Source organism: Pseudochaenichthys georgianus, chromosome 19, assembly GCF_902827115.2.
Source record: "Pseudochaenichthys georgianus chromosome 19, fPseGeo1.2, whole genome shotgun sequence".
NCBI lineage: Eukaryota > Metazoa > Chordata > Actinopteri > Perciformes > Channichthyidae > Pseudochaenichthys > Pseudochaenichthys georgianus.
The window spans coordinates 16,180,374-16,237,987 of NC_047521.1; the positions used below are offsets into that span (position 1 = coordinate 16,180,374).

Genomic DNA, 57,614 nt, shown 5'->3' on the forward strand with positions numbered 1-57,614 from the left:
ACTCGAATTTCTATTTATTAATTATTATTGGGAATTTAAATAGCAGTTTTAACACTGACCCACATACTTATGGGTTGGACGTATTGTAGTAATTTTACCAGCTGCACAACAACAGTGTGACAGATGGAAAATAATGTGCAGCATGGGTTAGTGTCCAGCACTTGAATTTACACAATTGTTTATTACGAAAAACATTAATGAAAATACATGATTGTAGGATAATTTGTCTTGATTCGAAAAGTTAAAGATACATACTTTTGATCATAAGTGGAGGGAAACATATCAATATGCAAGGACAAAAACAATAAATAGTGTCTGCTGCAGTGTCCATTTTTGTAATAATAAGAAATACAAAAATATATAGCATGTACATTCATTATAGACACTTGCAGTGTGGTCATCATGTATTTTTTGATCTCTAAATCATTGAAATCCTGTTTCATCTATTTCTAATTACTGACGCAATAGTATTATTTGTTCTGCATGAAAGGTTTAAGAAAGAAAGAAAACCACTTTCTGATTCCAAAATATGTATGTATTTTTTGTATAAACGTATCATTTTCAAACAGGAATATGTATGTGCAGTATTTCATGCACCCTTAAGGCTTCTCCATAAATAGCCTGCATGTAAAATCTCCTGCTCCATAGAAACACATGAGATAAACTGACCTTAAAAAAATGTTGGACGCTATTTCCCGGAAATTTTGTCTTGACTAATATTACAAAAAAACCTCACTTTTGCCTTCCTCTCCATTACAACTTTATGTAATGTCATGGTTGTGTCTTTGCGGCTGTTGTATCCCACGTAGGGCACGGGGGGGTGAACCAGCTCGGCGGGGTGTTTGTGAACGGCAGACCCCTCCCGGACGTGGTGCGGCAGCGGATCGTGGAGCTGGCCCACCAGGGGGTTCGGCCCCTGCGACATCTCCAGACAGCTGCGGGTCAGCCACGGCTGCGTCAGCAAGATCCTGGGCAGGTGGGTGAACACTCTCCGGACAAGCCCTGAAGCCAGGTACACTCTGCGGGGTGCGAGGTGGTGGATGATATGTGCACGATGTTCAGTGGTGGAGGTGGAGGAGAGCTCAACCTGCACAACTCAGAAGCGTTTCTAATTCTGAAATAGGGTTAATTAGATATAACTGGCCCTAAATTATTATATTAACGCTATTTGTGAAGGTCAGAGAGTTCAGGTGGGCTTCTCCTCCATTTTATTATAAGTGTTTGTTGGAATTATTCAATTTGTATTTACAGAATGACATCCTCGCCGTGTATTTGTGCATGCGTTATGTTTTGCATTTTTAAGGAAAAAAAAATGTTTTATTTGAGACATCATGGGGAAACGAAAACGCATTTTCAAGTTTGATGTTTTGCTGGAGAAAGTTTGAAAATAAGTAGTTCTCAGTAAAACTCAACAGCATGTGCGTGTCATTGTGTTTAAAGTGGTTTAAAACGCCTATCTCATCGGTATGATTACATCAGAAAAATTGCAAGCTATCTCAATGGAACATATTTGTTATGACTGCAGGTATTACGAGACTGGCAGCATCAAACCCGGTGTGATTGGTGGGTCTAAACCTAAAGTGGCCACTCCAAAAGTGGTGGACAAAATCGCAGACTACAAGAGACAAAACCCCACCATGTTTGCTTGGGAGATCAGAGACAGACTGCTAGCGGAGGGCGTCTGCGACAACGACACAGTGCCAAGCGTCTCATCCATTAACAGGTAGGACAACAAATCTAATATAAAGGGGGGGAAATGCAGAAAAGAGAAAAATATGATTTTTTTAAACGTTATTTTGTTTGGGTTAAATTCCGAGGTGCAGTGCAACCCTTTAATAGGTTATTTATCAGATATGCTGAGCGCACCACCGACAGCAGAATATTGTTGGATCAACTTTGTGCTGGCCGCTGCGCCGAGGCTCTGCGGTCTCAGAGGTGCAATTCAATCTTTCAGTCCAAACTCCCTCAACAATCAGCAGTACATCCAGGACTGAGTGAATCTGTCGAGATGAAAACCGATCAATATTCGGTGACCAGATCCCGTGGCGCTATAAAGCAGGCCAATTTTCTTTAGCACATCTAATGTGCTGCTGCACACAGAAAGGCAGAGCAACATGGCTCTTCTGCTGCAAGGTTTTATTTTTGAAGAATTAAAAAGGGTAAACATTATAGGCTGCAATTTGTAAAAATCATGCATCTTGAGAAAATACGTAAATATGTTGTAGGCTTGTAGCAATAATAGAAAAAGCAATTAAATCATTTATTAATTAGTCTCCTGATTTAAATCCTTGCATTAAAATTCCAGGTTGCTGTAATTAATATTGATGTTACATTATGAGGATGCTTAAAATCGAGCATCAATTGTGTCTGGGCTGTAAAACGCTTAAATGATAAATGACTAATAACGATATTTAAGTCATTATTTATGCTACAAATCTACAATGTTGTTAAAGAAATTCCTAAAGCAGCACTCTAGTTATAGAGTGGCAGACATATGAGGACCCAGGACACCCCCACCCTCACCCCTCCTCACCCCCAGCAGAGATCCCTGGTGATGAACTTTGGTTAAGAGGCACTGTTCCATAGAGCTAGCATCAGCATTACATTTTAATGAGCTGATGGGAGAGCATGGACAGCTCCACACAAGACATCTTTTAAATAGAGAAAAGGCTGAAGAAAATTCATTTCATGCTTCGTGGCTGCTTAAAAAGCCCCATTTAAGAGGGCTCAGACACATGTATGTGATCAATTCAAAATGTACATTAATATCATTAAAAGAGCCCTATAAGTTATTTTTTTCAATTCCAATTAAAGCTTACTATTTTGGATGTGTGGGGTGGGGGTGGGGGGGCTTATGTGTCTTTGTTTATGTGGGAAATTAAATTGTGAATACAAAGAACTGTAATTCTATCAGCCAAATATGAGAGCTACTTTGAATTTCTATTACGGCTTAATGCTGAATATCTTCTCTTTTTTTCTGAAGATTTCAATGTGTTGCTCTGTGCCTCACACACACACACACACACACACACACACACACACACACACACACACACACACACACACACACACACACACACACACACACACACACACACACACACACACACACAAACACGTTTTGATTTAGCCTGAGGTTAATATTTCAATAGTTTCAATTCATTTCTAAAGGAGCAGTCTGCACAAAAAATGATCAATGAAAACATCCTTTCTACTGTATCACTATAGCAGACTACTCAAGATCATTTCTAATGCTACTACATGTTTAACAAATATATAAAAAAGATAAGTGGCTTAAAATATATAACATGATTGTTTTTCATACAGGAGTTTCCCTTGTTTTCCAGTTGGATGACTATGGGCCAGTGTGTTTGTGTCACAGATAGTCTGACCTCAGGACTGTTGACAAAAGAGGATGCTCTATTTAAACACCTTTCGCCTGCATGCATTATTAAATGGGACAGAGATAGTGTTGTACTACGAGTCAAGGCCACCACAACCAACAAGTAACGCTACCCTGTTGGTAGCAATGAAAAAAAAAAGTCCTCAATGGCGCTCGATAGTATTGATTCAGAAGGAAAGCAATTTTAATATTTCTTCAGGGGATTTTCAGCAACAACCGGGTCATTAATTCATTCTCCCAAATTGCTTATTCAATATCAAGAACATGGATACCAAATAAAGTCTTTGAATTTATGTAGCACACACAGAAGTCAAGGGGTCGAATAACTGTTATGGGCAGAAGTGAAAAAAATTAAAACGTCAATATGCGCTCTCTGGAATGCTGTTGTTAGGTAGCTTTGCCTCCAAGGGGATTTTCTTTCTTTTTTTATTTGTGACAGTGCTGGATTTATTCCTCTGAAGCCTGCTGGCCCCTACAGTAACATCAATATCCAAATCATCTGATACATTTCTGTATGTGGAGAAAATACAACAGTTATATGGCATTTTGAAATGTTAGCATTGGAGCGGATGATTATTTTCCTTCTGAAATAAAAACATGCAGAGGTACCGCATGTGAATTGTGCAAAGAAGTACAAAAGGCTCCACAGTTCTCACCCAACCTCTTTGTGCTCTAAAATAGCTCTCATGGCATACATGATGAATAGTTTTAAAGTTTACAAATTATTGTGACAGCTCCCTTTTTCCCCAAGTGCCATTCAGATTAAAGGAATCTAATGCTGGCGTAAGCTTGTGCGAGGCAATAAGGAACTATTGCTTTCCTGTCACATGTAATTTATAGCTTTCTATTTGCATCTGTTTGCCCGTGTGACTAATCCCCAACTGTTTCTCCCCAAGCCCCGATCAATACAACCTCATCCGCATTGGCACATGGGGGCCGCTGGTTCTACAGAGATGTTTGATCTGGGAAGCAAAGGGCTACTCTGGGAATGCGATCGGTCCCAGAGAACCCCCCCCCCAACAGTGGGGGAGAGGGGGAGATCTGATTAGTGTGGGCCAGGTAGAGGCAGTGAAGCTGATCATTGAGGTGAATTGATGTGATTTCATGCTTTGTTTGCAAAATCACTCAGACCAAAAGTGCAATGAAGACTTTTCTCCACACCTCACCTTTAAGGTAGAACCAGTGATCCCTTTTGCGTTACATTTGATAACGTAATCACACCGTATCTCCATAGCAGCTGAGGTTAGGGCTAAGTTGGGAATTCTCCAGGATGGGTTGAGGTTCTTAGGAAAGCAGCGGTGACATCTGCTCTTCTTTGTTCCCCAGGATCATCCGAACAAAAGTCCAGCAGCCTTTCCATCCGTCTCCCGATGGGTCGTCCCTGACGCCAGGCCATACTATAGGTAAGACTGTAGCACAGGCATTAGCATCACAGAACTTACTCGATGTTTTTTATTTGAAATACAAGCTAATTTCTTGCTGTCCTTCCCACAGTACCGAGCCAAGCCTCTCCGCCTGTAACCAGCGCCTCCAACGACCCAGCGGGATCATACTCCATCAACGGGATTCTGGGTATCCCCCGATCCAACGGCGAAAAGAGGAAAAGAGATGAAGGTAAGACCTTTTTTCTGTCTAGATGAGAAAAGATATCAAATCAGTTAGAATGCATCAAATATCTCAGACCCTACAAAAAAAAAAAGCAACACATTTTTCTCTGTGCAGCTTTATGCTATAAAACCCACTTTGCTGAACTTGCAATTACAGCATTAAAACCTGCTTCAGTTCCATTAGATGACCCTTATAAAACACCTAAGTCTGAACTCTGTTACACCGCTGTGTCAATCTGCCAAGGAGTCTTTTGATTTGAAGACACGACCTCCGCTGTTGTCTCCTGCAATTAATCTTTATGGAAGTGATTAAAGGGCTTTAGATAATTACATGTCAAGATGATGTAGCCAACCACCCAGGTCAGTGAAGAAAGCTGCTGCAGCTCGGTGGAGGGCTTTTTTTCCCCCTCTCCCTTTAACAAAAGTGGCTCCACTTCAGCTGCTGAAGTAGTAGGTTAGTGGATATAAGGGGGCCTGAGGCGATATAGATTATTGGTTCTGTAAGCAATAGGCTTCCTTAATGTCACTACATAAGTCTGATGAGAATAGCTAAACAGATGCACTCATGTTGCAAAGCGTGTTCGGGTACGGAGGGATGATGTGGCTGCTGAAAAGGGGCAGTTATCTCAAACAGGGTGGGGAATGAGTGCCTTATTTCTGCAGTGCTCCAGAATGAGAGCTAATCAGAGCACGGCAGCAGTTTACATAGCGTCTTTCTTTGTTATGGCGTTTGTCGAGAAGCACGGGGGTTTGCGGGATATTGAGTGGAATTGATGTTTTATGTGCGTGCAGGGAGGGAGGGATGACTAATGACCTGTCAGAGGTAGATTTCCTGGCAAAGATATAAAAACCAGCATGACGTGGACATGGCAAATGACATAATCAAGTCCTCCCCTGTAAGAGATGCAATCGCGGAGGCATAATGCAAACGTCTGGTATTTTCAAGGGTTCATTCTCAGTCGTTCGAGGACCCCTCATATTAACCAGGGTGTAATGTCTAGTCCCTGAATGATAGAACGCACACATTGCTATGCAGATTGCTACTGAAGGGCAAAGAGGTATTAAAGGGCATGGAGGGGAATAAGGTGTGTGTGTGTGCGTGTGTGTGTGTGTGTGTGTGTGTGTGTGTGTGTGTGTGTGTGTGGTGTGTGTGTGTGTGTGGTGTGTGTGTGTGTGTGTGTGGTGTGTGTGTGTGTGTGTGTGTGTGTGTGTGTGTGTGTGTGTGTGTGTGTGTGTGTGTGTGTGTGTGTGTGTGTGTGTGTGTGGTGTGTGTGTGTGTGTGTGTGTGTGTGTGTGTGTGTGTGTGGAGGAGAGCCTGTTTTGTGGAGGTCTTCCAGGTGACAGCGCCATGTTTCTACGGCTATTCAGTCTCGAATGATTCCCCTGATGTGCTGCCATTTCTGTGATTTAGGTGCTCGGCCAGCATTACGATGAAAGAGAAGAAAGCTCTGCGTGTGTGTGTGTGTGTGCGCGATAATGTGCGTCAGGGTAGAACTTGTACTGAGGGTGACGGAGGGAGCTGTGGTTCTTATATACTCTCTCTATGGCCGGCTGCTGCCTACCTGCAACCATGGGGTCAGGGATATTTTATCTTTCCAAAACATAAACCCCAGGCCTTGGCCGCACACACACGGCTGCAGAAGCAATGTCTCGCCTGGAGCCACAGTTTGTGAGAATAGTATATTACATAGGATGTTACCCTGTAGACACTATTGTCCTGTTGCTGTTGTCTTAAAGTGCACATTGCCCCCCAAAAAGAAAAGAAAACACCCTGAATCTGACAATTTTGCAGCAGTTAGGCTTCCTGTGAGAAAGGGTCGTAGCCGTTATTGTGTCCTATCTTGTGAGGTTTTTGCTAACATTAGTAACTTTACATTTTAGCGAACATTTATCTGGAGTGTATATAGACTGTATTATTATATTCTGGGATGTATTTATGTAAGAAAATCATTACGGATGCCACATTTTGCGATAGATTGCGTCATCTTTTTTGTTTTCTCATTCACTCACAAGTCATTAACTCATGCATTATTTCTGTAACATTTACATTTTCAGAAACAAGACATTTAGTGAGGAGTAGTAAATTATAGCGCACTTGACTATTGCTATATTATGTTTTGTGATACCGTATCAATTCTCAAAAACACTACTGCTTTACAGTTACAAACTGTTAAAACTCAAGGGTTTGTGGCGGACAGCGGCACAACAATTAAACGGACAGTGATTATTGCAAATGCATATCCCACCGTTTCGTTAATACTGTAACATTTTGCATTGTTAATAGAATGGGGATTATACTTAATTATAACCCCTATATCATAGTACAAATCATTTTTGCCAGATTCTTGCCTCAAGAAAGCCCTAAAATGTCATGAGAAATGTCTGGAAATGATCTAAAGCTATAGCCATAGGGCCTACTGGATAGTGTTTTTCTCAACCAAAAAAGGTAAACGATCCCGAGAATCTACACATAACCCTTAGCATCTAGAAAATCCTGGCACTGAAATCAAACAAATAGAAGTAAAAAGTATGTCCTTGCATCTTTCAGTTTGTTTCGAGCTCATTTTTGGGCAGCACTTTTTTTCTAGCTGAGATCTGTGCTTCAATGTTGCCTTGTTTGCTATTCAGAAGTATTTTGCTTCCCCCAGTTGGCAGGAGTCAGTTAATGCTTGGATTACATTTCCTCACAGCACAGTAGCTTGCCTGAGCCCTATTTAACTCGGTAAGCCTCATGATGATTGTGGCACAAGCAGTCATTATCAAGGGTTGAAAACATGAACAAAAATGAGGCGAAGGAAAAGGAGGGTAGGGGTTACGTAGGGGAGGGCTGTGTGCAACACATGCCCCGCTGAAATGGATTGGCTGTGTGGCTCTGAGTATTTGTTTTAGGCAGTAGCTGTGGCTCTCTGCCAAGCAGGCGGACAGCTCCTAAGTTTCCAAGTCAGCAGTGCCCTTAAAAAAAGGTCCCCCATTACAGGAGGGATGTAGCGATAATGTAGTGTGACACACGTTATGTACACTGGGTCTCGGCAAGAGGAGCTTCAGGGACACAGGTGTCATAAGAGCCATTAATCTGCTATTGTCACGTGTTATTGCAAATTAAAAGTAGCATGTTACACTTGGCAGCCATTGTTGCAGACGGACAGAGCGGGGGAGAGCGAGAGAGAGACCCCTGGAGATGGTGACCACGGCTGTCCGCACCTTTTACAAAGTGACATATATTAGAATTTGCAATTCTGCAGAGAAAAGCCATTACCTCGCAGATTAACATCCGAGCGTCCCAGCTCCTCCACCCCCACTGCTGCTGTAGGCTCCAGAAAAGACAAAAGGAGAAGCTGCTCCTCTCAGGGTCAAATACAAATCTGTCATACAGTATCTGATGTTTAAGTACAAATCTGCTTTCAAGCATGTTTTTGTTCACCTTTCTTGTTATTAGTGCACGTTTGAGTGAGCTGGATTGACCTGAGCAGACAGCTCTGGAGGTCTGTTGAGAACACGCAGCGTCCATGAAGTGTGTCCGGTCTTTCAAAGTCATATCACACGTTCTTTCAGGGCGACCCACACAAATTGCACAATCAGGCCTGTAGATGATTCTTAAATTTCAACCATTCTGGTGGTTTTCTTGCTTTGTGTGGGGCTTTCTTTCTTGATTTATGAGCGAAATAGCGAGAGAGAAATTTTATGATAAGATGATCATCATACATTTCAAAAGGCAACAACAATAGCCAGTGGCAGTGAGAATGGATGTGATTCCGTGCTTCAGTAGCTGTTGAATTAATTATTTCTCATCTCTGAGCGTCATGAGGACTGAACCGATGTGTGTGGATGGAGATGAGTGATGGAGCGGGCCTCCGTCACACCCTGCTCTGTGTATCAGCATCTGTTATGGGGGAGAGGGAGAATCAACACAGGAACTCAGAGCGCAGCAAAATGTCAGCACCTAAGAGTGCAACCTTCAAATTAGATTAATAAATCTTTAAGAAAAAAATTAAATCAGGACATAAAGGAAAATTGATGGTCGTAAAACATTAAACAATCTTTCCAAAATGTGCATCTCAGAATATTAAGAAGGATCAGACACAAGGCTGCATATGAGGAATATTTCAAATACTTTCATTTATTTTTTGGCTTATTAATTATCAGAAATACTTTTTGTTTGACCAACAGCCAAAAACCCCATCGCTTTGAATTTTAAAATGATAGTAAGTGTGAAAAAGCAGCATTTTCACACATTTAATTAGATGCATACAGAGAATACTTGGCCTTTTTTCGGTTAATCGATTATCAAACTTGTATTTGATTAATTTTCCATCGATACAATATTCCATTCATCGTCCCATCCCTTTGAAACACTCATCACAGATCTTTAATGATGCAGAACAAACATATCAGTGTTTTAATTTATGTTTACATAATCACAGCATTAAATTAGACAAAACAAAATGCAGCTGAGTTCATCAAATTTGTTTTAATTTGATTTCATTTAGCTGTGAATTGAATCAGGCGGGAAATTATAGAGGTGTATTATTGCGAAATGCATAGCAATGCGTTAAGGGAACCAGAGTGTATGTATGTCGACATGTTGTTTAAACAAGGAGCAGACAGAGGGGGGGGTAAGCTCATTCATCTGAGGGGGGGCTCATGACCTCAAGGTGCCAGCTCACCTCCCAGTGCCTCTAACAGGAACTTAAATAACTATTTCAATTGCGGGGAAAGTTGAAACTTTTATTCTGAAATCATAATTTTCTATAAAAACGCAGGCTATTATTGAGGCTACTATTTAAACTCATCCTGCACTTCATTCATGACATGTGCTGTGTTTTTGTTTGGCGGGCAGTCACTCAGACGCACTCTCAGTCTCAGGGTTGCGTTGGCTAAAGAGTCCTGCTAGGGGTCGCGACCTCTGGGTGCCAAACCCGCAGAGAGGAGTCTGCTTTATAGAGCCGGTTATCTGATCTGATAAAAGCGGCTCCCTCGTTACCAGAGTGTTAATACAGACTGATGTCAAGATGAATACACTCAACTCCTGCGATGATCAATAAACGACCGCAGAGCGGGACAAGCGTGTAACGCACCAACAAAGCCACTGTGGTCAAAGATTAGTATCACCGCCGCATAATGGGCTCATTTGGAAATGTCCAAATAGTGGATTTGACTTCTTGTAGGGTGATTATGGACTCTTAACAGCAACTCACAACATTTACAAATATTGCAGTTTGAAATTAATTATTTGTAATTGAATATGCATAAGTACAATTTGAAAGAAGACACTATTTTTAACGTATCAATAAGGAATTATTGCACAAAAACTACACACATCTGCTTCATTTGGTCTTTTCTTTTATTCAATTAAAAACTTTTATATTTTTAATGGCTCATTTTTAGGGATGGTTTATGTTAAAAAAAAAAAAATGTGTAACTTAAATTGTTATGGTTGCAACAATATCAACATGGTTAAGGTTAGGGAAAGTCGACAGTTTGAGGAAATAGAGAGTTTTGTTATCACTTTGTGGCGATATAATAATAAAAAATATGTTGTAATTGATCCTTATATACATTCATAAGGCACTTTATAAAAAACAGCGGCTTCAAAATTAATGATAAAAAGGCATAATAGTAGTCTTACACAGCATTGAAACATTAACAATATATAGCACTTTCTTCTTTTCTCCCGATTGAGTTTTAATTCCTACAAACGCTAGAGGGCTTTGTCACTTTGACGCATCTACATGGCCATTGATCTGACGGTTTAGAAAAAAGATTAAAGATGCATAAACTTGATTTACTCTCCAGGAAGCTTAATTGCGCCGCTACATAAACGCTCTAAATGTCACGAGAATCATCTTCATCACCAAAACACAGTCATTGCTGATTTGTTAGAGGGGAGTGAGTGGCTGGGAGGGCAGATGGGACTGTCCCCGGTGTGAGTGGGAGGAAGAGCATGTAGGTTGACCCAGGATGGTTTGTCTTGTGTGTGGGAAGTGTATTCCACTGTGGTGAATGACAAATATGGTGGGAGGGGTATTGATCAGGTGTTGTGTCTCGAGCCGGCTGATGGAAAGTAATTAATGACTCTATTTGCTTCGGTTGCAAAGAGAACAATTGAGTTTGATAAAGTGACAAGCAGCAGCTTAGGTGAGGGCCAGAAAACATGCTGAATATTCACCTGAATGGACCGAAGCCAGACCAGGGAAAATCCGATAGGTTGTTGTCTTCTTTCTGATGAGGCAGCTTCGTTGACCTCTTTAAAGGAACAGTTCAACCAATTGGTTTCCTCCCGAGAGTTGAATGCGTCATATGCAATAAATTAACAGAGTCAGGATTGCTTAGTTTAGCATAGAGACTAGAAAAAGGAGGGAAAGCTGAGATTTGTTTACCAACACTGACTAGCTGTTAACCTATTTCCAATCTCTATGCTAAGCTAAGCTAAACATCCCCTTAATGTCGCGTCATGCAAAAATGAGTGGTATTGATCTTCAAATCAAAACCTCACCAAGAAAGTAGGCTACTGTAGTGTAGGCCTTTTTCCAAAATGTCAAACTATTAATAATGATAATTAATAATTCCTTACATTTATTATAGCGCTTTTCCAGATGCTCAAAGCGCTTCACAAATACACATTACACATATCATACATGCATTGGCCATGTACTGTGGACAATACCCACAGGAGCAAGTTCAGGTGAAGTGTCTTGCCCAAGGACACACCCGTGTCTATTCTTTTGCATTGCATACGTCTAATCTAGACGACAAAGTGAAATATTTTTAAGTGTTTAAGAAACGCCAACTTAAAGTCAGCCAAATTTGAAGTTACATGTTTTGTACTGGAGAGTGACGTACTGTCATACAGTTTGGGAACAGTTATACCCCATGCATATAAAGGAGATGTACAACATTTGGGGGGGAAATATTGCTTGTTTTGGAAGCTAAACAACAATTCAGATAACACTATGAGGTTTAAATGATTGTTTTGCACCATCTAACTTTTTGGATCCAATACCGATACCCTTAGTCACGGAATCTGCCCACACGTACAACCATTGATTTATTTTACCAATATTATAATCTATATATCTAACCTGTTTGGCTTACCCTTATGTAAGGTATAACAAATACAGGGATTTCTGTGCCGCTAAAAACAGATTTGATCCGTATAATGACGCCGACAAAACAACAAAACCTAGCGTGGATTGGTCATATCATTGCAAAAAAACAAACTAACAACAAAAGAATAGTAGATGTACTAACACTGATAACAATTCAACATGTCAGACATCACTTGTTAATAAAACCTGTATTCACCAGTGCAGTGAAAATAGAATAAATAGTTAACAAGGTACTGTTAGCAAACTCGTGATATTTATTGCTTGACATTTTCGCAGCCATCAGCACAATTTCAGGTCACACACGCTCACACCCCCTCTCACACACACTTTTATAGCTCCTGATAGTCGGGTTCATCCTCTGGCCTCAGCCGGTGAAAAAAGGTCAAGCAGCGGAATAGAATGGCAATAACCCTCCCAAATGGTACTATCACACAGACATGATTGATCAATTGAATTCCGTGGCAGAGAAAAATGTGGGATTAAGTAGAGTATTATACGCACAATGAGTTGAGGCATGATGTTCATTTCAAGTTCATTTCAGCTCCCTCTTGCCACCAGATCAGGCAATCAATAGGGGCCTTGCATATCATATATCACCACTCTCCCACTGAGGGGAGAACATAATCTGCCGCCAATTTAGAATGACAGATTTGTAAGGGAGCTGAAGCTATCTGGGATCCAGGGAGGAGACCTACAGACACTGCAGCCAGGAGAGGTGGGGGGGGGGTGGAGGGAGGGAGGGAGAGAGAGAGAGAGAAAGGGGAGGGCGGTAGGCTAGGATGGTCTGTAAAGGCTTTAAAGCGTCGCACACAAGTGACAACAGGAAAAGCTAAGGCATCCTTCTCCCAACAGTCGGGTAATCAGGTCAGGAGTCAGGAGAACATTCCTGTGTTTGGAGAGCGGGATGATTGAACCAGACTGTACGGTTTTATTCAGCCTCTTGTCCCCGCCGTTGTTTATAAATGGAACCACCACACTCGCAGAGAATGAAAGCAGTATTGAATTGTGAAAGGGAAATTGTGCTTTAAAAAAAAAAAACTGCTCTTTATTTCAGTGAGCATCAAAAGGGTTCTGGGGAGGAATCAAAGCGAGGGGAAAAAAAGACACTATCATGGGCTGGCTGCTGCTGCTGCTGCTTTCATTAGTATACATGCTTGCCACAACATGTATATATTTGCAAGTGATGGTAATCCATCAATTACCAGAGGGCTTTCAGATCATGGTGGTGTCACTCCCGTGGCAGGGGGTGCAGGGGAAAAACCTGTGTGATGTAGCCAGTGGCTCATGACAGCCATTAAGGAGTGGAAAAACCTGCACTCCATCCCTTTCTGTCCTCCTCAGATCCCCCACAGAGGTGGTACAGAAAATACATGAGGAGAATATAAAGTGCATAGCTTGAAGTAAAAGGCCAGCTTCCCGGGGTCAGTCTCTCGATTGTTGCTCTTTCTTCTTGTAGATGGTTCAGATGGTTCTGGCCCACACAGTGATTCTCAGGGTAGTGTGGAGAGTTTACGGAAACACCTTAGGGCAGATGCCTTCACCCAGCAGCAGCTGGAAGCGCTGGACCGGGTCTTTGAACGCCCCTCGTACCCTGACCACTTCCCTACATCGGAGCACATCAAACCCGAACAGGTTAGTAGCACTGCAACTCACCACTTCAAGTACACACACACATTGTGCATGTGATGCTGATTCAAGCACAACAACAAAAAAACCACCTTTGTCACAAATATTCCCATACGCAGAAAGCTAATTAAACAAACGTCTGAGATGTCCAAGTATTGGATTAAAACCAAGCATGTATAATGCTGGAGGGATCACCTGGAAAACTCCCACACATTATTGATTTTGAGAGGAAAAACACATTCCTTGTATCCCCTATAATTGAGAATAACAGTAAGGCAACATGAAATTAATCAATACTGAGGTTTTTTCTCAATGTTATGCTGTGTTATTCAGCTGCTGCTTCTTGCCTTTGTTGTTTATTTTCCAACTTTGTGTCATATCTTGATGTTTAATGACTGACGCAGTCTCCAAGGCTGCTTTTATTGTTTTCATGAATTTGATGTATGAAAGCATGTATTCCCTCTCCTTCCTTCTGATATTAAAACCACACTTGCCATCCATCCTCATTTCTAAAATTAAGAGGCATTTGGGGACCAGCCACCCCCCCACGCCAAAACGACAGCCAGAAACCACCGCTTATTAAATGCTCTGGGCTTATTACAATGGATAACCTTTATTTACTTTCATTATACTGTTAAACAACAAGAGACTATTAATTTCTCCCACCGTACTACAAGTCGGACCCATAAAGCAAAAGCAGTCGCCTAATTGAGTTCATTTTAATTTCTCTCCAATCGGGGCGAATTACGCAGGTGATAAATCAGTGGGACAGGCCTCACCTCCAGAAGAGGGCCTAATTTGCAGCTAATTACAAAACTGATTTCTACTGGAAGATCAATACCAAAACGAATTGGAAATGACTTGCAATCACAAAGAGCGTCAGGGAGAGTATTAAAAGGCAGAGGGAAAAAGGGTGAGACCAAAAAAAGAGGGCAAGTGAGAGAGAAGAAAAAGAAAAAAGGAGGCCAGAAACAGTCGAGAAAAATCAGGTTTAATTTAATGCAATATTAATCAGAGCACTTTCCCTTTCATGGGTGCCTCACGGTTTTTTTCGTGGCCCTATTAGCCAGTGTCTGGGTTCTGTAGCGGGGCATTAAAAACCCATTCTGGAGATGCAAAACTCAATGGATTCACCCCTCCCACACTTCTGCTAGCCATTTGGTCATCCCTTTCAGACCTGTCTTTTCAGTTTCCCCCCTTCTGCCCTTTATCTGCATGATAAAACGTCTGTTTGGCGTCTGAAGCCTCAGAGAATAGAGGAAAACATCCGACATTGTGCCAGTGAACAGTTGTAGCAGACAATTAGAGTTTATCGGTGATAGTGGCAGACAAGAGCGGGGTCACGGGCGTCCCCCTGTGGGAGCGCGGCCCACTGAGCCACTCAGGCTCACACTGGGCTCTGGACAAACATTGTCAACACTCAGGCTCCGGAAGTCTCATCTCATTAAAAAAAACTGCTAACATCTGCCACGAGTGTCTTTTAGTGGATTTACAGAAAGAAACAATGAGGGACAAGCCGACAGATTCATTTTAGATTGAGGCAAATGTGTTTCATTGCAACACAATTACAAAAAGAGACATTTGTATTTATTTGCATTCAGACGTTCTACTCAGGCTATTAAAAAGCCAGGAAGTTGTTTCTGGATAGTTGTCATTAAATGCCTGGTCAGATCCATAGGTTTGTTTACATTCACTTTTGAATAACTCACTATTAAGGCTTTCAGCCGAAATTAAGAAGTTCACTTTATTTGTTAAAAGGAAAGAAGGACCCGTCAAAATAAAAGAAATGTAAAAAGGTATATTTTGTAAGAATTGTTTTGGTATTCCTGTAACTTGGGTATCAAATTGGACTTTTGAATGATACGTTTTTTTCCTCTAAAATGTCAAGGTTTTGTAAACTTAAAAAATGAAGCAGCACAAACGACACGCACCAACGTTAAAGGGGGTTCAGATCAAATGTTCAGAGGCCGAGCTCTAAAGACAGACACATATTACTTGCATTGCTCGCATTACAAATACAGTGTTTTGTTTGTGAGTTGAGTGAACTACTCCTTTATTCAACCTCTGACCGCACACAAGAGGCAAACTGCTAAATGGTCACAAAAAGTGCAAGTTTTACAAGTGATTCTATTCAGAGATAAGAGGTAATGAAATTTAAAAAAGGTGGTTTAGACTCCAAATTATAAGCAAAAAGCAGAAAAAAGGTGAATAGTGTCTCTGAAACAGGGCCACATGGTGAGCCTGTAACAAAGCAGAACTGCTTTCTCCCTTGGCTGATCAGGGGAAGGACTGCAGTCAAGCACAAAGGGCCAGCTGACGCCTTGGCTTTTCACTCATCTCAAAATCCCACTTCCTCTCAGACAATACCAAAATACATTCATGATATGCTTGAACTGCCACCCTGCAGCTTGAACACACACTCACACATACACACACTCATGCGCACACACACACACAATGCTCTCATACAAATGTATACTCGCACAGGCCTGTGTGGAGTGCTTAATGGAGGAGGAGAAGGGAGGATTTCCATCTTGGTATTGTTTGGTTGTGTAATGATTCAACTGTCCTTTTCCCAGGCTAATGAGTACTCGCTCCCTGGCCTGAATTCCAGGCTGGACGAAGTCAAGCCCAGTTTATCCTCTAGCGTCAACCCAGACCTGGGCCCCAGCGTGTCGCAAAGCTACCCCGTAGGTAAGATCAAGTGCCATACAGTACGCCTTTATGCTGCCGAGCCACTGCTTCAGCTGAGGGGGTTTGAAGTATGTAAAAGAATGAGAAAAACAACTAACACTGCCTGTGCAATTGACCAAAACATGTGTGAAAATAAAAAAAAAAAGCAAACCAAAAAGTTAAGTGTGAATACTTTTTTAATACCATTTCACTCTGAGCTGAATAGGTGGTACGATGGTGTGATAAAAGCTGAGCAGCTGTCCTCTGTCTGCGTCTTTGCTGAGCAAGCAGGGTGATAAGAGAGATTGTGGGGTGGGGCAGTGGGGGGGCTGTTCAGTCACCGCTGGACAAGGACCTTTGGGTGTCAGCACATCAGAACTATGACTGTGGATCAGAGCAAGGTCTCGCACCAAAAAAAGAATAAAGGCCACCATGCAGGACTGACTGCTTGTTGGCTGCTGCTGTGTTGCTCCTGTGATTTGTTCGCCGGGAGACAGTTTGTGTGTCTCAAAGCACGAGTAATGTGCCTCGGTAAATACGCTCTGGCATTTCTGCCGCCTAACTCTAACACCATGATCATTTATTTCGCCCTCCTCTCCCCCCCCCCCCTTCTTGCCGTCTCCTTTCCTTGTCACAGTTAATGACTGCCTGGCTAATTGAAATATTGTTTCGTTGTTGCCGTGTTATTACCAAGAAGAAGGTTAAGTTTACTGAAAGTTTACGATGACTGTCAGGGGCCTGAGATTAATATACAGAGCTTTTATTAAAATTCATATAATTATGCAGCAGCCATCAAAGGCGAGGAGTTCTGCGTGGGGGAGGACAGGGTGATTGCAAATTGCTTCAGCCCCCCCTTCTCAAATGATAGCCAAGCAGACTTATGAGAAGAGAAAGGACCCTTTTCTCATTAATATGTGGGAGGTAGATTTCCCTGTAAGGCAGGCCTCCTGAGAAGAAAGGTGTGTGTTTGTCCTTTGTGCGCTGATGGCCCCGTAGAATGCAGGCGGCTTTGTTTGCACCTGGGATATTTCAGATGGTCTCTGCAGAGAGGGTCTCCTTACTGCTTTACAGGTGCAAAGAGACATGTAGAGGAAGAAAGATGGGATTGTATGCATACCGGTGTGTGTGTCTGCACATGAAACACATATCACTTGCTTTTGTGTTTGTAAATACCTTTTTCTGGTGGCAGGCAGAGAAATAAGGAGGTCAAACTAATGGAACAAACATCACTTCCTCTTGTAATTAGTATTTGTTTTGTGGCTCCTCTGCTTGGTTTTCCCTCAGTGGCTTCCTGTGTGGATATTAGGATATATTCAGGTGTGTGGTCTCACTAATGGCTGAGTATTACAGTTTAGTTGCCAGCGATAAGCCCACCAGAGGAATTTTAAGCCATGCAAAAAGTAGTAAATGATCTGCAGTATTTAGGCCCAGATCCAATTTCAAACTAATTGTGTCTTTACGGGGGAGAGAACTGGAGATTACGTTCATCCTTAAAATGTTTTCCAACACCAATTAAAACGCCTGCAGTTATTGATCTTGTTGATTTTATGTCCTGGAATTTGCATAATCTATTAAAAATGAATGATTCATGAAGTGCTCATTGCCAGAGATCGGGATTCTCAGTGAGCTGAAAGACTTCCGAGATAGAAATATTTTGTGTCCTCTGCTTATCCTATTAAGGCTCAAAAGTACCTGCAAAGCACACTCAAATAAGAAAGGGATTTAAGGGCATTGTGCACATCATCGAAATTCAGAGGCAAGAAGCCACTTCCATTAAAACCGTTTTTTTCTCTCTCCCTCTCCTCCACATTAATGCTGCATTACCTGCTAAATAGTCCCTCTTACCCCATAAAAACACCAACGGGTTCCATGAATATGTGGATAGGACAATTGCATATTGTGAGGTAATTTCTATTGTTGATATGGGAAGTAATTTCTTTGATGAATTCCCTTCGAGAGATGGATTTCATCTCAAGTGCTTCTTATTATTGTTCATTCGAACTGCTTAAAATTCAAATGGTGTGAGCTGTGGGTGAATTTATGAAAAGCAGAAGGAGGAGCTCGAAACTTTTTTGTGTATTTTCAGAAATAAATGGAGAGATGGCCTCGATACGGCCAATTGTCCACTATTTCTATAGAGAGTTTCAGTATTTCCTGAAATTAGTCGGAGCCCACCTGTTTTCTCGATGGTGCTTCAGGCTGAAGAGCCATCTCCGAGCACTGAGCAGAGTCCCTAGAGCACTCAGTGGGAGTTTTACACATCTCCACTCAGTGACTGCATACTCAAGACTCTTTAAACATATTCCCTGCTGGGCCTGTTAATGAAGGCCTCCAAAGGCTTAAAGACCCCCGTGTCAATGACACTTCCCCTCCTCAAGCAGCTGCTCCTGTACACTCCTGTCAGGTCTCTAAACAAAACTTCACCCAGCAAATAAAACCATCCACACTTAGCATTCAATTAGGGTGAGTGAGTGCTCTCAGGGTGCTCTACACAGGAAGTACCAGGACCTGTTGTTGTCCAGTGAGCAGCGAGCAAAGATCAGAAAGCGAGCCTGCCGTAAGTGACGCGTGGCCTCGTGACAAAGCGGTCGCCCGTCTTCCTACAGGGGGGAACTAAATTAATGCTTATTTCGTCTTCACAAAAGCAAACTAACCTTTGAGCACACATTTGATAATGAATGACTTTCAGCCGGTGTTCGGGGAATTAAAGCAATTTGGCTCTCCAAACATTCTTTACTTAGTTGTAATTAATTAGGGTGCTGAGATTTTTTGGCTTGTGATAAATTGCCCCGTTCTGCATATAGCCTAGAAAACTGGAGGTCAAAGATTTTTGGTTGTTGTTGTAGCAAAACATGAAGGTGTCCCTGTCATGCTAAATGTAATACTCTTGCAAGCAAAAGAGTCATTCACAAATGACTTTGTTTCTGTGCCAAATAAAAAGAAGGTCGTCTTATTTTTCGTTCGTGTTTTAAGAAACGGGGATGACAGCAATGCAAAAAAGCACATCGTAGTTTCTTGTCACGTTACTGTGAGTTGAGATAAAACTCATCAATCTTCTCGCAGTATATTCAAGTGTTGACAAAATAGTTTGAACAGTTTGATGCTTTCAGCCACTCGGTGTAGTAAATATATTTATTTTCAAAAAGCATTCAAACAATCTTAAAAATCTTATATTTCCTGGCTCACTAAAAGCAGGAATGACTGTTTTTCCGCGCTCAGCAGCAGCTATTACGAGTCACTTCAAAGGAAGACAGGAATCAACAGGGTTTTCTAACAGCAAACCAAAAAACTCTTTGAATTGATTCTCGCAGGGAAAGAATAAGAGGGCACAGCCAAATAAATAGCTTGATTTGCTGGCGTTCAATCTAAGGGGACTGACAGGAAGCAGACAATATAAAGAAGCGCATCTTTTAATGAGAATCTAGACACACATCTCTGTTGTAAAAACAACAAAGGCTGGAAGCAGCTAATGAGGCTATCATTGCTGTACAGAGAGTTCTCAGAACTGGCGCCTCACAGAAAGAGGGCTTTAAAGGGGACATAAAGCAACAGGCACAGAGCTGCTGGCAGTCACTGCCAACGCTATCCTGGAATACAACAACACTGCATTCAACAGGGACGCTGATCATTATTATTATCGCAGTCAACAGAGAAAAATAGACTGATGTTAATGGCAATAGACTCATTTTCTATTGGGCAAAACTAACCTTCAAGAAAACATTTTCCACGTGTTCAATCTTTTGCTTTGGTATATTTGCACATTAAAGGGCTCCTACTGTACGTTAATCAAAATACATGGAGATTTTCACTACTACCAAAAATGAAACAGAAAACCACTTTGTTTTATTGTTACCATTTAGAGTTAGAATTAATATTGAAGTCTTAAAGAATTGATTCTATTGATCTGATAGAAGTCACTGACCCATATAGTTCCCTAGCCCTTCACCTTAATTATGAATTTGACAAAAACTTGCAAAAGATATCATTAAAATCTGCACAAAAATGAATGGAACTAGGCATATGATAGTCTCCCTTTGAAAATGTAAAAGTTATTTGTGGTTACAACCTCAGCATTGTTCAGTTCCACCAGGGAAATAAATGTAGCAATGGTATCAGTGTCAGCCAATCGGAATCAGTATATGAAGAGGAAAACAGGTGATTGGTTCCCTATCGGAAATGATTTATTTGTGTTGGTAAAAGCAGCATTTATTGCATTTCAGTCATATTTGAAAGCGATCAAACCAGATGTTCCCTTTAAGACTGAAAGGCAGGGATCTGGTGCTCATAATGTATTTCATCTCTTTGAAGAAAGGTAATAAAGAGATAAGCGTATTTACTTGTATTAAACATAATGAAGAAAAGATTGGGTCAGTGTTTGCTGAGACAGTTAGACAATAGTTACCAATGTCTACACACACAATGGCCTCACCCCCGCTGGACCCCCCACCTACAGTACTCCCACGGCTCCCTTTGACTTATGTGCACTGGCTTGTGGCTGACTAATTCTTATTATAAATGAAATGTCCGGCATGACCTCACTCTTCTCTGTAAAGCTCTTTAACTCCGCAGCCCTCCAGTCTCGGTGCTTTAACCAAAAGTCACATCTCAGCAGGCTTCATACAAAACAGCCATCAGTGCTGAGATTTGCAAATAAGTGCTTTCTTTTGGCACTTGTTTTAAGTAAGCATCCAATAACAACTCTTAGATCAGGACTAAAAGATAGTTTCGGTGTAGTATTTTTAGTAATGGAAGTACTATTCAGATCATTTACTTAAGTAATTACTGCAATGAATTGAAAAAAACATCATTACACACCCAGAATTAAAATATATGTCTGATCTGCTGAAGTTTTATGAGCAAAACGTACTTGAGTTTCAGGGACACCCATTATGCAGAATGACCCATTTAAGAGAGCATAATATTATATACAGTATATAGTAAATTATTCCATTTTTATGGTAAGTGCTTTAAGATTTAAGCAGCTTTTTTATGAAGTAGCGAGTCAGGGTGGAGCTAATTTTAACGCTTCGAATATCGTTTAGTAGTTTAAACAGTTAATAGCAGTATGTCATATTATAGCAAATCTTACAATTATTTTGTACACAACATTTAAATATGCCAGCAGATGTTGAAAAGATTAAATGGAGTAAATATTGTATAAATGTGACACAGTAGAAGTAGTAAATTAAAGTACCTAACTATACTTTAATAAATGCACTTCATTGCCATCAATGGGATCATCTAAAATAAACAAAATACTATTACTAAAATAACTACTTAAATGACAACAGCCTTGAAAGCAAGTCATGTTGTTGTTATTTAATATTGTGTTGGTGAATGTTTTTACCAAACAAAATCAGTAGAAGGCTTCTTTTGGCTCCTTTACATCCTCCTACCCCCACTTCCTTCCTCCCCCCTCCCCCTCCCCAGGCCTGGGTCTGGTGCACCTCCAGGCTGCCACCCTGCCTCTTCACCAGATTCGCCAGCCGTCCCCATATCCCAGCCGCCCCACCCCCCCCCCCCCCTCAGGCCCCCACTGCAGCCAGTATGCCTGGCAGCCTGTAGTAGCAGGTACTTAAATACCCAGAGGGCCCATTCGCTCACCCTCAATTAAACAGATGCGTTTCTCATGATATTGCACATGTATGAATTGGATTTTTCAGTCAATATCTATATTAGCCTGTAGTTTATGCTCTCATTAGTGATGTTGATTAGCAGCAAGGGCCAGTTTTCCATATTCAGATAGATAAATATTATTTAAGAGAGTTCTATATGTTGCATAACTTGTGGATCAAAATTGATCAAAATGTGGATTTTAAGAGATGATTGGTCAAGAGGGGAGCCAAAAAATACTGTTAAAACAATCAATTCAAACAACATAAATAGAGTTAAGCAACTGCCATACAATGTATTCATATTATTACAGGTATGATTTAGTAGAAATATAGAAGCAAAATCGTTGTTAAATGAAAAAGAAAACTCCCTTTAGACCGTGACTCAGCGACATGCTTGTCATGAAGAACAAGAGACATATAATAATATTTGTGTTAATATTGTGATAAAAAATGTTCCTTAAACAGTTTGTTGGTTAATGCAACAACATGGACAGTTTTCTTCCACTAGTAGTCCCTCATTAAAGCTCCATTGGGAGATTATTTCCCCCTCGAGTCCAAGTGGCCCTCACAGCTGACAATATAACAGGGGCCTCTTCTACCCCGGCCCCTTTGCAGATTTGGGTTACGTGTCGTTTTGTCCCAACGTCCCCGTGGCCAGCGAGGACAGCCCAACCGTCACTCTCAATTACATAGCTGAATATCTGCAGCCGGACGGGTCCCGCTCCGCAGAGGGGCCAGTGTGCTCCCACTGTACAGAGAAAGAGAGGCCGCCATATTTAGAAAAAAAAGTTTGAACGGAGTAATGAGGAGGGATGTTTATGTGACCAGTATTCAGCGGGCTCAAAGCAGCAGCTGTTGTTGTTGTTGTTGTCCCATTTTAAAGTTAGAGGGGCGGACTGATGCTTTCTGGTGTTCAGTAACGGTTTGGACAAAACTAGGTTCTTTGAAACCATCTCTTAAATGATGGGAAAATAATGTTCTTGTGCTGACTGACTTGAGGTGGTGGTGATGAGTCATGATGTGTATAGTAATATCATCATTTCCTGGTTTTAAAACAGCATGAGCTGGTTTGCATTTTGAAATCAAACACTAATTGCAGAGCTAGACAGTAACTAAGCACATTTACTCAAGTACTGTATTCAAGTAGTAGAAGTTTGGAGGTACCTCTCCACGACATTTCAGAAGCCGCTTTTATTTGGCAGCTATTACAAAACTATATTTACTTTACTGAATCAGAATAAATATGATAATAATATCAATCAAATATAACAAATGTGTATAGAAGTAGCTACATATGTGTAGTTATAGGTCCATCTCTGCAAAATAATATATCTAAAATCTGAAAGGGACCAATCTCCATGCTGAGAATTTGGGATATTCACAGCAGTTATAATAATGCAGGCCTTATCTTTTCAATGCTGTATTGACCTTTCCCATTACAATACTTGAGCCAAAGTATTTAAATGCTTCTAGTCACATATTTGTAAACTTGAAAGCACTGATGAAGTGGTTTTTGTTTTGTTTTTGTTTCTCTTTGTCTCTCCAGGTCGAGATATGTCCAACACAACCCTACCTGGGTACCCCCCCCACGTTCCCCCCACGGGCCAGGGCAGCTATCCGACCTCCACGCTCGCCGGAATGGTTCCTGGTAAGTGAGAGACAACATCACATGGATTAATATTGTCATTAGGGGGGCTATTTAACAGTTGCGATATAAATTGACCTGCAGAACAAGAGGCGCACACATCCTTATATTAGCTCTATGTGTATGATTGGATTAGACGGGCTGAATAAGTGATCAGAGACCGAGGAGAGGACAGTGGTTCTCCCTTCCTTCCTGCTTTTTCTCTTTCTTATTGGCTCATTATCTTCCCGTTTGTACTGGTCGTCGATAAAACGCAATACCAGCCCTCCTCAGCGTCTGCGCTCCAGAGCACATCCCCTTCCTCTCCTCTACTTAACCTGCAGTTCAGTCTCACAGCAAACAGTTAAGGGTCAAAAGGCAGAGGCATGTGAGCACGGTAAATATTCAAATCTCTGTCTCTCGGAGGAGGTCAGGCTTGTGTTTCACTGCCAGGGATTCAGATTTGGTGCTGGGCTTCTTCAGCTCCAGCGTCACCAAGCACACATTTTCACCAAACCACAGCCGGCATTTTGCTTTGATGTGATTAAACCACTAGGATGAGGGAAACCAGTGGAGTGTGTCCGGTGTTTGCATATCATTTACCAATCACACAGCCCATCACTGGCTCTGGCTGTTACTCCTTCTCCTTCATGAAGGGCTGCGAAGACGAGTTTTGTTATCTCCTCAGCCAAGGGGGTTACATTAACTGCGCCATTTGTTTTGGTCCACTGGTAGCAGATCATCCTTAAAAAATAAAAAATTACAAAGATACATACATCTTTATACTTCATATAGATACTGATATTTTTCAGGATATCACATTTTTCTGCTACTTCAATACAACAAAGGTACATTTAGTTCAGTTTCTGATGTTCAAAGAATTAAAAACAGTTAGATTTGTACGAATGTTTTTTTTATTCCCGTTTTCTAAACATTGTTAATATATGTTTTCATGAATTAAAGTCAAAATAAATGGTGGGGACTCTTAGTGTTCAAGTTTTTCTTTCTGCCCATGTTATGAAAAGCTATTTTGAAAATAGAGAGACCATTTCTGTCAATTTAACACTAACCAGGAACAACAATGGAAGATGTGGTAGCACCCTGTGGCTGTCTGGATTTGCTTTGGGATGTTGACTCATAAAACTGTTAAATCAGTTGGTGGAAAAGCGTCAAGTCAAACATACTTTAACTTTCCATTTGTTCCTATGTGGCACAAAGCAGAAGATGAGGGCCTTAATCCTATGGCTTGTGGTTTTGTGTTACAACCCATTCATCCTATACACGACCACTAAGATTTAGTGACAGGCGCAAAACACTGTTAAAGCAAAGCCATTTCTCACCAGCTTAATATCAAATCTAGCCTTTATTATCTCGTAAAAGAAAGAAACGTGTTGAACCAGCAGCGCTCACTGACATGCTCCAAGTTAGTTTCCTCTGCAATGAAATTCTACCAAACACCACAGCTCAGACCAGAGGGGTTCGGATTGGAGATGTAAAAAATCTCTTTAAGAAAGGATGCAGGATTTATTGCAGCATATCAAAAATGTATGCATGAAACTGTTTATTACCACTCTGTATTTATTAGACGGGTTTGGAATATAGTGGAGGAAGAAGAATGGGTAGATATCCATAAATGGGACAAGGAAAGCCGCCGTCAGTGTCACATCCTGTATTGTTCAGTGTTGCATAACTTAAGTGAAATGAAAAAGAAATAAATTACTTGCTTGACTGGTTGCACATCGATGACTATCATTTTGCCCCTCAAATTGCATCCTGTTTTGAATGACGAGAAATGACTGCAAGTGAACGGGGTAATGGTTTGATGCAATGAAATGCTAATTGATTTGTTGTTTTGTTTTGCAGGGAGTGAGTTTTCGGGGAACCCCTACAGTCACCCACAGTACACATCCTACAATGACGCCTGGCGATTCAGTAACCCAGCATTACTAAGTGAGTAGAGAAAGAAAGATACTGGACTAATTGACCCCTCCCCCAAAGAGCAATTGTCCAATTTCTGGCTAGCAACTTAGCACCGTCTAAGCCAAGGAATGCATTAAACACCATTAACTGATCTGGCCTGAGCAGCTTGTTAGCATGCCCTGCTAACAAGCTTAATAAATAAAGCAGCTGTGGGTAGTCCTGGATGCTATCAGAGTTGAAGCTAACGCTCTAACTCTTCATTAGATTTTAGATATGTCCATTTTCTCTTGCACTGCTGAAAGTTAAAACATTCTGTATATCATGTAGCTCTAAAGTGCATAATTATATTCACTCCGATAATATTCTCATCCTTAAACAAGTCACCTGAAAACATTAAAAGCTGGCCAGTTATCAGGCATCATGAGGCTAGCATTATTGGCAACTAGCTAGCAGCTAATCAAAATTGCCAGGAAAAGTTGTCATTTCAGGCTTTAAAACTGAGGGGCGTTGGCTAGAATTTGGAAAAACCTGCTTTAGTTTGACTCTAAATTAAAGACTAATTATTACACAAAAGAAATGTTAAAGTGATAAATGGGCCTCATTGTAAACCGCTTTAAAGACAGTAAAGCTTAGGAATAGCAAAAGTAACGAAGTAAGGGAGCGAGACTTAGCAAACTGTCAAATAACTACAACAATTTTGAGTTTTCTAGCATGGAAAATTTGTAAAAATGCAGCGTATTTACAATGAAAATACCAATACTGTTAATGCATTTGGTGAATGTATGTTTTGTTGTTACAAATGGTTTGTTCTTCTATTCATTTCAGGTTCCCCTTATTATTATAGTGCCGCATCCAGAGGCTCCGCCCCTCCCACTGCTGCCACTGCCTATGACCGTCACTAGTTCCCATGGGAACCAAATCAACCTGCAGGACCCATGGTGGAAGCATGGTCCACTGGACACTGAGAAACTGCGCATAAAATCTTCCCGGCTCACGATGAGAAACTAAATTTTTTTGGGGGGGGGGATTCCAGACGACTTCTCTCCTCGCAGCTTTTTTTGGACACTTAAAGCCAAAAAGATACCTACAAGAAGATCATCAGAGACTCTAAAATAAAATCACCCGACACACATGCTGAAAACTGTGGCTAATTGCAGGAAGAAAAAAAGAAGAAAAAAAGACTAAAAACAAAGGTCTCTGGTTTTGTTTCCCCGTGGCACAGGTTCATCCCATCACGGATCAATACTGAACATTCCTTTTCTTGACGGCTCTCAGCAGGGACGCTGTCCAGAGCTTAAAATGTAGCAGCAGCCTTTTTCTTTCCTGTTACCATTCGTCTCCCACTCCGATTCAGATGGCAGCGCAATGAGATCAGAGGAGATCAGCAGCCGCACACGCAGGCTGTGGCAGGCTAACGTTGTTTTGATCCATCTAAGCAGTCACCGACCAAACATCCAGCATGAGTAAATCGATCCTTTTTGATGCCATGAGAAGATTAGGACATGTTCTCTGTGATACACAATCAAGATGTAAAAATGAAAATGAAGTAAATAAAGAAACATCCATTTGAAAATAGAGGGAGCCATGACAATATATCACCATGGCCCGCTATTTGCAAGATTTCAAGAAACTAGTAAATATATTCTTAAAATGATTTTTTTATTTCATTTTTATAATTCGTAAACGACTAAACTGCGGACTGCTTGGCTAGTGTGTTCCTATTTCTTATTTGTCAGGATACAAAATGTCATCAGGCAAAACATTTGTGTTTTTTGTTAATTTTGCACTATGTTGGAGCTTTGCAACACTGGAGCGTTATTATGCAGAAAAATGACGATGCATATTTGCTCTCTTTCATGAAATTGGCTGTAAGTCTAATAAGTCTCAGTCTGAAAAGGCACTTCTCACGTTTTCCTGTAATTCAAGGCCCATCATGTCACTGCCTTGACGTGCACTACTATGTTCTCACCGCTTACATTTCTATTTAAGTTGATTAAGTCTTTGGCATTCAACCACAGAAAAAGGATATAACAGCCATCCCAAGTCACACCAGTGTCATTTGTCAAGTTTGATTTCCCAAGCATTCATTCTGACGACTCTAATAACGTCAAAAAGCAGGGCGACGATTTCAGCTAAATGCCTTAAACATGTTCCCTCCTAACTTCATGTTTCAGGCCGAGTTACTTCTTTAAATCACGCTGGAATGATGGTTTCTTCATCTGTCAAGTGAATGTATTTGCATTTGCCAAAGACTTAGTTCTTGTTAGTGTTTATTTACAGGCCGCCTATATGCATCATGAGAGCAGTATTATTATTATTATTATGAATATTATTATTATTATTATTAGGGAAACCCACGTTGTTCATGAGGAAAAGTATATGTATAAATTCTATGCAGTGCAGAGATGGTCATCATTATGCATATTCAGCTGTAAACCTAAAGGTAGGTGGAGTTTATTTAATTGTTATGTTATTTACAAATTGTTCATTTTCGTAGAAGGATTTTGTGTGTGTGATGTGAAGACACTTCTCTGTAAATACAGTCAGAAAAATTGTCTTTCATGTTCATGGGTATTATCACTTTCATTATGCTGGTCTCACTTGTACAATAATAAAAGTGTCTGAAATCTTTTACGCAAAAGGAGTTGCATGGTGTTTCTGACTTTCTTGTTTAATGCTCAAATGATTAGTTGATAGAATAAAGACTGATCGATACTATCAATGAAAATATACCTTATTTGTGGTTCGAATGTTGACTTGAATACAAAAACGAAACCTAAACAAAACTTCCAAACGGGCTTTAAAAGTCCCCTGTCTTAAATTGAACCCCGTCTTATGAAATGCAAAAAGCATCTAACATACAATTATTCTGTAATGGTTCTGACAGTACACATTATATTTACTCATGTAATGTTATAAGAGGGAAACAGTGTACCGTACTTTTCGGACTATAAAGCGCACCTGCATTTAAGCCGCAGCAGCTAAATTGTCCGTCTGTCTTGCTCTCGTTCTGTCTCTCGGTTCCACTTTTACTTTGGCGCGCTACCTGTCTCACTCTTTTCCGGCCTCCAGCTTTTCCTGCTGGAGCCCGCCCCTTAAAGGTGGCGGACGCGGACCGGTCATAGAGCCCATAGAGTTAAAGGTGGTTAATGTTACCTGTAAAATCCATAGATTTAGGAGGTTCCCTAGTGGCCGTTAGCTGTACAAAAAAAATGGGGAAAAAAGTCGCGGCTTACTGTATAGTCCGAAAAGTACGGTACTTTTTGTCAAACTACATTTATTTGACAGATAAAGTGACTTAGTTTAAAATCCATGGGTCATTTAATAAATATGAATCTGCTGTCCCACAGAATACAATGTAGCTGTAATAGGGTTCGCACTGACATGTTTAACATGCTACCCAAAAAGCTTCATATATTAAAAAAAAAAAATGATACAATGATACAAGTAGTTTTATATATTCAGTGTTTCCCCTAGGTTTACTGCTTTGGGGGGGTGCTGCCTGAGCGGGGGGGGGGGGGGGGGGGGGGTGAGCAGAGAGAGGAGCTGTGGATTATTGTTATTGATGCATCAGTGTTTCTTAGGGTCAAAAACACTAAACTCAAAACTTAAAATGAAAGCATTTAGTTTATTTCATAAAAGAGCACATGTTCAATGTGAAAAGTGACAGTAGATATAGATTAGTTGCAATTTGGTGCTATATATATATATACTTTTTTTTTTTTTAAATGTATTAAACCTAGAATTTCAGGGGGGGCGCTGGGCTCCGTTGGCAGGGAGCAGCGCCCCCCCAAGACAATGGTAGGGGAAACACTGATATTGAAGCATATAACTCTTTATACAACATTTCAGATGCTTGATAGGAGAAGTAATTGGAAGTTATGGCACAAGTAATAAGAGAACAGTTCAACATAACGGTGAAAAGGAAGTGTCACAGAATATCTTCATAGTGATCTTAAAAAGAAAAGTTCAAAAGAATGTATTTGATATTTGACGAATAAGGTTCCCCAGTCAAATAAAACAGATGCCAGAAACCACAATTGACGCCGAATGATCTCACTAATGTAAACTCCCATTTAAAAAACAACTACATAGTGTGTAAGTGTGTGCCTACTGCCCATACATTCTCAAACAATCAAATAAAAGCAGTGCAAGTGTAGCCATGTTGAATATTTGACATCCATAAAAAGGTCATGAGCCGACAAACAACTTGATGGGTAAAACAGAAGTTTAAGTAAACAATGGCAGAAGGAATTCAGGTGCCTAATGAGACTCTTTTTGGATAAATGTATTTATGTTTCAGGTTTCAGATCCCATGGTGCACAGAGGGGCTTCAGTGAGAATGCCTCTAAATGTTTTCTCCATGACTCGGATCACTGAGCAGCACATCAAGTGTTTAACCTCTCCTCGCTTTGTAAAGCTGAATTAATTTTTCTAGCAGTGTGCCTGAATTCAATTTGTGCTAAGTTGCAGGGAGAGATTTATGCATGGAATCCCTCTTAGAGCTTATTTCACTCTTTCTTCGCTCAGTAATCCCTCCGTCGCTGCTGCCTTGTATGACTTAGTTATATCATTATTGATTTACAACAAGTGGACAGTGTCCTGATTAGCGCTGTGTGATTTGCAAAGGATTTGGGCTGCTGGCGCACACGATAACGCTGCGTGTACATTAGAAAGGATGTCAGACAAAATGGGAATATATAGTACAGTTGTTGAGCTGTTCAGTTGTTGATTCAGACACTCATTTATTGGTCCGAACTCTATTTTCAAACTTGTTTTAATGGGAAAAGGCGAGTTTGATCTGTGGTCGTGCATGGATAAGAGGGGTATGATACCAAACGAAAATATGATGGTTTTTTACAGAGATATATAGTGAGTTTCCATCATTCTATCACATTCTTTCTAATTTTCAAAGGCATAAAAAGAGAAAAACAAGCTCCTCTAAAACTGAGCTGAGCTGTTTTTTGGTGCACTCTGATGCCTCTGGGTCCACGAGGAGAGACCCCCTTTTTGCTTTGTAATTCAATTTCTCTGCCTGTTGTTTATTTCATAGCTCCCCTGTGAAGCATCAGAAGCGGATGTTCTGTCAGCCCCTAACCGTCGTATATGTTTGTCATTCACAGCCCTTGTTAAAAGGAGGAGAAGGGGGGAAAAAGGGAGCTAGACTCTTTCCTCTCCCCAGCTGAGAATTCCCAGAAGCAGAATTATTCTATTTAGATGGAAACTTCTTTGTCACTTTCCTGTCTAAATTGGCATATCTGGCTCTCTCCTCCGAAACCAATAAACTGTGAACTTGGATGTATCTGTCAATCAAGCTCAAATTGACTTCAGCATGCCAGATGACAACAGCATCCTCTGGAATATATATTTTATTTTCTTACTCTATACACACCCACACACAGGAGCGGTGGGATGATCTGATTGGCTCTAATCGGCAGCTGTCACTATCTTTGCTCATCAAAAACTCAGTTTAAATCAAATATCAACAGTAAAAGAACAAGACATAACATTGAGTGTCTCTGAATGACAAAAATGTAAGGCGTATTTGATCTTAAAAAAGTTCAAAAGCTTAGCAGAGTATTATATGAAGACATTTTTATTTAGATGAAAAACTAGCGATTTAATTTAACGGGAGTGCTGAAATATTGATTTATTGTACATGTTATTCATGAAACAGGCTGCGAAGCTATGATTATTATTCTATTCCAAACTAAACTTGTTCTATATCAAACGGTGACATAAATGTTATTACTCCTGGCTGGATGAGCAGTAATTATCTTAATGTGAAGACTTCATTCTGTAGATTGCTCATGAGGAAGCTGAATAACTACGTCTCAAAAGTTGCACAGCAAAATAAAAGTGTACATATGGATCGATTTATCATCCGTTCAATACTGTTCATCATTAAATAAAGAGAAATCGGGGACATGCTGGAGCTCCACATGTGGTAGGAGCTGTGTTCAAATATAGTTCTGACAATACTAAGAAAGTGCTCTTTTTTCCGGTAACACAGTAAAACGGTGAAGCTCATCATGCATCACTTCAAACCACAGTGTCGGAGCTAACTGTTGACCTTTGGATCCGCTCCGCACTAATACATGCTGACTGAACACTCTCTATGTGCGATTTGTACAGTCGTTCTATGAATATGCCGCAGCAACTGAATTATAATTTGGTTACTGGTGTGTCAAATGTACAATAAATCCTCAGGATGTTATCATTTGCAGTGACACACCAAGCCGAGGGGAGGGGAGGGGGGTGAGGAGAAAATATGAAAATGCATTTCACGTCTTTATATCCGAGTGGTGGTTTGGACGTTGCGAAAAGAGGGAATGGATCTGCTGCTTTATGTGCTGTATCTAATTGGATATGGCAATATATAATACCATTCTCCAGTATCCATCAATTCCTGTGTAAGACCTGTTTGTATGGCCGTGTCACCGGGGCAGCCTAGCTTGTTATGATGCCTGAGCAGCAATTATGAGGTAATTTTTGACTCTTGCTGTGTGAGGCCATCCAGAGGATACTTGAGGGGAGGTTCCTAATGAGTGAGCATTGATTGATTGGACCTAATAAGTGCGCTGCTCAACTGAAAGAGTGTGAGAAAAAAGGGGAGAAAAAAGAGGGGGCTACATAGAGATTGGACAGGATATTTCCAAATGAAGCAAATGACCAGCGATTAGATTTGTTACCGTATAGGTGAGCGCCACACCACTGCCGAAACGAGGCTGACTGGCTCTGCCCGGAGCCAAAGCTCATTTACCCTTCACCAGTAAATAATTACCCTAATGGCTATTGTGTGATACATGATGCAATTAAAGCCTAATGCAATGCACGTCTCTTGGTGAACGTGTCAGGTCCCACATACACAGGCGCCGGTGGTCCCGGGCTAACGGGGCTTGCTACCTGACTGGCCAGTAATGAGGATATCCTCCAAAGCAGACAGAAGCGCTCCCTAATCAGCTGGATCTGTCAGCCAGGCGTGTTTGTTTGCAACCAGGGGGAGCTGGGAAATATTCACAGAAAAGTGAGGAGGCAACGCAAAATATGATGCAGGCTATTCCTGGTCACAGAAGAGGGAATAATAGAAGCTGGTAGAAGAGAGGGCAGAATCATCAACCCCCATCCTTTCCATCCCCCCTATAACCCCAGCTCCTCCTGCAGCCCCCCTCACCCTCAACCTCCCCCACCACACTCCCAACACCCCAGTCACTGTCAGGCCAAACACATGATGAATTGCCCTGTCAACAGAATTCATTCAGGGACCAATTAATTCAGCAGAAATGAACTAGAGCCATCAGTCGCTGAAAAACTCAGAGCAAAGAGAGCAAAGTAGCTCTCGTTGGAAGACAGAGAGACAGTGTGTGTGTGTGTGTGTGTGTGTGTGTGTGTGTGTGTGTGTGTGTGTGTGTGTGTGTGTGTGTGTGTGTGTGTGTGTGTGTGTGTGTGTGTGTGTGTGTGTGTGTGTGTGTGTGTGTGTGTGTGTGTGTGTGTGTGTGTGTGTGTGTGTGTGTGTGTGTGTGTGTGTGTGTGTGTGTGTGTGTGTGTGTGTGTGTGTGTGTGTGTGTGTGTGTGTGTGTGTGTGTGTGTGTGTGTGTGTGTGTGTGTGTGTGTGTGTGTGTGTGTGTGTGTGTGTGTGTGTGTGTGTGTGTGTGAGGGAGAGAGAGAGGGAGAATGAGGGAGAGGGTGCCATGGGAGTGCAGTGGAAGTTAGCCTGACAGGAATTGGTCATTTAATGCTTTAGCGCACTGGAGACAGCCCCTGTCATAGAGGAAGCCATGACAGGACTCCCCTGGTACTTTATTTATTAATTATCCAGAGCAGCAAGGGGCATTTAACTGTCTCACTCCAGGCCTGTCAACTCGACTTCTTGTCATTTCCTCTCCATAAACAGGTCCTTAAGAAACAAACCCCAATCAAAGCAGGAGAGTGTAAATGTAATTATTCACAGAGCAGACAAATATTTATGTTGTGACTGTTGTACTATTTGAAAACAATTTAAAATTAAATGTTTGTGCTCAGGTTTGTTTGGAAGTGTGATCCTGGTTGGACATTTTAAGTACTCGATTGTAGAGGAAACAATATCTGGTCTGTGCTGTCAGCTGTCAGCTGTCAGCAGTGAAAGGGGAGTCAGGTCACTCTCAAGACCTCTTGACAAGAAAACAACACAAACATAATCACCCTTCCAAGAATACTATAGAAAAAAATGCATCAAATACAGTTTTTTTTTTAATGTGATTCAGTTGTAGAGTGTTCAAGCAAACCTGATGTGTTGGGAACCATTGATCTAAAATGCCTTCTGTGATTTAGAACAACAGATACAAACTAATGTACTGAATTATTCCCAATGTTGTGAGTAATCAAATACTACTTGAGAGTTTTTACAAGAATGTACCTTATATATATATATATATATATATATAAAAGGAGTACCACAATACTATGCTCAAGTACAATTATTATTACTTAAAAGACCTTTACTTCATTACAATTACAGCTGCTTGTGTAAAAAATACCTATACCAAAGTTAAAAGTAGCTTAGTTACCCGTTACATTTTCAAAAAGGAGAGAGTAAAAAACACAATTTAGACTTAAATTATGATAATGTTACATGATACTGCAATTCATGAAGATAGACACATTTAGGCTATGTCTAAACAAACAGCTTACTACATTAGGGAAGGGATTTTGCAGTCTGTGCGTAGGCCTACAACTGATAATCAATTATCCAGCCTTCTTTACTGTAGGCCTACCAGAATGAATAGGAAAATAACATAACTAAATATTGATGAGACAACACCGAGATAAACAACGTTTAAGTAGACCACATACTACATGTAACATCAACACACAATGCACAAGGCTGCAGCCACAACAACAAACAATACAACAAAAACAGAGCTGCACAGACTTAGCACAACATGTAGCACAACATTGAAAGTAGCTAGCTAGCTGCTACTCACCTGTGTGAAGGGCCTTGTGTCTGTCATAGGGTCTGTCCCATGGTCTGTCCACCGCGAAGTCCTGCGAAACTCCTCTGCACTCTTCTACGTTTTCCAACAAGTTAAGCCGAATTAGGCTGTGAAGTCTCTAAAACAGCATAAACTATTCACACAAATCTTAGAAGTAAACATTTCCTCTGTGACCATGTAAAAGTCACCTGGAGGATCCACCCTGGGCATGTTCCACGACATTTTCGCATGTTAGCTTGATAGCATGTTAGCCACACCCAACATGAACCGTTCACGCAACGTTCAAGGTCATTCTACAGAAAAGGTGGAAGTACTGTCACTTACTTTTGCAGACACCAAAATACATGACGTTGACCTAATACTCACGTTCATTATATATGTTGAATAAATAGAGATTGCCTTTGCAATGGTACTAAATAAAAAAATTGTTTTATACATAAATTGCTATTTATTTAAAATGCCAAGTTCAAGGAACTGCCCTGTCACTTTGATCATACATGGAAGTGGAGCCTATAGTTTTCATTAAAATATATGTTTTATAATATTTAAATATAATAATTATTTTTTTCAATAAATAAATCTCATTGATATTTACATAACATTACATACATTAAATATAACACTGAAATTGTAACAAAAAACGCAAATTATTATTAATAATATCCAATAAATGTTAGTCACCCAAAATTACGTCATTGGTGTTACTGCTACACAAAACGCTTTTATTTTTGAAGTAATGTACTGTCTCTGAAGTGCCTCCTCTAACAAGAGATCATTTGAGGCAGTGCAGTGGACATAAGGAAAGTCAGATACGAGGCCGGACCAAAACCGCGGCGCAGCCGTTACGCGACGCAGACGGACCCGGTGGAAACTAGGGGTTACTTTGTTTAAGGTGTCATTTTATCTTCAAATTTTACGTGCGTCTTTCAAGTCTGGCATTAGTGTTACTCATTGCATAGCCCTAGGGGTGAACATTTGAATGGGAAAATGTATTGTATTGAAGAGTTAAACGATTTTGATATTGACTGAAGCCATATTTGGTCTGACACATTGCAGCCATTTTGGTAGTGTTTTCTCCAAATTGTCACTGGTGTTACCGTCACTGGTGTTACTCTTCTTCCTGGTAACACGTAACACCAGTGACGTTCCTATATAAATAAGCTGTGTATAATGTATACAAATAATAAAAATACTTTAAGCTCTCCTTGTTGTGGATTCATCAAGTTAAGAGTTAGTTATTGCTATTTAACAGGTTTTAGATGTGTTTAGAAGGAATATATTTCAGCAGATTTGTATCACCCAGATTCCACCTTTTCTGTAGAATGACTTTGAACTCGCTTGATTTGCGTCACTTTAGCATGCTCGCTGGGTGGTGCATTTAATCGCTGCTTAATATTTAGGTAAATGTTTTATTTTGGGGTTTGTTTTTTAAACTATGCCAAGGTAAAATATTACAACAATTACTGATTTGGAGTGCACAAAAAATATGTAATTACAGTAACTAACTACAGTAGTAGGTAATTTTTTGTTAAATCCACCCCTATTAATCCCTAAATCATAACAACAAAACAATGCAGTGTGGGCTAATGCTTTTGTAAAGTTTAGTTATAGTCGTTATATGTTTTAAAATATCCGAACAAAATGCATTTTCATGGTAAAACAAAGTGTTTGGGAAAAATATGTTTGTTGTTTTGACCTATGATGTAAATATGGTTACATTGGAAGTCACATCATGTTTCCGCATGTATGCCTCCTTTATTTTCTTCATTACAGTATAAAGTATTTTCCCCTTAACAGAGAGACCTTACACCTCACTGTTAATTGTAGCCTAATAAACCATAAACAATTGCCATTTTACAACCAGCTCATTCTATCTGTTAATCGTGGCCTAAATTGTACTTTAAAACGTTTTAAAAGGTAATCTGAGAAATTATTCACTGGCACACAGTGCTTCCTATCCTAATGTTGAGCATGGTCAACCAGAAAGAGAGCTCTGTGTGAGGAAATAAACTTCTTTCCACAGATAAGAAGGTGCAGTGCAACTGTCCTCCTCCGGCTGTTAAGGTTGTGTTTTCTCCGCTGGAAACTCAATGAGTCTGTGGTTGACCTATTCAGTCAAAGGTTTGATCTTTCCCTTTTGTGTCATGTCAATCAGGTGGTAAATATTTGATGAAACCTTTTCTTTAGCACATCATGCATCCTGGTGTAACAGGAGGATGAAGTGGCAGCTGCAAAGCCTCCAATGCCATCAGGTGTACCTTACTAAGACGACACAGCAATCCACAACAGAACTTTGCCTGGCATAGCAGCATTACAAAGCACTTTTATAAAACAGATAGAAACCTCCTCTTAAAGTTAAATGTTTTCTCAACCAATCCTCCCCTTGTCTCGGGAGTCACAATACTTTAAATAAACACCTTGTTGGGAGTTGATCATCCATGGTAAATCCACACTCTAACTGACCACAAACTGAGCATCAGCACCTTTCTGAGACCTGATCTCTGCAAGTTTGAAACAAAGGAGATGAAATCCAGAGGAAGACAGAAATAAGGAGATGTGCTGCAGTATATAATTAATTAAATGAGACTAATTAGGAACATGAGAGCAGGTGCCAGGCTATGGGCTGACAGCACAGACAGCCAGACAACAGGAAGGGGAAAAAACTATGGGTAAGGGGTGTAACGTGACAAGAGGAGGGACAAAGCAACTTTCTGTGTTTTGTCACATGAAACCTCCAAGGAATATGTGACAGAGACTGTAGACCCAGACGCCATGGGGGTCTTTCCCTTTGTTTAAGACAGATTTTCATTTCACCAATTTGAGGTTGATGTAAGCAAGAGATTTTCCTCCTCATTATTTCCGTGTGTGGATTGAAAAAAAAAATGTACGACTGAGGGACTAGTACATTAACATGTGCAGAATCTCACCAGAGCCAGCATAGATATGTCATGCAATGCAGGGCTCATATCAGAGACTGAACAGCCTCTGGTGTAATAGGGAATTCAAGCATTGTACATCCAACTGAATTCTTCTATATTTTTCATCATTTTGGGGTGATAAAAGTAACTTCAGCTCACTATTTCTTGTTCCAGAGTTATTTTAGGCCCCATGACATGCCAGCAGTCTGTTAAGTAGTCATGTAAGACTGAAGAAATCCTGTATTTCTGCCACAAAAAAGCACCTCTCGCCCTCTTTTTCTTCCACACTGAGAACATTAGAGAAAGTCCAGCTTGTGCAGCCAGAGACGCTCCAAAGGGGCATCAGCCTATTTTATCACAATTTGCTCGCTAACCAGTTACAAATGTGGCATGTGATGACAATAATGAGGCTTGATGTCACTTAGCCTTTGGGCCGTGTGTGTTGAATAGCAAAGCAGGATGTCTGGGTGCTGCAGGTCCTCCACTCTGGCACTGAGAGGCCTCCTGCACGCGAGGTGACAGACACCGCGGTTAGAGAGAGAGCCGCCTCTCTAACAGCATTATAAATTACTGTAGATCCTATTTGTGTCAGTGGAGGCAAGTGAGGGGAAAATTCAACATCAGCCTATTTATTCATTTACTTATTCCCTGGCTCGGTCAGGCTCAGTGCTGCCGGAGAGGAGCTCTGCAGAGCCACTCTGCCTCAGAACAAATGCTGTGTGTTTACAGGGACACATGGGCATTTTATTTAAGAGGCACTGGTGATATCAGAGTCAATCAGGCCGGAAAAGGGAAAGCATTACAGTAGAGAGGATTTGTCTTCCCCCTATCTGGATGGAGCCTGAATTTCCAAACAACCATGAAGTAGATACACCTGCAAGGGTCCTTCCTGAGATGACACAGATATGTTGAGAAGAAATCACTTACAGATCTTTGGAAGGAAAATATTTATTTACAAGTCTGTATACCCAAATGACAAAATTAATCAAAGTCTGTTAGTAAAGTCTGTGGATACATGTTATAGGTGGCTTTACGGCAGAATGAAACAAAACCATGTATCTTTTGTCGAAAATTACCAATAAGACCATTAAAATGGAGGATACGTCCCCAGCTGACCCAGAAAGTGACGCAGTTTCTGGTCCAGGCTCTCGTCATCTCACGCCTAGACTACTGCAACTCCCTCCTGTCTGGTCTACCTGCATGTGCCATCCGACCTCTGCAGCTCATCCAGAATGCAGCGGCTCGTCTGGTCTTCAACCTTCCTAAATTCTCCCACACCACGCCGCTCCTCCGCTCACTTCACTGGCTTCCGGTAACTGCTAGAATCCACTTCAAGACAATGGTACTTGCATACCATGCTGCGAATGGATCTGGCCCTTCCTACATCCAGGACATGGTTAAACCGTACACCCCAGCGCGTGCTCTACGCTCTGCATCAACCAAACGACTCGCTGCACCCTCGCTGCGAGGGGGACCCAAGTTCCCATCAGCAAAAACACGTGGGTTTGCTATCCTGGCTCCAAAATGGTGGAATGAGCTCCCCATTGAAATCAGGACAGCAGAAAGCTTGCACATCTTCCGGCACAGACTGAAAACTCATCTCTTTCGACTCCACTTCAAGCGATAGAACTATTAACAAAGCACTTATATACTAATAAAGGGCTGGCTTATCTAAAGCCAGTTGAGTAGCACTTGAAATGTTTTTTGCTCTATGAAACCTGTTGTACTTATATGATTCTGTTTTCTTCAAGTTTGTATTTTGTTGGTCGAACGCACTTATTGTAAGTCGCTTTGGATAAAAGCGTCAGCTAGATGCAATGTAATGTAATGTAATGTAATGTAAAACTATTCATATGGCAGTTTTCTGACCTGTCACATGCTGGGTCAAGTTTGGCTCAGTTTAGTCTGACAACTTAAAGCTGGTTAAGCTAAGTGAAATATCATAGCCATGATCCAGAGTAAACACAGTGTATAAATGGGTAAATAATCACAAATAGAACCTTACAATTATTCTAAGACCAATAACAACAGGAACAATGAATGTGAATGAGTTACTAATCACTGAAAGCAGACACCGGAAACAGTCTTGGTAAATGAGAAAGTCTTAAACTGATGATGTGTGCTAATAAAAATGCTTACCTGGCAAAACAAACAAAAATGAGAATGTTAACAGTTCTTCCTTACGTAATCAATAACAAGTGACAGAGAATAGATTCAGAAAAAGTCATTTCCCAGCTAACAATGCCACAAGTGATTTAAAGGAGCAAAGTGACCGCAGCTCGATATGTATTTGCATGCACCTGTTAATTCACCAAAAAAAGCTAATACAGAAAAAGAGATGGAGCTTTCGTTTAATTATCAAGAGATGGCTTGCGCTGTGCATCATCATTAGTTTGACTAAATAGCGTCGGTCAGTGACTCAAGTAGTGGTAAATGGCACAATTAGCAGGCTGAGCAGGGAGAGGTATATTCAATTTGAAAGCCTTCTTTCTTAATCCATCTCCTGTGATCATGAGAAATGCTGAGCTATGGGTTTTTACGCTCAATGACATTAATCAGGTTAATTCCAAGTAAAATGTCAACATTGTAATCAAGAACTAGCACACTCCAGCAAAACTTAAATGTCTATGGATGCTAAATGTAAACGTCTAAAAGCTTTTATCTTCCCAATCACACTCCTAATGTCTCCTGCAGAGATTCCGCAAGTTAGAACATCTCCTCTTCAGCTGTGCATATTTGATTAACAGCAACAACAAAAAAGTGGCACAGATTAGTTTGAAACCTGCATAGCAACCAGCAACAAAAGTAAAGGCACGAGGAAGGTGTTGACATGCTTCCTTAACATGAATATGTTGTTCCTTGTTCTCTTCCCAGAGCCCCAGTGCTTAATCCCTCAGTGCACTTGCTCCGTAACCCCAGCAGGTGCAGGGGGAATCTATAAACACAGCTGGTGCGTCTCAGCGTCAAAACCCTCAGATCTACCCTCACCTCACACCTCACCCCACCGAAAAACCCACAGTTTAGCCTGAATACCATGCATAACCCAAATTCATGATGCTGGCTGGTTCTTTTATCGGGGCTTCAGCCAAGACAAGAGTTCATGTCAACTAATTACAAGTACTCAGTGTTTCCGTCAAGGCTTTTAGAAATCTGTCAGGGTGGAAAAGCCTCTGCAACAGCTTATAGATCATTATGGGATACTACAACTCAGAATGAATTAAATTGTTCTCTGCAAGCACCTTTTTAAACTACCAAATATGAATTTCCTATCTTTAATATGACAAAAGATAGTTCACAATAAGTCTACAAACTCAAATCTGGTTGTTTTGGACTGAGTTAGGTTTCAAAGGACAACTTTTAACTCAAGAAAAACTTTTTTTTATGTCAAAACATTTTTATGCCAGCATATTGCATCTCTTCTCTTTGCTGAGATTAATGTTTTTGTGTGCATCGTCCTTCTATAAATAAATCAATATAAAACAATTTAAAAAAATGTATTGGAAAAGTTGGGACTGAATGAAAAATAGAACTTTGTCAATGTACAACTTTGAACTACAAACTTCATCTGCTTTCCTGTGTTGTATTTATGTACAAACATGTCACCCACTGTCTCTTGTTTTTTCCAGAGGCCTGATGACTTTGGCTGTGGGTTGTCTCATTCACTCTGATTTAATGTTCTACTTGGCTTTGCATTTTAACTCGTTAAAGTGTCGTAGTCTATACCTGCCCAGGAACGTTGCTCCTGATTGCTTAGGAAATTCACCAGTGCCTGTCTGTAATGAGAGTGGACAGAGGTTAGAACAGCTCAATAGAAGAGATAACCAGTCTTTGATCCAAACAGCCATGCAGAACACACAGGCAATACCATCAGAAAATGTACTGTCAGGAATTTTGGATTTCAAATTACACCTGATTAACCTGAAGGGAAGTGGAGGAAGACTTGGGTGGACTTGAACATGAGGAAAAGAAACATGTGGACACAAGACCAGTGAACTTTCTTAAAAACTAAAAGCGTTGAAGTGTTGTTAGAATATATAGATGCCACGTTTAAAAAAAAAAATACAGGCTCTCTGTGATGAGGGATTTTATTTCATGCACCTGTCATTCACTTCCATCTCCAGCGCTGCAGAAGTGAGAGAACAGCCCTTGCTGATCAAGATCAGTGAACAGTCTCATGTCTGCAGATGTCTGCTGTTATTATAATAAACAAAAAACCTTTAGAAAAAACCTTAGACTTCTGCCAGGAAACAGGTATTTTGAATTTGTTTCATTTAACTACATTGATACTGCAGCAACTGTGCATAATTCTCTTTTTTTGTAGCTGTTTTATCAGCGGTTGACTGACATCTGAGTGCTAGTGCTGCTTTGAATGTTTTTAGGAGGCCTTCCTCAGTCTTTTAAACCATTAACCATAACACCAGCTTTAAACAAACAGAGATTTAAGATCCATTTACAGAAAAGGAACTATACTGATCAAGCTGTAAAATCTAAATCCCTCTCAGTCCAACCAGTTATCAGTGGGAGAGTGGAAGCTATTGGTTAGCATGCTAATGTTAACTATTTTTTAAGCCACACATTCTGTTAGTCTTTGTCTGTAAAACTATAACTTGTATAAAGGGCACCACAGGAAATGCTCTTGTCACATATTGGTTTTGTGCAATTTGCTGTAGAGTAATTATACCGCACAGAACACAATGTCAACAACTTTGCAACTTTGATTTGAATGTTAGCTCAATGGTTTTAGTGTTTTCTGTGTATTGTTTCCATGAACTTGGCCGTGGGAGACCTAATACCAATATGTTGTGGCCAGGTTCATGTAGTGCCATTTTGTTTGTCTTCTTACATGTAAAAGGGATTTGCAGTCTGTATATCCTATCGGTGATTTCTTTTTGTCATTAAGTCTGTTTGTTCAGTTAAAATGTAAATGTCTCATTTACCTGGAGTAATAAGGTTAATAATAAAAAGTGGAAAATTAATTTTATAGGTAAAATTATCCCTGGGTAAAAAGTATTTCCCTGTAGACTTGCATGATAACCATATCTGTTAATGAGATACCTCCTTTAATTAATATGTTTTCTTTAATTAGAATTATGTTTTGACAAAACTGTAAATTGATACTCAAACACGGTCTGAATCCCTTGGCTCTTGACTATTCACGAGGGTCAACTAAAATAAGATTTGGATCATCCATAGTTGTCATCATAGCCGCAGTCTGACGGTTCCATACAAAACACCTGAGGGGGGAAATCATTTCTTCATCGCCAGGCTAATAGTGTTCATTTCTGTTAATCTATGGTCCAGTGTTTTCCAATTTGGAGGGTGTATCCTCACTCTCCACTGTCTATTATGCTCCAGTGCCAGGGAGAGGCCACTTTCTCCCCATCTTGGTGGCACTTGAATTAAATGGAAGCCACTTGATTGCTGGGAAGCACACGGCTAAGTTATAAAGCAATTAAGACAGTCCAATTCTTAGCCAAAGGACGGGCCAGCTCCATCCCAGGAGAGAACTGATTTGTATATAATGATATCCTCTAGTCTTCTACTCACATATTTGTTTCATGGCTCTTTTGGGCTCTTTTGTGTGGTAAGCACACTCCTCTCTAAGCTTGTCAGAGAGATGAAAACAAATCTGTGGTTAATAGCTCCTCGGTGGACAGAAGAGGTCTATTAGAGAGTTGTTCAGGAATGAATGGGAGGACTGGCTGAAGAGACCAGAAGAAAGGATCTAGACGCTGTTAACACAGTGGACATACTGCTGCTCCTCTGTTAAATCATATTGAACTCCTTCAAATCACAATATTGAACTGTTGTATTAGCATATCTTAAAGGAGATAGTGTTGTTTACCTATTCTGAGTGTGACAAAGGAAATAATATTCATCTCCTTTGTAGGGTTGAGGATATCTAAAGCCACTGAACAAAAAGTAGGAATGGTTACAATCAGGATTTATTACCTGGACAAATGACTCTCTATAGTGACGGTATTTATCGGGTCCACCTCGATTGGCAGTGATGGAAACATGACAACCCAGTGGATATGCTTGTTTCTCTGCCTTCTGTTGGGTGATGCTAGGTGACCCATGTTTTGGTGATTAATTAAATAATAAATATAATCAACAGGAATTTAGACAATAATCATACTTTATTACAAATAGGAACGAATATGCTATACTCAAAGTGAGACTAAGTATGAATGTAAAGGAAGTATCCACTGTGTTTTAACATATTACCTCCTGCACGTCCGTGTAATCAAACGTGATGCACCGTGAAAAAAACTGAGAGGCATAGTCGTGTACTGCATGGCAATGGAATTAAAAAGGTTTATAAGAAAAGACATCTATATCTTAAGCTAATAAAAAGAAAGAGCAAATGAGACAATGTGTTTTTGTAATTCTGTGTTAATTGAACTTAATTCAGTTGGTTGTGACTAATTAACTAAGCACAAGGATGTAAGCTTAAAAGAATAAAGGAGATCAAAGTGTGATAATCATTTTCTAATCACGAGTGTGATGGCTTATAGACACTAAATGTTGGAGAGCAAACAATTTTCTCTCCAGCTGGCCTCTTTATAGATCATGAAAATATACTACTTAAATCAATGGGAGGCATCCCACACACAATGGCAGCCCTGCTGTTCAATGATGGCTTTTGTATTGGGGATAATCTACTAAGGTCATCAATCATGTCACGCATCCTCCCTCTGAAAAAGAAATCAGTGGCTGATGTAACAGATTGAAACATACGCAATCTAAAACAACTCTTTTTCTTTAAACAAAAAGAAGAAGTGAAATATCTGTAAAGAATATATATTGTATATTTAGCTCCATTCAAGGGGAATACCAAACATCAAGGGAGTCAATAAGGCAAATTGTTCCAAATTCGCTGTCAGGCATGTGGCGAGACAAGCATTTTCACAGCAAAAGACTCCCTAGTTGAGCTGGAAATGTACAATTGACCCTGTCTGCCTTTTCAAAATGGTGCAACATTATAACCTGGGGGAATGTGTTGTCATCCAAATGAGATACGTTTATTTTTTGCGATGTAGCATTTGTTCCATCAGGCAGGGAGGCTATAAAGCTAGAAGGATCAGCAGGGAGTCGAGCTTGGCACATGTGGTGCGAACGAGAAGCCCGACGAAAAGGCTTGGCCACCGCCCAAATCCCTGCCTCTGCCGTCTGTGCGGGCCCAGCCTTGGAAAGCAGGAGGCCACAATATTGTGGAACAAATTTCCTCTAATCTGAGCGTGCTGGTCCTGGGCTCCGGTGGGAAGGCTGCTCTCTGGTGCCCTCCCCGCCTGTCCCACAGATCAGCCCAGTTTACCCTTCACAGTGCCAACACACTGCAAGAGCAATGAGATGTTGGTGGGGGGGTTTGGAGCTGTCGGGATCCCGGCCCTTCCTCCGTGGACCGCTCATGTGTGCTCTCAGCAGGCCAGCGTTTTGCCCTGGAGAAAGGAGCTGAGTGGAGAAGAGCTGGCACAGGATTGGTTAGCTCCCACCTGCATACTCACAGCCAACACAACTTCCACAACTCAAAAAAGATGAGCGAGTAAATCAATGAACACTAAAACCTGAACTGAACTTTTTTTGATGATCAAATCAAACAGTTGTTGACCTTCATAACGGGAAAACAATTGTTGTAAAGTGGCCATTTACAGAATAACAAACATATATGTAAGAACATATAATAGCCTACATTTCCAACTGCAAATGTCCCACACAAGCGAGGATCCTCCTGTTGTCAAGAACTACATTTAGATTAAATGTGGTGCCATAAGCGCTGATGGAGACAGGTCACATGCTCTGCTGGGGACTGTATCCATCAGCTTCTAGTCATTTTACAGCAGCATGCAAGGCTCCTCGGCTCAGGATTGATCGAGACAGGAAAGGAGTGGGAGTGATGAAATGTATAGAAGATAATTATTTATGGTGGCGATGCTATGGAGCTCCTCCAGCACTTCGTTTAAGGCAGCTACTCGGGTTATAAACAGTGATCACACCACACGTTTTAATCTTTAAATGGGTAACTGATTATTTTCCTAAAAGCTTTCTTCTGTATCAAGCCTTACTCTTGATGTTGTGTGGTGACAGGATCATCGTAACATTACAACAATTCAAATGGTTTAAACTTTCAAAATTAAAGCCTTCGCATAAAATATTTCAAATGGCAGGTTTGGAAATGTCATCTTGTTGGTACTGTATAGTCTCATAAACTTCTTATAACTTGTTTAGTTTCTTTATAGGAAAATGTCCTGACACCATGCAGGTGGAAGATATCAGAATTATACACATCCCTCAGTTAGGATACAGTTATCAACAGGAGTGGTTTAAATAAATACATATACAATATACAATTTGTGTCCTATATTCAGCTGAAAACAGCAATACAAAATTCAACAAAATAAAAGGTTTTCATCCATTACAGGTTCTTGTCTTCAGTATTAAATGAAATCAGCTTTTGTTGACCCTTACTCATCATCCTGTTCAAAATGTGCACATTGGGGATTTGAATCGTGCTCTTGAATGACAGACACCGACATAGGCAATTAAAGACACTGTTGTACTTAAATAGAATCATAAAAAGGCTGCTGATGAAAATCACCAGGATTATGCCTTTTCATATACCAACATTAACCTGATGAAAAAAGCATCACATTAAAGATATTTCCAATTAGAAGTATGTGCATGCAATATTCCTATCATGGTTATTTAAAAATGAGGACGACTGTTAAGCAAGCAATTTATCAGTCTCAGTCTCTCGCCAGTTTACTGGAGCCCATTCTAGGACATTTTCCAGCTGCAAAGCCGAGCTGAGCACCGTTAAGCACCCGATTGCACCCCAAGCCATTTTCCATTGCAATAAACCCCGTTTGAAACAGGGCAGAACAACAGAAAAGTTGACTTGTTAACACAAGGAGACGGAGGAGGACTTGTATGGTCTCAAATGAGCAGTCTGGAGCATTTCCATGCTCTCGGGTGGGGGGAGGACAGGGGGCGAGGAGGGGGAGGAGGGGGGTTGATTTCCATAGCAACAGTCAAGTCCCCAGCTGTCATGTTTGGGCTGAGATAGGTGCTGTGAGCAAAGGGACCACTTAACCCCAGCCACACTTCAACTTAGGAAGTTAAGATGCTGCTGAGTGTCTGTGCTGTGCCTCACTTAAAATGCAAACTCTATACCCCAGGGAAGAGAGGGGAATGCTTCTGAATTAACCCGGGGAAACAGGAGCTATGCAAAAAAGCCTCCTCAGAAATAATTAACCATCAATGTTTTTAAATGTCATTGAATGAAGTTTAAAGAAAGACAGTGAGAGCATTGATCCAGGCACAAAAACACAATGAATTCCCAGTTCGTCACCATGTGTCACTGGAATCACATTTCCATAATTATAGTAGCTATTGAGTCCATTGTTAGTAACCCAACCAAAATGTAACACCATGAAAATAATTTTTAAGACATTGTATGTATTTTATATCTTCCAAAATAAATGATTTGTCAATGTTGATTTTATTTCATTTCATTTCCAACCATTTAAATGGCAGCTTTAACATTGTGTAATAACAATTTTCAATCAGCTATTTAAAACCTGCACTATTCTCTCTCTCTATAAAAAAGGGTTTATACTCACCTTACTCATTATTCTCTGCCATTGTCCAAATCACAGGGTTCATCTTTCCAATTACAGGAAGCTGAGAACCCTTGATGCTCAAATGAGCCAAAATGAATTCATATTATGTATGAAGCTCAGACAGAGAACATGGTATTATTACAGTGAATTGAGGCCCTTAGCTGCTGAAATACACTGCAGACCAGTGTTAGCATGAGAAGCAGTGGGAAGCAGGGTCACATGTAGAGAAGGAGTAGAATGCATGAATGTCAACTAGGGCATTTTCTTTTTAAAAACAGCATTTGCTGAGAGGACATTTTCACTTTCTCAACCAATAAATCAATTAATATTTGAATGCTTCATATATTAAATGTGTATTTCATTTAATGACTGCAAGGTTGAATGCATGTGATCTGGCTGGGAATCAGATATTAGGTTCTATGGATGTTGAATACATTTGCTAATTGTGTTTCTAATTAGTTTCAAAAATATAATTTCTGCTTTAATCCAAAGGGAATCATACTTCCAGAAGTCTTTGAACCCCTTAAATTCCTAGAATAGTTAGAAGATTGAAAGCAGTGTTAGTACAGCTGAAGCCACCTGCAGCTGGCAAACTTAGCTTAGCACAAAGACTGAAGACCTCGCTCGGTATCGGGAACACAACTTGACTACCAGACCATCTGAAGCTTTATCATGAACATATTATATCTTGTTTCTTTAATCCATCCAAAAACAGTACAAACACGAACACGAAAGAATAAGAGATAAAAAAAAATATTTTCTTTTTACAGATTATACAAACAAGATATATTGTGGTTATCAGTGATCTTTAGATATTATGCTGACAAGGCCATAGCTTTTTTAATCTAAATGTAATTAAGAAAGCAGTTTAGCTGTATGAGAATTTCAGGAACGGTGGTTGTTTCTCGTTATCTTTGACGTATTCTTCACAGATACATAGCACCAGTTTCCATTCATGATCCCTCGGTGCATGTGAGCTTTTCCAACAGTCGTCCACAACACAACAGATATTTCTCACGACAGGCCAGACAAAATGTCCCTGTTGTTTCGCAAGGAAAATGTTGCATTGTCCCTCCCCTGCGGTCCCCTTCTGGGTGTGAATGGCCATCTAATCAAGCTCTCCCTTTCACTGCAGCTGGTTTACAGCGAGCAGCGGGGCTGACCTCTGAGGGGCCCGCCTCCCCCTCCCCGTCCTCTGGGACCCTTCAACAAGCTTTAGAGGCCAAATGAGGTGTAAGTCTATTAAAAGGGAGTTTGTGTGTAGATCACAGTCCCTCTGGGGGTCGGAGCCTTTGCCTTGTCATTCAGGTGCGGCTAATTTCCTTCTGCTCCTCACGCAGACATGAGGCCGGCCCGCGGTCTTCACCACAACTCAGACCATCTTCTTGGAGAGGCAGCAGGTGATATGGTAAAACAGCAGTGAAACAAAGAGACACTGCCTTTATGTTATATGCACAATGAATACAGTGTGTAATGTTCACAAAGCATGATCTGATTCATTAACGAGGCCCATAACTACAGTGCAAAATGCAAAACTAGATTAAAAGCCATATTTGTGTGGGTTTTTGTAAGTATGTGACAAATAATTGCTGCTTATTTAACTGTCAAAGAAAGGGAGAGGTTGGAGAAAAGTAAATAGAAGAACAAGGCCAAAGGCAATGCTTGAGTGAACGCGAGTTAAGTATTTGTGGCATACATTGATCCAAAGTGAGGGTTGTCACAATAACATGATGTTCTGCGTTACTATCAAGAGGTGCCTCAAAGTTTACAGACCCAAACACAGATACAATCCCAGCAGAGTGCAGTCACGTAATATCTGACAGGTACAGTGCAGTCAGGACAGTGATGTGGATTTCCTTTCGTCGGCTCTGCACTCTGTACACATTGGATTTGAAATGAAACAATGACTGTGAGGTTAAAGTGCTGACGTTTAACTTTAATTTGAGGCTGTTTACATCCATATGCCCCTATAGGACAAGGATCCAAAGAGTGTTATGATCGAGCTGTAAAGTGTTTAAGTCAGTCACACGAGCTCAATTCACCTAATCATGTTTTTCATTGACTGAAGACCAGTTTTATGACATCAAATATGATGAGTATGTTTAAGTTGTGTATGTTATCTTGTCTAATTATTTTTTCTGTGACCTGAAATTGGTGGACTACTGTATGTATAAAAAGGGATTCAATTCCTAAGTGCTACATCTAATATGGATACAAATGCACTCAAATAAATGGTTATTCTAAAATGTTATTATGTTATTTCTTATGGAAACATTGTACTCACCAACATGCATGCTGTCACCTAAATTCAGATGATCAGACATATTATAAACATGCAACCAAGATCATGTATTTTAAATTATTATTATGAATACTTAATATTTGTTACAGTTCTCCGTTGTTTTCCCATTGAGCTAACTGCTAGCTGCATTAAGACACAGCTTTATAATAAATGACCCCTTATAAGTCGCTTTTAGGTTATAACTAATGGATTTACTCACGTTTAATTAATAATTGTGTAATGTATTATACAGTATAACCAGTCATTAATAACAAAAAATATTTGCACTGCCAGATTGTGAAAAATCTCAGTCTGTTGAGCCATTAATAAAGTTGTTAATAAAGGGTTGAGTTTCTCACTTTCTAATAAGCCAACAGCAAAAGTGAGAAAGCCATAATTAGTCATGCTAACAAGTCATTAATTAAAGGTCCTTACGGTAATCCATCAAGTCTAATGAAAAGGTCAGAGGTCAAATGGTCCATTAGAGGATTATGAAACTAAACGCTAAACAGAAGAATCAAGTGTCACAGACAGTCTGGCAAATACGTTTTTATAAATAGCTTACAACTATTCTTTAAAGCATTACAAAATATTGATTGTTACTAAAGTTTTAGGTTTGGATGTGGCGTATAGCAAGAGATTCAGCTTTGCATTTTGAAAGAGGGATTACTGGATCATTTCTGAAAGCAAATGTACTTTAGCTAGACTGACAAATGACTGGACTTGTGAATCCCTGAACACCCCTCAAGCAATCTTTGGAGTTAGACTGTCCTGATATTTGGCTGAGGAAGAGCTTTTCTGAATTGAGCATTGACAGTGTTTGTCAGAGGGGGCCGGGGTCAGCCGAGCTGCATTAACCTCTGAGAGAGCATCTCTGTGCAGTGCATTAGTCACATAGAGGAGGAGGAGGGATGTCCTGTAATAGATTATTGACCAGCGGGCAGCGGCCTGCACCGCACCATGTGGTCTGAGCCAGCTACTGACCTCTTCATCACAGATGGAGGAGTCCACCTGCACACACACACACACACACACACACACACACACACACACACACACACACACACACACACACACACACACACACACACACACACACACACACACACACACACATACCATGTATACGTCACTTCAGGGGACATTACATTGACTTACATGCATTTCCTGGAGACTTATCCTAACCTTAACCATAACCAACACATGCCTAACTCTAACCCTTAACCTTAACCTTACTAACCCTAACTCTAATCCTAACCAAGTCTTCACCCTAAAATTAATGATTCCCCTCATGGGGACCTCCAATTTGTCCCCATAAGGGAAGCCAGTCCCCACACGTGACTATGTAAACAGATGTAGGTCCCCACAAGTATATTAATGCTAGACCACACACACACACACACACACACACACACACACACACACACACACACACACACACACACACACACACACAGCAGCGACTAATGAGAAACACACAAGTAATATTCTCTGTTTGCTTGCAAGATAGTTAGCAGGACAAGGAACCTGAGGGGTATGAAACCATATTCATTCATAGCTATAAAAATGGGAGTCCTTGGCTCATCAAATTGAAAGTGCTGGGAAAACAACAATTGCTTCCATGAACTTAGACTACCTAATTAAAGGAAGGCAATTTCTCTCCGAGAGTCACACTCAGGATCTTTAATTGAAATCAAAATGAATATCGCTGGAACACAGAGCGCAGGGTGGAGTGAGAGTGGGGGATGGACACATCCTTTGCCATTTCACTGGTCTCTCTGTTTGCTCATGTGACTTCATATTTGATTTGTTGATTGCTTAGAAATAGATTTTCAAATAAATCATTCATTTTCCTACTGTTTGGGCTTCAAACAACTCGTGACACGCTGCATTACAGCAGGCAAAATCTAAATCAGAAGACAGTCAGACTTTTCCCAAAAAGATAACAGCATCTCACAAACCATTGCCAATATCATCTGTGCTCTGTTTCCCTTTGGCTCAGCCCCGCTTTTTTTTTTTAATTGTTTGATAATTCATCTCCAAGCTCTAATTTACCCCCCGTCGTCAGCCCTGTATGTTCGACCATTGTGTGAGACATTCCGCTGAATTTCAAATGAGCTCGTAGCATATAAAGTCTCTCTTCCAGGGAAAGCACCTATTTATGGACATGTTTGTTTGTTTTTCATCAGCATTAACCCTTTGGGCGAGGAACGTCCGTATGCCGTCTTTTCAAGATCAGTCCCGGGAACGTCCTTGGGCAGGAAGTCATACTGTTTTAGTTAGTCTGGTTTCTCAGCGACTCCTGGGGTGAAACTACAAGATAATTAATTTGGTTTTTTCAGCATCATGTGACCTATAGGATGTTCTCTTTAAGGTCCCATCTCATATTTGTAGGACATCACCATTAAAATGCTCCCTTAAACACATGTGTTTTCTTTTGAAATATGATATAAAAGAAAGAGACAATTCAAAGATTTTAAATAATGGGATATCCTTTATGTATAGTTGTATGATGACGATAGTGTATACCGAGTCATGTGTTCAAAGCTAAAGATGTAACCCTTATATAGGGAGCTGGAAGGAGCTGAAAGGGGCTGGGAGGCAGATTTTGTTACAGTTGTACAGAGGCATGCTAGCTGTTTCCCACTGTACCAGTGTTTGTGCTAAGCTAAGCTAACCCGCTGCAGGTGGTAGCCTTATATTCAACAGACAGGTAAGAGAGTGGTATTGATATTCTTTTTTAACTCGAGGCAAGAAAGCAAATAAGCGTATTTCTTCAAATGTCCTTCCCCAAATGCATTTTCTTAATTTAATGTACACTTCACACCATAATTCTTAACAAATCAATTCTCTCAAACAAGATGAAACCTTTTTTTTGCATCTAATTCTTCTTAGTTGTGGAGAAAGCCCAAATATGAAAAACTCTATCATGCATCAACCATTCCAAAAACAAGTGCACCATTAAAAATAACAAACCCTCTCTGTTTGCTACGAGCACACACGCGCACACACACGTGCACCCGAACAAACACCCCCACACCCAAACAGGATTGAGAATATGAGGCTATCAGAGCCTTGCACATTACATTGACTGGTGGAGGTCTTCACTGTTTAAGTGGAGCTGCCTGCTGAGGTTTTCCTCCCCGGCAGCAGGCCTATAAGAGTGGTAAGTGGTGGTGATGAGACACTGTCCCCTGTGCCTCCTTCAACTGCCATTCCCTTTAAATTGAAACAGAGTCCTGCAAATAAATGCCACATTCTGAGCAGGGAGAACGCCTGAAAGTTGAATTTCATATAAGCACCCGTTGGGGAATTGGCCCTGGCACAGTCTGCTTTATTCGCTCTGCTTTTTGTTATTTATATGAGGAAGGAACAGGGCTACGTCAGGGTCATTCAGTGTTCATTTATCTTTTTATGTTGTGTTCTGAGGCAAGCTATACTCTGGGCAGACTCCCTATAGCGACGGATTCTTCAACATGACTCCCCTCCTATATGCCTCTGAATATTACAGACAATCTGATGCTTTCACCTCCTGGTATCAATATGCATTAGTTTTACCCTGTGTTCATTAGCCTTAAATAGCATCTCTCTTTAAGATTAATTGAAGCTGAGAAAAAAGAAGATGGCTCCCAAGTGTGGCCCACTGTTTGTTATTCATGTTGGCCTGAAAACGGCAACAGTAAATCCTCTAAATTGTTGTTAAGCTGGCTGTATTACCATATGTGTGCCATTTCCATGGAGTGACAGACCCCCCTTGATCAAATGGGGACTATTGATCCTGCAGCACTCCATTTCAAGTTAATTGTGCTTGAAATGAGGTGCACACACTCAAGCATATACCTGCATTGGGAAGGTTTTATTTATTTATATTTGTCAGGGAACCTGTGTCAGATAAACAGAAAATATTCAATTCACGTCTTATTCAATTTTGCTCAAAAAAAGCCAGTTGTGCTGAAGTCTGCTCTGAAGTGGTTGAACCAGATTGAATCAGACATTGATTCTCAGTAAGGCTTGTGCTACATGAGCCTATAGGCTGCAAGGGAATATGTGAGGCAATACAATGCAGAAGATTGACTGATATATTACTTGCAGAGCAACCTCATCAGTAGAAAAAACCCTTATCAGATGTTGACAATAATCTTACTAAACCCGCTACATTCCTCCCAGCTTTTTCCCCAGCTGGAAACATAAGTAAAACCTGGCTGCCATATTTCAGGAAGGGTCAGGTGAAATCTGGCCTCTCCCTGACCCCCATTACCTCTGACACTAACAAAGCAGGCTCTTAGGTAACCAGGCATGAAGAGCCTGGCAGAACTGAAGAGGCTGGAAGCGCTGGATTTACTCAGCAGACGTCCCGCTCAGCCTTCAGCGTGATCATGTGCCAGATTATGACTCTGAATAAACTCCGCACTAAGCCTACAAATCATTTATCTCGCCGCAGGACAGTGGGCTGAAAGTGGTGAATCTGGAGAGAATTTTTTTTACAGGAAATCAAACGATTGATAAACAGAAAACAGATCAAATCAAAAATATTTACTCATGATGCATTATATAACCTTACAGAAAAAAGCTTCATGTCATGCAATGTAAATCACAAAACAAATATATAATAAAAGAGAAAACTGTAAGGGGAAATTGAATAAGGTGATGCATAAAGGTGGGTTGAACATTGACAGTATAGCTGTGAGAGTCATTCTATATTGTCCACAGTACAGGCAGCCTCACCGTCAGCGACTGGCAGTGAATATCACTGCTCCCTCCTCTGGCCCCGGGGCCCCTGCACAGGGAATCAAGCCAGCACAGCACCATTTGTAGAACAAACCCCCCCCCCCACCCCCTCGGTTTTTTTATAAGCCTATTCTTTTATAATAGTATATATAAATAAGTGAAACTGTGTAATGGATCGCATTAAACAGGCAGGCATATTGAGGCAGGATTTAATTTGCATGCCAGATTAGCTTGCTATTGGCTGGGGCAGTGCCGTAGGGCAGCCTATTCATTAATAGGATCTAGTCTCTTCAAATCCATTAAGTCAATTGAACCCATACATAATCTGATTTCAGAGACACCATGTAAATGTTGTACTGGTACGCCTGTTCTAGGACAGGCCTTTGCACTCCCTTAAGTGCAAGTGGGGTGATGGTATTTGTAGAAGTGAGGGAGTGCCTGTAAGGAAATAAAAAGGCTAAATAAATAAATTGTAGACAATGCACACATAAAAATACATTAACACAAACTACAGTATGTTGTTCATTCATCACTTTATCTGAGGTTAGATTTAAAGCGACATTTCACTTTAAATGTAATAGATGTAATGTTAGGTAACTTTAAGCCAATATTATGAAACTGCTGCTGATATTTCCTTTTTTTCACGAAAGCAGACACATCTGAGATAAGGCTCACATCTCCAACATCTCACACCAAAACAGGAACAACATGTATTCTTGATTTTGAAGATAAATGTCCCTTTAAGCCTAACCCCCAAACTATTATTATTCTTCAAACACAACAACACAAAAAAAGAGTTGAACCCATTACATTTTCTGAGTTGCCTCTGCCAATAGCAGCACACAGTTACTGTTTGTATTCTGTTACCTGTCACTGAGGATGGAGGAACGTTTCTGTGACTGCACTGCTAACATCAACACAGCTGGATGAGGAACAGCATATAAAACATGTTGGCACAACAAAGAAATTACAGCATGGATGTTGATACTGAATGGTTATGAAAAAACAAGATTATGTTCTATGACAGTTATCCATGTATAGCTTTAGTGTTTACATCCTATGGCAACCTGTGGACAGTTCTGCACATGACAACTATAGTATGGTTAATGTCAAGTTTATATTTTAGTCATGTTTCAAGTAAGGTTACACAAATCATAAAATAAAAATACTTTAATTTTGTTTCGAATTTAGTCTTAACTAGTGTTTAGGCAACAGACAGCACAGTGGTACTATAACTTTTCAGGATTTTGAAGTGAGAATTTTGGATTCAAATAGGCTACGAATGTTGTTCCCGCTTTAATTTCGGGGATTTAGAGTAGGAGAAAACTAGTTATTGACATTTTTGTGCAAAGAGTACTGGTAAACATCCTAAACTCCACGTCCACGGATCGTCAGAGGCAGTGACTCCCAGCTAAGGGTGATGCAGGGTGGGGGTAAAGATGACCCAAATCCTTGTTTGTGAGGCTGGCTGGTCGGGGCTGAGGAGGGGAACACTGCTGGAGGCACTCAGAAGACAAGGCCCGACACAGGCCAGGTCATGCCTGAGCGACCCGACGAGCCCCAGATTTACACACTGTACACACCCCAGCATCTGGGCCAACAGGGAGCCACACATGCATGCACACACGCACACACACAACCAGCACACAGACACACACACGTGCACACACTGAAGATGTGAAGAGAGGACAGGGACTCACCATGGGGAAATCTATACAGTTTATAATTGGGGGAGGCTACAGAACAGAAGAAGAGAACCATAACAAATCTACACAAGGGTGCATGAGGCTAAATGGACCTGAATGTCTAAAAGCAGACTCAAAATGTGGGACAATTTCCGGATAGGTTGTAATGGATAAATATAGTTTATCTTTGGTTGATTTTGGTCAATATTTAAATAAGAACATAGTTTCTGCTTTTGGTTAAACATCCGAAATGTCTGTGTTTTGGCATGCATATAAAGACGTAATCTAGCAGTGCATGTATTTGGCTAGTTATAGGTAAATATTTGAACATTTAAATAAAGGAGGCAGTTAAATGTATCTCACGTGAAGACTAAGAGACTTCATTTACAGTCCTGAAACTGTACTGCAGTGATTTCTATGTCAGAGGATTTGTCACCTCTGCTGTGAGGTCTTCCTGCTTTTCCAAACACACAATGGGGGAAAAATTAAATCCCTGGAGGAGGATTTAGGCACTTATATAACTCCCCAATTATAAAGTTTTTTTTTTCTTCAAGAAGCCTCAGTGCACTCCCTTCTGTTTATATGACTCACAAATATCTAATACTGAACTGTGTATAATACCAGTATGCCCACATGACTGCAGAAAAGGCTCTTTTGCTTTCTGCCCGACTGAGTCAGGCATAATGGGAGGCTTGAAAAGCTGCAAGCTTAAACCAGCGCAGTCTTGACAAAGCCTTGGTGGCTTTCTGGGAGACTGTGCATCCTAGGAAGTTGCCAAAAAACTAATTTTCAAGAGCACTCAGCATGGTCTTAAAGCTATCTAATGGAACCACACCCAGGCTGGACGTTAAATACCTCACTCCTGCATGGGCAATTTGCTGACAATGGCGGAAGAAATGACTATGTAGGCTACATTTTAGAGAAAAATACGGAATAATGCAAATAACTGTACATATTAATACAATTCTACATCCATTGCCATATTAACATGTCCTCTTGTAAAGAAATAAAACAAGTTAATAATGAAAATGCACATACCTGCCATAAGTTAAATTGTAAACAATATGTAGACACCTCAACATAACATCCATATATGATTGTTAAACATCTAATTCCCCAAATATAGCAATTATATGCTGCTATATAAGTCTCCATTCTTCATTTCCCCCCCAAGATTTTGTACACAGGCACAGCCAAAAATAGCATCAATGACATTGGAAACGGATGTGTTGATAATAAAGCAGTCTAATGAACAGTTTTAAAATGGATGCAGTTCATTCTCTCAATTTGATACATTTTAGATCTATGAAATGTAAAAAAACAAGTTGTGAAACTGGTCATCACAGTGTGCAAAGGCACGTTTTGGACTGCTATTCCACCAAATGTCCAACACCACATAATATAGTTCATTTACTAGCTATTATTATAAATTGTTAGTATGTTGGTTTTTCAGAACAAAACATATTGTGAGCCCTAACATTTCCATGCCTCAGTTTAAAAGTATTCTAATGTGTCTGTCCACATACTTCTGCCCATATAATGTAAGCCACGATATCTCATATTCGTTTGAACCATGCCTGGACTGGATATTAAACTTTCTCTTATCTTCTTGGCTTTTAAACAATTATTCAAATGACTGTTTAAGAACTCAAATGTATACTTACAAACCTGAACATTTAAATAACTTGATTGTTTGTTATGGTGTGATTAAAATAAATGAATACAACTATTTTGAAAAAGGTCCATGCTTAATAAACAAACATCCTATACAAATTTTCTCAGTCTAAATCAGAAATACACCTGATACAGGTAAGAGTAGCTTGTACAAAGAAT

General features: G+C 40.4%; 1 protein-coding gene across 1 annotated transcript; it reads left to right on the forward strand.

The window, feature by feature from the left end:
• The first annotated feature begins 867 nt into the window (after positions 1 to 867).
• On the forward strand, positions 868 to 26,555 carry LOC117464864 (paired box protein Pax-2a-like). Its single transcript, XM_034107587.2, has 9 exons — positions 868 to 976; positions 1,526 to 1,723; positions 4,730 to 4,806; positions 4,898 to 5,017; positions 13,573 to 13,748; positions 16,322 to 16,436; positions 23,577 to 23,678; positions 25,518 to 25,604; positions 26,400 to 26,555. The coding sequence occupies exons 2-9, from the start codon at positions 1,638 to 1,640 to the stop codon at positions 26,474 to 26,476; spliced, it is 840 nt and encodes a 279-aa protein (XP_033963478.2). The 5' UTR covers positions 868 to 976; positions 1,526 to 1,637; the 3' UTR covers positions 26,477 to 26,555.
• Positions 26,556 to 57,614: the final 31,059 nt, after the last annotated feature.

Bases quoted from the DNA above. Each gene is read 5' to 3' on its own strand.
- LOC117464864 (XM_034107587.2), top strand. From the start codon at position 1,638: ATGTTTGCTTGGGAGATCAGAGACAGACTGCTAGCGGAGGGCGTCTGC. The intron at 5,018-13,572 runs GTAAGACCTTTT...TTCTTCTTGTAG, and splicing joins AAAGAGGAAAAGAGATGAAG to ATGGTTCAGATGGTTCTGGC. The intron at 23,679-25,517 runs GTAAGTGAGAGA...TTTGTTTTGCAG, and splicing joins GCTCGCCGGAATGGTTCCTG to GGAGTGAGTTTTCGGGGAAC.